This window comes from Globicephala melas, chromosome 21 (genome assembly GCF_963455315.2).
Source record: "Globicephala melas chromosome 21, mGloMel1.2, whole genome shotgun sequence".
Lineage (NCBI taxonomy): Eukaryota > Metazoa > Chordata > Mammalia > Artiodactyla > Delphinidae > Globicephala > Globicephala melas.
Window position 1 is genome coordinate 4,425,395 of NC_083334.1, and position 72,089 is coordinate 4,497,483.

The window sequence follows — 72,089 nt, forward strand, 5'->3', positions numbered from 1 at the left end:
CCTGTGGCGATAAAAGGAAAGCATAAGCATTTCAGCAAAGAACTCAAAGATTTAAAAAAAAAACAAATTTTATATTCCAGGTTTGAAAAAGAAGCGAGTACGAATTCTACACTAAAAATGCAATTACTGAAATTGAGGACTCAGTAGCCAAATATAACAGGAAATGAGATTTAGCTGAAGAGAACGTTAGTAACTGGGAAATAGATGAGAAGAACTAGCAAGAATGAGGCACAGAAAGACAAAGGAATAAAAACTACAGAAGAGAGGATGAGACAGCAAGGATACAGTTCAAAGATTTAATGTGTTTAATTGTGAAAACCAAAGAAAATGCAACATACATGAATAGATACAAAGTAACACTGACTGAATAAAAAAATTAGGTACTGTGGTGTTTGAAAGTATTTATAGAATTAAATAAGTCAAGAGAGCATAAAATGTCTAAGTTAACAACTAAAGAAGACTAAAAGACTATATAACTAGCCCACCAACAGGAAAAAATGGAATAATAAAAATATCTCAGTCAATCAACGAGAAGGGAAATGAGAAGTCAAATACTGAGGGCAGATAAGAAAAATACAGTAGCATCATATAAAGTCCAATACATAAATAAATGGCAATGAACCATGTGAAAGAAAATGCCTGATAATCTAAATGAAGTACAAACAATATATACTTGCTTCGAAGAGGTATATCTGAAATATAAGCATGCAGAAAATTTAAAGTAAAAGGATGGAAGAGATATGCCATTTAAACACCAATCAGAGAAAACAGATGTAGGCAGACCTCAGAGATATTGTGGGTTCAGTTCCAGACCACAGCAATAAAGCAGATATCACAATAAATTGAGGCACACATATTTTTTGGTTTCCCAGTGCATATAGAAGTTATGTTTACATTATAATGTAGGTTATTAAGTGTGCAATAGCAGTATGTCTAAAAAAATGCATACCTTAATTTTAAAATATTTTATTGCTAAAAAATGCTAACCATCATCTGAGCCTTCAGCAAATTGTAATCTTTTTGCTGGTGGAGTTCGAAATATTGCAAGAATTACCAAAATGTGAAACAGAGACATGAAGTGAGTAAATGGAAGTTGGAAAAATAGAACCAATAGATTTGCTTGATGCAGTATTGCCAAAAACTTTCAATGTGTAAAACAAGGCAGTATCTATGAAGCACAATAAAGTGAAACACAATGAAGTGAGGTATGCCTATACCTATGTTAATATTAGACAAAGTAGACTTTAAGGCAAAACAAAGTCCTAGAGCTAAAGTAGGTCACTTTGCAATGCTATAAGCTTTACTTCACCAGAAATATATCTTGACCAGTAAAGAACTGGCCAGCCTAGCCCAGTCCAAACTTCTTCCCATAGAATCATCACCTAATTAAATAATGTCTTCTGAAGTTACTGCTTTGCGATGTGGCTGGATGCATACACAGACGAATCTAATTGATACTCGGAGGAAGAAAAGCTGCAGAAAAAAGTTCAGCAACTATCTTACTGGTAAACATTGCTTTTTTTCCCTTGAGTTCAGAACAAAATAAGAATGATTGACATTATGACTCTGATTCATCATTGTGCTAGGCCTCCTCAACAGGTCCAAACATGGCCTGAGAGATCAGAGAAAAGAAACAGGGGAGGGCCTCCTGTGGTTTGGACCTCCCACCAGTGCATCAGAGGAAGGCGTCCTTCTCAGCTTGTCCAGGTGCAGGGCAGAAGGGGAAGCAGGGGTGAGGCTGAAAAGCTATCAGCAAACATCAAGATATGGCATCAGATTCTTTATTACGCTTTCTCTCCCCCGTATCTTGGACACCGCTAACGTATAGGTCTTAGATCCCAAAGAAGATATGTTTCCACCAGGAATCACAACAATGGTTGCTCTGAATCACAAGCTGAGGCTGCCACATTGTCACTCACGGCTAATCAGTCAGCAACAAATGGGGATCACAGTTGATTGATCTTGTTTATCAAGGGGAAAACGGAATTGCTACTACAAAACTGACTGAAGAAGAAGAATGTCTGGAATTTGCCCCTGTCCAGTGCTACAAGTTAATGAAAGGGTACGACACCCCCAAATAATTGAGATCTTTAATGACTCACAATTTCATTGATAATTTGGTACAATCTATGAGGTTAAGAACTATAACTGGATGAGGCTCTAGTTGAGGGCAAAGAGAGCAAGAAATTGGTATTGGAAGAAAGAGCCTAGAAAGCCCAACTTGTGACAAGTTGCAGAAGCTCATTCCCTTCCACTAATATTGTCTATATGATGAGTGGTCATTAAGTTATATGATATTAAAGGAGGGTGATGATCAGGCTAGTAGATGAGTATGTCCCACAGAAAACTACAGAGACTTATAAGAAATTTTGGTCCCCTATTTTGGGGTTCATAATAGGCACATCTCCTGGCACCATGTTGGGCAAAATATGATGTTGCCACTGATTAGTTTGGAAGTTCAAATAAAAGAATAAGATGTATAACGAACTAATTGTCCAACTAATTGTCCATACCAGATACAGTTTGTATCTTTTCAGAAATATTCTCACTCTTCTAACTACTCACTGAATTTCTTGGATTCTTTTCACAACAGGGTTCAGTTGTATTCTTCCACGGAGTGGCACTGTGTATGATTTGGAAGGCAGAACCAAAAAGAGGTCATCCTGATTTGGTGGTGACCACTGGGGACAAGCACGTGGGCACAGGCTTGGCGGATGTGTGGTTTTGCTCATGACTCGGGGTCTTATCTTTTGACAAGTACTAACCACAGCACTACAGGCAAGTCGGATCATTCATGACCGAGACCAGCAGCCACGGAGTCAGGAACACCTTCCTGAACCCACTTTAGAAGGTTAGAATCTTTGCGATCAAGTTTAGTTGTTTGCTATCATGAGACTAGAAGTTTCATATATGAGTCAAGTGTGACTGACACTGGAATTAGAAAATGACCTTTTAAAGGTCAAAACAATGGCAGAAATGACAAAGGAGATATTTTTTTTAAATCCTAAGCAAAATTAAATATCAAATTTGAAATTTCATATTCCTGTCATATAAAGATGATTTTCAAAGCTATAAGAAAAATACCCTTCTTTAAAAAGTGGACAAGCAGTAGATAGAATGTTCACGCCCCTAAAGCTATAAACATATGTTAGAATATTAATTATATATTACAATACTCAGCCTCACTTGTAAACAAAGAAATTAAATTAAAATGAGAACTCTTTTTCTCCTAAAATTTTTTTCAAATTGTCAAATATTTTTTTTAAAGTCATCCTTTGTATTACCAAGGGTATTTTGAAGTAGGTGTCCTCAGACAGTGCTGGGGGATATATATATTATTGTGTATATTATATATCAGCCTGCATAGTAGCAGAAAACAGACGGCATACTCTGAGTCCTTAACTGAGGACAGTTTAATGAAGTTTCTCCTTTTGCAGTGCAGTTGCAGTTAAGGGCATCGTAAGGAAGAGTGAAGGATCAAGGGCTAGCAACAGCAAAAAGCCATTACCACCCTCAAGACTAAGAGGGGAACAAATCGGGTTGGAGGAGACTGAATGAAGTCAGGCTCTGGAAGTGTGGGTTCTGTACGGGAGCTGTAGGTTTACAGCACAGCCATTGCCCAGAAGAGAATTAGTGAGCTTGTGGTGGGTAGAAATAGCTGCCCTGACCTCCTCCCAACTCTCCATCTCCAGCTGGTGTCTCCCTGTGACTGAGCCCGACTAGAAACCGAACAGCAAGGAAGCCTAAGTGATGTAATCAAATTCCTGCCAGTGAACTTCCCGGACAGAAAGCTGAGCAGGAAGGGGCAAAGAATGGATGTTAGGGTCAGGGCTGGAGGAGGGGGAGGGAAATAGAACACAACCAACCATCGTATAGTATAAATTATATCTCTCTAGTAGACGTATGGCATTGTGAGTTAAGCTTCATGAAAATGTTCATACGCTCAATTGAATAATTCACCTCTAGGAATTTATCTTAAGGACACTATTGAACGAAAATACAATTGCCATTGCATTACTATTTATAACTGGGAAAAAAGAAATAGCTTAAAATTTTAGAGTAATAGGTTAGTATGAAGGAGTAATATGTCACCAGTATAACCATGATATATGGGGGTTCTATGCTTCGTCACCCCTTTGTATCCTCAACATCCTTACCTCTATTTGAGAAAGTGTCTTTCTTTAATGCAACAGGATTTAACTATCAAAAACAAACTATACATATATATATGATTTTTATATATTTATATTTATTTATATATTTAATTTTATTTTATATATATATATATATATATATATATATATATATATAAAATTGTTTTCTCTTAGGTCCTCCTCTCTGAAGAATTGCAAATATGGGTAGCAGCATATGGATTAAAGGATGGGCAGTGTGTAGCAGAGTTGTTACCTACGGAAAAGCAGCAGAAGGAGATCAGAGGAGGAGTCTTCTACATGTTGACATGTGTTCACTCTGTCACTGCTTAAAAAAGGACCCAAGGACAATGGTAAAGAAGAATTGGTGCTGTCATCTGGACTTCACATGTACTCCTGGTCAACTCTGTATGACAATGGGTCATTTCTAGTTAAGACTTCCACCTGCATGCTTTTCTCAAAATTATGGGTTAAATTAGCATTGCAACATATGCAAGAATACTTTGGAATCTGGAAAAATAATGTGCTGTTAAGTATAGTAGGCAGGTTACAAGATGTAATATACCGTTACAGTGTACACTGTCTTCGTGACCCTAATTTAGATTTTAAAATACCTATTTTAAAACGCCTACATGAACACTATTTTTGAAATGTTCACAGAAGTTAATTCTGGATGGTGGAATCATGCTAACTTGGCTTTTTTCTTCCCTAAGAAGTTTTCCAAAATTTTCTAAATATTTCTTACATGTATTATCAGAAAATACCTCTTAAGGAAGGGAATTTTTATCTCAGTGTGGACTGTGCAGTTCTAGTTAGTGAATGCTGACTTAATAAAGCTATTTTCTGAGAGTGTTACACATTATAACATGCCAAAACTAATCACTTCAAAAAAATCACATAATTTAAAGCCATGCCTCAAAAGTTTGAATTACACAGTACAACGGAGAATGAGAATTTGAACCACAATAAATACCATAAATGCAGAGGGATACACAATTCGCCGCCGGACTTATAAAGATTAAGGTACAATTAAGTGCAGGTGTTGTGGCCTGATCTTCAAATAATAGGAGAGTTCAGAGGTCTCTTTATTTTAAATAATGCTCATCTTTAGGTTCCTTCCAAGAAAGAAGGAGTTTGGGAAACTGAATATGACGCTGAAACTCTCAGCACAAAGGGCATTATCCCCCTCGCCATAACAGTATGTGCTCTGGTCTGGCCCATATCTTCATCTATCAGAGAGCAAAGGTAAGTGAGCTATTCCAGCACATTACCCCTTAAACATAGGTCTGAGGTGTGGTGAAAGCAACACCGTGAAGAGTACCAGGGGCAGCTCTTACAAAGCACAAGCGCACTTGCGTGGTGGCAGCTGCCCGGGATGTCAGCTGCCCCCTGTCTTATGAACCATTAGAAGCAACAGAAATATGTGCCCCAGAGAAGGGTGGGGCTGATATAATTCTATGATCATTTAAAAACTGAAGACATTCAGACAACGCATTCAACCATTCTTGGTTTCAGTTTTCTCCTCTGTGACACGGAAATACCAACACTTATCTCACAGAGCTACGGAAAGGACTCTGAGTTTGATGTAGGTACTGAGAGCATTGATGTATTCCTTCATTCGTTCAACAGATATTTATTGAGGGCACAATGTCCGGGATATAGTAATGAACTAAACAAAGGAATTCCTACGTTATATGCTCTAGTGACAGGACAGACAGCAGACAGTAAAACAAAAGATAGTGATACGTTAAACTAAGGCAATGGGATAGAAAGTGAACTAGTAGCTATTTAGAATGTCAAGCAAGGTCTTTGTGGTGAGATGAGCTTGGGATTACCCCTGAATGCCAGGAAGGATCCAGCCAGGTGCAGAGTAGTGACGAGTCCACCAGGCAGACAGAACCTCAAGGGCAGAGGCCCCAAAATGGGCTTAAACATGGTATGTTTGAGGAACCAGAAGAAGACCAGGGTGAACACATTGCCATGGACAAATGAGAATGCGTGGTGCCCAGTACGTATTATGGGCTCAGTATATAATAGTTGTTACTGACATAATGGGTACGTAAATGGCAAAGCAATGAAAATACATCCCTGGGAATAACAGGTTTATCACTATAATAATGGTCATGATGTGTAAAAAAATACCTATTATTAGACTGCCACAGCCTGATGGATTGTCTGATGATAGGTGTCCATTGTGATTATGAACCAGGGACAAGTCACATTACAGACCCATGAAGTGCTTCAGTTTTGCCCAGGCTACTATAATTTGCCACTGAGTTTCTTGCAGCCTCAAGTGGAATGTGAGTCAGCCTCTCCAGACCTCAGCAGGGTCTCCCCAAGGCCAGGCTAACTGGCTCCTCCCAGCCAAAGCCTAGGGCCCTCCTGCACATCTGGCCAGAACTACTGAGCAGGACATTATATGCTTGTTGAACATCCTTGTGGGGACATCCTCCTTGATATTATCAAATAAATGCCAAGGACTGAGAAGGAACAGGGGTTTTTTTTTAAGCATACGTGAAGTGACTGGCACTGAAGAGTGACCAAAAGTTGGCCTTATTAAGCTTGGTCCACACCCAGCAGTTACCTATACTGGAGTCACACAGACACACACTGACATATTGATTTCTGTGTTCTCTAATAAAATTACAGACCTGAGCTTTGAGTTTACTTCTTAATAAGAAGGTGTTTATTCTTTTGTGATGACTCCTTTAGGCACCCTTTTTTGGGAATGTTTATATAAACTAGACTTTAAATGATGACAAGTAATCATTGTATGACCTCTCTATAATGTTGCTATGTCAATCTCAAAAAACAAATGTTAAAATTTTGTCCAGTATGTATTTTAAATCAATAACATTACTATGGCAACTATTAGCAAATCCATTTTAATCTGTACTTCTCTTGTAGACAAAATAGAATACTTCAACATTTAATAAACATGGCCACTTAATTGACTTTTACTCCATAGGCTATTTATTCTGGTAACTATTAATTTTTCACACAAAGTTAGATAAAGAAACAGAACTTAATTGAAAATAGCAAATACAACATATTTTATTTTTCCCTGAGAGCATGTTCTGAAAATTGATTATTCTTAAAAATAGTGGATGTAATCCCACAGGTTTTCTATCATGTATGATATACTAAATTGTAATTATTCAGGGTAGTGAAGGAGACTTTGCTTTGGATATCTCAAGAGTAACAGATAATAAAACATGCACTATATAAGCCAATTTATAACATACCTTATATCTGTAAATAATCTTGGATCTGTTCGATATGGTAGGAGGCACTGCAATTTCCATACAGCTAAAATATCACTAACAAAAAGACAAAAGAATAATTTTATTGTTTCCATAAATACATAAAATCAACACCATGTGATTCTCAGACTGAATAATTTGAGAATCAGTCACAAAACTTATGGTGTTTGAACATTTAGAGGCATGTATGTTTTCATTAACTACCAAGCACACAGTTGTATGAGGCACAAATTATCTTAGTAAAGACAGCAGCGATAAAGAGGCAGGGACATATATACACTACCAAACGTAAGGTAGATAGCTAGTGGGAAGCAGCCGCATAGCACAGGGAGATCAGCTCGGTGCTTTGTGACCGCCTGGAGGGGTGGGATAGGGAGGGTGGGAGGGAGGGAGACGCAAGCGGGAAGAGATATGGGAACATGTGTATATATATAACTGATTCATTTTGTTGTGAAGCTGAAACTAACATACCATTGTAAAGCAATTATACTCCAATAAAGATGTTTAAAAAAAAAAAAAAGACAGCAGTAGTTAAATCTTAAAGCAAACCCCTTCCTTATACGCATTCTTAATCTAACGATGTAAGCCATCGTTTTTAAAGATTACTTTATTCCCTATGTTCTCAATAAATGTAGTAAGCCAACATATTTTTTCTTTTGCTTTACATTTTGCTGTAATATGGTAAAAAGCCTCCCAAAATAAGACCAATAAATATTATTCACTTGAATTTTCATGTGCAAAAAGGCAGTGATTTAGTTCAATAATTTTACTTTACTTTAACTCATTAGAACTTCAGCTACTGTCTCATCTGTGTGTATCTCTGTGATTGTATAATTTTGAACATATACTTTTTGTATCACCTCCTTAAATAGACAGAAGACAAATTTAATAGGACCAAAATTCTATCAAAAATGTGCAGGTATATGTGGAACTGATTAATCAGGAAACAGTGTTGTTATCAGAAGAATTTGTCACTATCTAATGCCATGAACCACTAATAACAGTTAAATGACTTCAACTTTATATATTCAAGCCATCACTGTTATAACAGATATACAATATTTTACCTTGGGAAAGTATTTTGAGATGAAGTAACAAGCAGAAACAATATTTTCAAAGTCTATATTGTGTCACCAAAGCTACAAGCATGAATCTTTGGGAAAGAATTATTTGATTCACGAGTGTAGCACTTTATAATATTTTTCTTAAACTTCCTAGGGTGATTCTTTTTATATAATTTCACCAAATGACATTATCTCCCTTTCTTGTAAGCATTCCAAGAGAAATATCACCAACATAGGACAAGCACTCTTACCACAAAGATTTATTAAGGAAAATAATCAAATAAACCCCATATATAAACAGATATATAAAATAAGACATATTAAACAAGTTATATGTGTGCATGTAGGTAGTGAGAAATCTTGAGCTATCTCAATCTATTAAACCTCTTTACCCAGCTCCCCCCCAAAAATAATAATTTAGACTTTTTTGAACTGGTTTTTAAGACCTTTGAGTGCAATTGCTATATTCAAGTTCCAAGTTCTTTGCACCTCACCCTATGCCTTCACTGCTGCTCTCGGGCCAACGGCCATCCTCTGTGCTAACATGGCCTGCCCTAATGTCCACACACCCAGGCTTTGAATTTTTCACCTCCTGTCTTTCAAGAAGCTATTATCTGCCTATTCTCTACATGAGACACCACCATGATGATCAAGATACAGACCAGCCTTCCAAACCACACCCTCGCATTCTCCTGGTCCTTCCTCTCTTGTCAAAATGCAACCATTGATTTATTTTTGGCAATTTCTAAATTTCATCTAAATGGAATCATACATTATATACTGATTTCATCTGGCTATTTTGCTCCACATTATGTCTGAGATTCTCTCTGGGTGTTGAGTATGGTAGCAGAGGTACATTGTTTGTTATTGCTATATAGCAGGCTTCACAACCTAGGCACTCTTCACATTTTGGACTGTTAGAGACTGTTCTATGAATGCAGAGTAAGATGTTTAGCAGGAATGCTGGCCTCTAGTCATAAAATGTCAGCAGTAGTGCCCCAAGGTGTGACAACCAAAAATATCTCCAGACATTCAAGTTACCCCCAGTTGAGAACCATAGCTATATTGTCTTCCGTAGTTGGAATGTATCTCATAATTATTTATCCAACTTTCACTGATGGAAATTTGGTTGTTTGGGGTGTTAGTAACAATCTGGACTTACTCAAGAAAATAAGGCCACCCTACTATAATCATGAGAATAAAGTGGTTTCGTATGTAAATTAGAATTTACACAAACTTCGCGAGAGCTTGGTAGGGGTGGTGGCAGAGGAGGAAACATAGGATAAATATAAGGAAATTGCCAAAAAATGTAAGCACTGGGGAAGAAGAAAGTTTGGGAAGCAGATCCTGGAGACTTCACCTGAAGCACCATGGCAGGTAGTTGTCAGAGGCCCCCAGGAAAGCTGCATGCTTCTCAAGGTCTGCGAGAACACACCCATCAACTGTCTCAGTCAGCAGCAGCAAGTTAGATTTCCAGCTGCTCCCTGAGAAGATGCTCTGAGTCAAACATCCAACTGCACATCAAGGTCCACCAGTTTCAGTGAGATTCCTGTGAGAAGAGGGCCTCTACTCCTCTTCACCTTCCACTGTGAGTTACTCTCATTGACAAAACTTAATCCTGAATAATATCAGGAATGGGATTCCGGAAAATGTCATCCTAAGCTTCTTTTCTGCATTTCAGAGGGAGATCAGAGAGTGATGTTCAGTTGACAGGAGACAATCCAACACAGCAGCTGCTCTAAAGATTCTTGCATGTGCCTTTTGGTGCAAATATGGACTCAGTTGTGTTTGATGTATATGAAAGAGTGATACTGCTGTGTCATATAGTAAGGGTCATAGAGTACTACCATCAACAGTGTCTGAGAGTTCCAGTCACCTCACATCCTTGCTATCGCTTCATACCACTTTATATTTTGAAATTTTTGTTTGTCTTAATTTTAGTCATTCTGGTTGGTGTGTAATGGTACCTTACTGTGGTTTTAATTTGTACTTGCATGTTGACTAATGATTATCTTTTAGCACCTTTTCTTATACCTTTAATCCATTGGGATACATCCTGGTTTATAGTGCCGTTCTGTGGCCCTTGCCATCATTTTATTAGTTTGTCTACCTTCTTCTTATTCATTTGTAGAAATTTAAATGTATGTATATACACATGTATGTACATATACATGTACATCTCTTTCTATATCCATATTTATATCTATGTCTAGATCTAGATAGATCTGGGTATGATATCATTATTACTTATGTGTCACAATTATCTTTTCCTACTCTGAGACTTGGCTTTTAATTATCCGAATGCTGTATTTTTTTATTTTGTTTTGATAGTAGGGTCAGCTGCAGTCCTAAGATACAATACAGAGATTTCCTGTATACTCTTCCCCACTTTCCTCCGATGGTAACATTATGCAAAATTAAAGTATAATATCAAAACCAGAAAACTGATGTTAACATAATCTATCAATCATTCAGATTTCACCAGTTTTATACACACTCATTTGTGTGTATGTATTTTAGTCAAAAAATATCTTGAGACAAATGAAAATGGAAACACAACATACTAAAATTTATGGGATGCAGCCAAAGCAGTTCAAAGAGGGACATGTAGAGTTATAAATGCATGTATCAAAAAAAAAAAGACTTCAAATAAACAACCTAACATTACACCTCAAAGAACTAGAAAAAGAAGAAACTAAGTCTGAATTTAGTGTAAAGAAGGAAATGATAGAGAGCAGAAATAAATGAAACCAAGAAAAAGAGACAAGAATAGAAGAGATTAACAAAACTAAGACTTTGTTCTTTAATAGATAAACTTGACTAATAAAAAAGAGAGATGACTGAAATAAATATAATTATAAATGAAAGAGGAGACATTACAACAGATGCCACAGAAATACAAAGGATCATAAGAGACCACTACAAACAGTTATATACCAACAAATTGGACAACCCAGAAAATGGATAAATTTCTGGAAACATAAACCTACCAATACTGAATCATGAAGAAACAGAAAATATGAATAGACCAACAACAAATAAGAAGGTTTGAGTCAGTAATAAAAATACTCCCAGCAAGTAAAAGTTCAGGACCAAATAGTTTCACTGATGAATTCCACCAAACATTTAAAGAAGAATTAATATCAATCCTTCTCAAACTCTTCCAAAAATTAAAGAGGAGAGAACATACTCAAATTCATTTTACAGAGCCAGCATTACCCTGCTACCAAAGCCAGATGAGGGTCTACAAGAATAGAAAACTAAAGGCCAATATCCCTGATGAATATAGATATAAGAATTCTCAACAAAATACTAGCAAACAGAATTCATCGAAACAATGAAAGGATCATACACCATAATGAAGTGGAATTTGTACCTGGGATGCAAGGATGGTTCAACATATACAAATCAATATATGTGATATATCACATTAACAGAATGAAAGATAAAAATCATATGATGAAATCAACAGATACAGAAAAAGCATTTGATGAAATGTACCATTTTTTATGATAAAAATTTCTCAACAAATTAGAAATAGAAGAACCATGCCTCAAAATAATAAAGGCCATATATGACAGACCCACAGCTAAGAGCTGAAAGTTTTTCCTCTAAGATCAGGAACAACACAAGTGTGTCAACTCTCACCACTCCTAATCAACATAGTAGTACTAAAAGTCCAGGCCACAGTAATCAGGGAAGAAAAAGAAATAAATGCATCCAATTTGAAAAGGAAGAATTAAAATTGTCTCTGTTTGCAGTGACATGGTCTTAGATATAGAAAACTCTAAAGACTCCACCAAAAAAAAAAAAAAAACCTTCTAGAACTTATAAACAAATACAGTAAATCTGCAGGATAAAAAAAAAGCATATAAAAATTAATTGCATTTCTATATACTAACAACAACTTACCTGAAAAAGAAATAAAGAAAACATCCCATTCACAATAGCATCAAAAATGTTAAAATACTTAGGAATAAAATTAACCATGGAGAAGAAAGATCTGTACAGCGAAAACTATAAGATACCGAGAAATAAAATAGAAGACACAAATAAATGGAAATATATCCCATGGTCATGTATCGGAAGACTTAATATTGTTAAAATGTCCATAATCCCCAAAGCTGTAGATTTCAATGAAATCCTTATCAAAATTTCGATAATATTCTTCACAGAAATAGAAAAAACGATCCTAAAATTCATATGGATATGTGAAAGACCCCAAATAGTCAAAGCAATCTTCAGGAAGAAGAACAAAACTGGGGACATCACACTTCTTGATTTCAAACTACACTACAAAACTCGGGCAATCAAAACAGTATGTTGCCAGCATAAAAATAGACACATGAGACCAATGGGACAGAACTGAGAGTCCAGAAATAAACCCACGCATATACAGTCAACTAATATTTGACAAGGAGCCAAGAATACTCAATGGGGGAAAATAGTCTTTTCAATAAATGGTGTTGGGAAAACTGGATATCCACATGCAAGTGAATAAAACTGGATCCTTATCTTACACCACTTACAAAAATTAACTCAAAATGGATAAAGAAGACCTGAAATCATAAAACTCCGGGAAGACAACACAGGGAAAAATCTCCTTGACATTGATTTTAGCAATAAGTTTTTGGATATGACACCAAAAGCACAGGCAACAAAACCAAAAATAAACATGTGACGTGCAATTACATCAAACTAAAAAACTTCTGCACAGCAGAAGAGACGATAAACAAAATGAAAAGGCAACATATGGAATGGGAAAATACATTTGCAAATCATATATCTGATATGTGTTTTATATTCAAAATATGCAAGGAAGTCATACAACTCAATAGCAAAAACATCCAATTGAAAAATGGACAAAAGACTTGAATAGACATTTTTTCCAAAGAAGAAATATAAATGGCCAACAGGTACATGGAAAACTGCTTAACACCACTAATAATCAAGGAAATGGAGATCAAAACCACAGTGAGCTATCACCTCACACTTGTTAAAATGACTATTATTAAAAAATAATAATAAGAGATTACAGATGCTGACAAGGATGTGGAGAAAAGGAACCTTTGTGCGCAGTTGGTGGGAATGTAAATTGGTGCAGCCACTATGGAAAACAGTATGAGGTTTCTCAAAAAATTAAAATAAAACTACCATATGATCCAGCAATCCCAATTATGAGGATATATCCAAAGGAAATGAAATGTCTATCTCAAAATGTTTTCAGCACCCCCATGTTCATTGCAACATTATTCATAATAGACACGACATGGAAAGAACTTGAGTCCACTGACAGATGAATTGATAAAGAAAATGTGATATATGTAATAATATACTAATATACCTATATATAAATGCTATTCAGCCATAAAAAAAAAGAAATCCTGCCAATTTTGACAACATGGATGAAACTTGAGGGTAGCTAAGTGAAATGTCAGAAAGAAAAAGACAAACATTGCATGACCTTACATAAGCAGAATCTTAAAAATACTGAACTCATAGAAACAGAGTAGATTGGTGTTTGCTAGGGGTGAGGAAGGTGCAGTAATGGGTAAAGATGGTCACAGGGTACAAACTTCCAGTTATAAGATGAATAAGTCCTGGGCATCTAATGTAAAGCACGGTGACTATAGTTAAAAATACTGCTAAATGCTAAGATAGTAAATCGGAAAAGTTCTCAGAGCATACACACATACACACACAGAGACACAGACACACACATACACACACGCACACACATACACACACACCATAACTATGTGAGGGGATGCTTTTGTTAAGTAATGTTACTGTGGTAATCATTTTGCAATATATACACATATCAGATAATTACGTTGTATACCTTAGAGTTATAAGCTGTATGTCAATTATATCTCAATAAACCTAGAAAAAATAAAAATGTAATTTCTTTTTCTTCCTGCTGTTATTGTTTCTACTGAAAAATCTGGTATTATTCTTCTTTTTGCTCTGTTGAAAAAAAAATGTGGTACTTACTCTGGCTGCTTTGAAGATTTTATATTTATCTTTGTTCAGCAGTTTTATATAATACATGCAGGTGTGATTTTCTTTCTATTTCTTCTGATTAGGACCATCAAGCTGCTTGAACTGTAAGTTGTTGTCTTTGCCAGTTTTGGAAAATTCTCACACAATGGTATTTCACATATTACTTCTGTTTTATTCTCCTCTTTTTCTTGGACTTAAGTTAAATGTATTTTAGATTTTTTTCAGTATATCCTCTATATCATTTATACTCTTTCCTGAATTTCCCATCCTATTTCTATATGTGTTTAAAGGATTCTGGTATTTTGTTTTTTTGTTTCTTTGTTTTAGTTTCCTCACTTTGTCTTCTGCCATATTTAATACATTAATTATTCTACTTCTTTCATTCTTACTTTCAGTTACTGTATTTCTTTAGTTTTAAAATTTTAAGTTGACCTTCTTATAGATTCCAGGTCTGGAAAGTCCCCGTCTTTTCATCAACTGTCAATCTATTTTTACTGCCTGTATTTTTTATCTGGGTTTTTGTGCATTTTATAAACATGTTTAGTAATTTTTAGTCATAAAAATTGTAGAGTTTCTGCCTGATGATCTTCCTAAAAAGAGGATTAATCTTCACGAAGGCATAGACTGTGTTGGTGGATCACCCTGGACCAGTCAAGGAAAGGTTTGGGGCTTTGCGAAGTTTGAACTTCTTTGATCAGCTCTTATCTCTAAAGCATAGATGTATGCCTATGGGCATATGCTCTTAGGGGGTATTCTTTCTCCGATCTTAACTGAAAACCTCTGAGTCCTTTGGAGTCATCCAATGTGTTAATCTCTAAACTGTTGCTTCGTTTTCCCTAGAAGTATTAAACTGCTGAAATATTTGCTCAGTCCTTTAGATCTCCAACTATAGCCGGCTGCTTGGTTTCTGGATGTCTCTTCCTGAACACCCCATAGTTTAGGAAGTGGTCAAAAGCCTTGGTGGTAAACTTCATGCAGTCTCCCACTCACTTGTCTGCAGTTATTTTTTTCCCCTCAAGTTCAGTTCTTGGAGAGTCCCAACACCAACCTCTGTGTCCCCAGCATGAGACTTCTGTTAGTTCTAGGCCTCCACTTTCTGCCCTGCGTCCTCACCCATGGACTTGGCAAAACGCTGAGGACAACTGCAGAGAGGAATGTGGGACTCAGAATTCTCTCTCCCTTATCTCCAGAATTTCGGCCCCTCTAGTTCTGCCTGCCTCGATTGTTCTTCAAAGCTTTTCAAGAGTTGTTTTATATCCTAATCCAGCTTTTATACTTATTAAGAGAAGAGTTAGTCTGGTGGGTGCTACCTTGTTGTGGTTGACAATGGAAATCACTGAATTATGTGAGTTTGCAGATATGAGAAATCCTAAGTGAACACATCTCTTGAATAAATGTGACATCTCTGAACACTGAAAAAATATCAGATACAGTTACTTCTACTCGTAGGATTGCATTTTCTCTTTCTATGTTGTTTCATCTTTTCTCATCTCTTCTCACTCTGTGATGGTGGTGGGAGTTTACCACAACCTGCTTTTAGTCAAGTAGAAAAGTTTCCAGATCAAATTTAACCTAAGAGTTTTTGTTTTTAATGATTATGATGATTTCAGTAGATGATTTTTGTATGGTAGCAGCTCAGGATTTCAGGGTTAACTAATTCCATATCAGCCTAACAAATTTTAAAATTTGTAACTAGTTTATTTTCCTTTAAAAAAATGCCCAAGTATGTTTTTAACGAACACTTAATATCTGAGCATTTGTATGGTCCTTTACCGATGTTTTATTCCACCTGCATTGAATACCTACGTGTGAGAAACCTTCAGGACGTCAGCAGAACATCTGAAGTGCTATGAACTGAGTTATTTAAAATCTAGTCTCCAAAAAGTACTTGAAGTGCCTATAACTCAGCTATAGCTGAAGACACAATCACAGAGTGGAACTTTCTATTCCATATGCTGAAGTAGCTCATAGAACAAAAAGGTGCATTAATGTCTATGATGAAGAGAAATCTAACGTTAATTTTTTGACTTGCGGCCAGTGGAGTCTGCTGAGTCTGTTATGGTAAACACGAGATTTTTTAAAGAATTGTCCAGAGAAATCAGCCCATGAGAGATTTCTTTTTTTCTGGACACTTTCTTACAAAAAAGAACCAAAATGCTTGCTATGAAGTGGGAGGAGGTGGTGGTGTCAGGGTATAAAAACTTAGAAATAGATTACTTACAATCGCACTGGATTTCATTCCCATTCATTCCTATGAAATAGAAATGAAGGTTTATGGGATCTGTAAGATTGATGAGCACTTTTTTTTCCCATTGCAGAGCACAGGCTCCGGACGCGCAGGCTCAGCGGCCATGGCTCACAGGCCCAGCCGCTCCACGGCATGTGGGATCTTCCCAGACCGGGGCACGAACTCGTGTCCCCTGTATCGGCAGGCAAACTCTCAACCACTGCGCCACCAGGGGAGCCCTGATGAACACTTTAAATCGCTCTGTCCAGTTTCACTGCAAGCTGATGTCTTATTCAAACCAAACAGCAGCGTACTTGGGGGCCAAAAGTTGTTACAAGTCTGCCACACTGGGAAATACATGAAACAAACAAAATATAGTGAATAGAGCTACTTATTAAGCATGAAAATGATACTCATCTGAGATTATTTGGATGCAGTTTTAGAAGCATTTCATTCCTCAGTTGTCATTCCTGCAGTGAGCACTAAATCACTGATGTATTTTTCCTCGCAATTCATGATTTCCCATCTTAGAGCAGGAACTGAGGGAAGTATTACAAACTAGGATGGTTTTATGAAAGAAAGGAAAAATAGGAAAATGATAGATAAAATAACGACTTATGAAGTGATATGTAAAAATCAAGGCACAGGTTATCTATGGAGGGTATAGGGAGGAGCATCAGAATGTCAGTTTTGAAGAAACTGTGTTATTTTATTATTTCTTCCAAACCTGGAGGCAGAATAATAAGTCCAATGCAGACTTAGCTTGAATTACAAGAGATTTCAATAAACTGCCTGTCTGGGACCCCAAAAAAGCCTATTGTGCTGTTCATTACATAAGACATGAAATACAGACAAACCTCAAATCCTGACAATGTACACTTTCATTTATCCATGAAGATAACTTTATGCAACTAACTTTGTGCAGGAATAGATTAAACATCTATTACTGTAATCCTGATGATTTCTAATAAATTAAAATTTACTTTTGTGAGCCATCCAATTATTAATCATTAGAAGATGTTGCATTCTTTTAATTAAAATAAATGACCTGAATAATGCATGAATATGTGAATACAAGAATAGTTAATTGCTAAAAAATGTAAAGATATTTGAAGACCTTGGGTCAAAATCTGTGGTCAAGTGCATGTACATAGACCCACTGCCCTGAAACATTTAGATACTCCTCTCTTGGTTATTTAAAGAACAACAATCAGTTTTATCTGGAACTGATAGCCTTTGTTAACCTTTAGGTTTGATCTTCTTATTTACAACTTTAAAGCTTGCTCTGAATTCAGAATTAATGGACAATTTACTAGAACACTAGATTAACAGAATTTTATGTCTGGAATGCATAGAAATGTGCAAAGTTGTAAGATCACACCTGGCAGAGCTAACTCTTCAATTGAGAAGGAGTAAGGGGAACTCAGTGGAAAAAACCTTTTTAGAAAGTATGACATCTCCCATCAACCTGAAAGTTCAGTGGAGGACAGCTGACTAGGTTTCCATTTTTTCATCCATTTTGAGTCAGTCATTTATGAATATTTATTCACTACACACTAAATTTTTTTTTTGCGGTACACGGGCCTCTCACTGTTGTGGCCTCTCCCATTGTGGAGCACAGCCTCCGGATGCGCAGGCTCAGCGGCCATGGCTCACGGGCCCAGCTGCTCCGTGGCATGTGGGATCTTCCTGGACCAGGGCACGAACACATGCCCCCTGCATCGGCAGGCAGACTCTCAACCACTGCGCCACCTGGGAAGCCCCCCCCACTAAATTATTAATTAGGTTTCTTACATCTCCCTCCAGCCTGTCTTGACCCCTTGATCATCAAAAGTTTTCTTTTCTTTTATCTATATTTACTTCTATGAAAGTCTTCTAATTTTAAAACAGTGATATGCTCTATTCAAAGATTTCAGTCCTGTAACAGACTAACTTCCCTTGAAACTGTACTCTATCTCTACATAATGTGGAAACACCACATAATATTATCTTAATCTGCTCGGGCTGCTATAACAAAATGCTATAGACTGGGTGGTTTAAACAACAGACGTTTATTTCTCAAAGTTCTGGAAGCTGTGAAGTCCAAGATCAAAGTTGCCAGCAGATTCAGGTCCTGGTGAGGACCTGCTTGTAGAAAGCTGCCTTCACACTGTGTGTTCCCTTTCCTTGGTGCAGGCATTGGAGAGAAGAGGGGGGAGGGGGAGAGACAGAGACAGAGAGAGAGAGATCTGTCTTCCTCTTTATAAGGACACATCTCATCATGAGTCTAACCCTCATGACCTCTTATAAACCCAATTATCTCCCAAAAGGCCCACCTCCAAATACTATGACGTTAGGGGACAGAGGTTCAATATATGAATTTGAGGGGAGGGGGACATAAACATTCAGCTCATAACAATGTTTATTAAAGCTTTATTAAACTATGTGAACGCCTCCTATTGTTTTCTTAGTATCCATGCATTTTTTTTCTGAAAACATTGCTGAATGTTTATCAAGTTCTAGGAACTGTGATAAACACAAATTTCTCGAGTTCATGAGGAATTTACAACTTTGTGGCAGAGAAATGCACATTAACAGATAATCATAGTACTGGTTACGGCAGTGAAATAAAAATATATAAAAACTGATGCAAGAACACAGAGAAACTAATTCATTATGACTGGAGGGACAGGGAAGGTTTACAATAAGAGGTGAGAATTAGCTGGATCTTAATGCATGCACAATGGGAAGTAAGGTTGGAAAAATCTGGAAGGCTATCTGGGCAAAGCAAACTGGTCTGCAGATGGATCATGGCTTTTCGAAAATAACCCACTTAGAATTAGCGAATAGCATTCTGAAACTCTATCAGAAAGTTTGTGATGTCTACACAGCCACATTTTAAATTTTTATTTAATTTTTTTTGGTATTGACAGGAGTTGAGGATGGAAAAGGGAGTTTGGACCAGATTATGAAGGACTTTTAAATGGCATGCCAGAGATCTTGGACTTCACCTGTAGACAGTGGGAAACAAGCTCAGCTTTTTAGATGGTGAATGAGTTAAGATACCAGATTACTAACATATTAAAATAATAGCTAATATGTATGAAGTGCTTTTGGTATACCTTCTCCGTATAATTCTATAAACTTTACATGCATTAACTTATTTCACGCTCACAGTAACCTCATTACGTAAATGTTAGGATTTTCTTCAATTTGTAGGTGAATAGACTAAAGCTTGGAATCGCTTGTGTAAGATCACACAGGGAAAAAGTATCAGAAGCAAGTTTCACACTCCAGTCTTTCTGTCTCCAGGGATTTCACCACTAACCTCTAAACTATATAAAATTAAATGTATCAGGGTGGTTTATAAAATGAAATGTACAAGTAATTGATTAAAATTTTGGTGTTAATCTCCTCTCCATTTTGTTTCCCCTACCCTGGACTTGGAAGAGGCTTGTTTTGGATCTTGGGGGTTGGGGGACAATGGGTATCTATTGTACTTGAAAAATAACTAGAAACAATAAAGGAAAGCTAAATAATATCACCCATAAAAAAATCTATTATTGCACTCCACTGCTTTTTAATGCTTGCTCTAAAAAATTATTGACATGCTCAATATCTCCCTTTTAATTTCTCAAGTAACTTCCAGAGAATGTACGTGAGGTAGATAATAAAAGAGATAATAAGTGGTTCATGAAAGATGATGAAGTTGAATTTAAGAACATACTTTTAAAACCCTTCTAATAAATGTTGCTTGTTTCAAAGCTCTTTTCGGTTCACAGTGCAGGAACAAGATGGCAACATTAACGGAGATTCAGAATAGATTCAAATATAAAATGATGTTATATGATGTGTAGCCATAAAGAGGGATATTCTCCCTGATTTGATGATCTGCTTCCTATGCTTGTTGACCTTGAAATATTATCTCGATTCTATTCACCTCTGTTTTTGATTTATGATTTCCAAATTCAAAACTAGATCTGATAAATTTATCCTGATTCTTATATACATTCTTCTTTATGGAGATTGTTTTTTCATTGTGAAACTTGTTTTTCCTGATCCTTGTTTATAATCCTGCTACAAATTAGTCATTCTGTTGCCCTCCATCTAATGTTCCCTAAAACAGCATAACTTTTCACCAAGTACATTACTTACCCAGATGGATCATAAAACTAATAGAAGTCCAACAGACTTTTGAGACTGTCAACAGACTCTCAAGGTGTCCAATGGTTGAGTTGCAGAAGTTGTAAAATAAATAATAATACATTTATTACAATCACAAGGATTATAGCTTAGGAGAAGAGTTCCAGTTTTGGGGTTTGGGGAATTGGAATAGAAATAAAATCCTGGAGAAACCAAGAGAGAAACTCAGGCATAGGAGCAAGAAGACATAAATTCTCTTCCTACAATTTTTAAGTGGATCCTGAAACTGAAGTTTGGCCATAATAAACAGGGTTAAAACAATATGACCTGTAGACTGATGGCATCAAGGTTGATTCGATGCTGAGTCCAAAGAGGAGAACCAAGTTCTTTTTGTTATTTGTCCCCAGAAGATGGCCTAGTTGCAGGGCCTTGGGTCAATGTGAAACCAGCCTCCAGAAGTTAAGCCATTGCAGAATGAACAGCATGGTAATGAGGTAAGAAAAGTGACAGGTCCCCAAACCCTCAATCTGTAAGATACATGAATGGGAGGGGCACCAGGGATTTTTAGGGCAGTGAAACTACTCTGTGTGATACAATAATTGTGAACACACGTCATTCATTATACATTTGTCCAAACCCACAGAATATACAACACCAAGAGTCAGCATAATGTAAACTCTGGACTTTGGTTGATAATGACATGTCAATACAGGTTCATCGATGGTAACAAATGTACCATCTAGTGAGGAATGATGATAATGGTGGAGGTTACGCATATGTTAAGGCAGAGTGGGAAATCTATGTCCTTTCCTCTCAGTTTTGCTGTGAGCCTAAAACTGCTCTAAACATAAAGAGAGAGAGAGAGAGAGAGAGAGAGAGAGAGAGAGAGAGAGAGAGAAAGAAAGGTGAAACCAGCAACAGAATAATAAAGATGAGGGAAGATGATTCTAGAGGGAAGATTTTCATTGGTCATATTCCCCAGTGTCCTAGAACAATGGAGGAAAACATTTAATGCCTTGGGTATGTCCCCAATTTTTTCACTTTACTACCATTTTAGAAATTCAGAGCTAATAAACTCTTGACAACAGTATTTCAGTCAAGTACTAGCTGGCCTCCTTGAGTTCAGTCTCTCCTTCCTCCAATCCACATGCTACACTGCTTCTATGTTTATGTTTCACAAATCTCTAACTTCACCCCCCGCCCACCTGAATTTCTCAATAAACTCCTGTTACCAGATGAAGTCTAATTTTTCAACATGTCATAGTAGGTCTGAGCAGGTTAAATGTTGCAGTCACCATTTAGTTTACAATCGAGGAATAGGTAAAATAATATTATGAATAAAACATACATACAAATGTGTCCCTTCAAGAAATGGGGATACAGTAAGGAAACAAATTGTACAACGTGAAATACAATAAAATCTGATAAATAATAAATTAAACAGTAAAGCAGAAATAGGAGGCAATCAGATTAATTCTAAGAAAGAAATTGTCTCCTGATGAGGGCCTTGTAAAGGAACATGAGTATCATCAGACTAGGGGTTGGGAAAAATTGCTTAAGCAAAGATTAAGCCCGGCTGAAGCAGTGAGTTTAAAATGTGTTCACTTTGAGGAAACAAAGTAGACAATATAGTTAATCTGGGGCCAAAATAAAAAGAGTATGCCATGTTTTGATTTTACAAAAATACGTATAACTTCTTAAAGAATAGGAAGTCTCAATGAGCTTTTGAGATCAAGCCAAATGATAAAATCAGCATTCCACAACTCAAATACTCAACGATTTGAGTTTCAGTTATAGGTTGGGTTTGCCAGAGGAATTAAAGAGAGTGGATTCAGTTTACTCCAATCTGACCAGATGGACGTAGATGGGTATAATAAAATCAAGTGCTGATTTTAAAATAAATACTAATAACAATGATAAGAATAGTAAAACAAGGCTATTAATTAGAGGAGACAGAGGAGGAGCAGTAGATAATGGGATTAAGGCTTTGCCCAGGCTCATTACAAAGGAATATGTCCCCAGTTCAGGCATTTTTCCTCAGGATGGACGTGACTGGTGGCAGAAATGATATTAGCGGTTATTGAATTCTGCTTCTGCTGTTAGTGCCTGTCTTGGGTTTCTAGTACAAAAGGTCCAAGTTGAAGCTCAAAACTTAGACAAACCAGCAAATTATGCATTCCAATAATCCCATCCATATGCTCACTCCTGTTCCTTCTGCTCCCCTTACTACCACCAGAGAGAAAGGTCTTTTCTCACTGATTTATTGACTCTTCAGGACTCTTTTTAAAAGCCAGGGCCAATTTCAGGTGTACAGCAAAGTGATTCAGTTATACATATACATGTATCTATTCTTTTTCAAATTCTTTTCCCATTCAGGTTATTACAGAAAACCTGAAACTAACACAGCATTGTTAATCAAATATACTCCAATATAAAATTAAAAAAATTTTTTAATCCATTAAAAAAAAGAATTTTATTTTGCATGACTCTGCCACCTCAGGACTCAGAGCAGAAGCATTTTTAATTAAAAAATGTTAAAAATAAAACTTTAAATTCCAAAAAAAAAAAGCCAGTGCCTAATTGTTAGTGGCTCAACTGTTTACTAAAAGAGCAAATGTTTAGGGGAAAAAATAGATATGAAAATACTCTGAATTTATCACTCAGTGATGATTCCAAGACGGTCATTTTTGCTTTTTTCATCACACAATTTAGACTCATACACAAATTTGATCTTTCCTTTCCTTTACCTTCTAGTGCAGTGCTTAAGATTATGGACTCTAAAATCAGACCACTTGAGGGGTCACATCTTAGCTCCGTTACCTACTGGTCATATAATCACATGACCCAGATAGGTAACCTCGCTGACATCAGTTGCCGTATCTCTAAAACGGCAAGAATGATGGACTCCTCTTCATAGTTTATTCTGAGGAGTAAAAGACTCAATACTTGAAAAAAATTAAAATATTGCCAGGGACACAATATGAGAGCTGGCAAGATGAGGAAAATCACAAAATGTAATTTATCAATACGTAATTATTTCTATTGTCCCTTCTAGGAAAACAAAGGTCATCAACGCTCTCCACATTGTTACAATCAATGGTCAACTCTTCATCCTACTCGACCCACCAGCACTGGCTCGCTCACCCGGCTTCCCTTATACCTCGCTCTCTGGATCCCCACCTGCCACTGCTTCCCTGGCCCATCATGGCAGATTCTGCCTTTTCACACAATGTCTCAACAGTGCAGTGCCCTAACATTCAGCACTCAGACCTTTCTCTTTTCTCCTTATGTGATTTCATCCAGATCCTGATTTACAAACCTTTCATTAAATGATGTCTCCTAAATTTAAGTATCCCAGATAGAACTCTCTCCTGAACTTAAAATTCATGCATCCAATTACCTATTGAAAATCACCATGTGGGTGACAAATAGATAGCCCACAATTAAATTTTTCCTAACTGAAAATCAGAGCTTTCCAACACCTGTTATACCCACAGTTTTCCTGATCTTACTTTACAACTACATCATCCTTTTTGTAGTTTAGGATAAAAGCCTTGAAAACATTCTGGGTTCCTCTTTACTCTAAAGCTATATATCTCAACTGCCAGTAGATTTTGTTGCTTCTGTCATCAACATACACCCCAAATCTGACCACCTCTTTAGCATTTGCACTGCTATTCCGGTCCATCCTGGTCCAGGCCATTGTTATCTCTTGCTAGGATGATTTGGATAGCCTCCAAATCGGTCTCCTTCCTTCTACCTCCCCCCCAACAATCAGTTCTCAACTCAGCATCGACTGGTGCTTCTAAAATATCATTTCATTCACAACACTCCTCTGCTTACACTATTCCAATGGCTGTCCTTTTCACTCAGAGTAAAAACTGAAGCCTCTCCCTGAACCTACAGGGTCTATCCTGACCAGCACCTCTTACTTCTCTGAATATCTCTCTTGGTCTACCTTTAATAACTAATAAATGATGAGAATGAGAATTCCTGGCATACGTAAAATGAGCAGATTAGCCAATACAAACAATTTATCTATAATATAGAATAAGAGGACCAGCATGATGTATGGTTTTGAAAAAATGATTAAAGTTTTTATTATTTTGACTTTCTTAAGCCAACTTTGAAGAAAATGAGTTTGCTACCAGATGAAAGAAAAGGGAAGGGAAGGGAGAAATTGAGAGAGAGAGAGAGAGAGAAAGCAAGGAAAGAAGAAAGGAAGCTAGATCTATACATATAAACACAGCTGTATACATAAATATAAACACAGCTGTATATATAAATATAAAGTTATTTTACACACTATTCTTGTTTTTAAAACACACAAAGCAACAATTTATTCCAAGATAAATTACAGTCACAGAGGTATCTCAAGTGTTTGTAAAACCACCTATACATTTAAACAAATTGTAAAATATGTTAAAGAACATCAACTATCTCAAGGATGATATCTACTAACATACAAGAATTCCCTAACTAAGGAATTCTTACTGATTATGACCGTCATTGTAATTAACATCTCCTGAAACAAGTTATCTATAAACAGAGAACTTGAGTACAGTTTGCCAATGTCCACTTTTACTCATGAATGAGTTTTACTCAGAATCCCTCATAAATTGATCATTCTATGCAAACGCATAACTACTGATGGAGTTGTTTTCTTTGTATTTGAGATGGAGAGGAGCAATCCTGTCCAACTGCCATACTTGTGGGTTATTAATTAATTTCATATCCACCATTATTAAAATATTATTGCTCATGGTTGAATGTGTTAATGAAAAATAGCTACTTGTCACAGGCAAATATTATCAAAAGAACAATAAGGCAATGAAAGCCACACAGCCAAAAATGTAATCCACTTGTCACTTCAGTGAAGAATTCAATAACGCTGGAGACATGCAATCGTGGGAGAAACATTCAGGACAAACAATAATAATATTCTGGATTTATTTTTCTTTAGATACTCAAAAAAAATTTGTAATACTTAAAATGTTGGGAAATATAAGATAATATTTCCCATGCATGGAAAATTTGAGAAATAAAGCTAAATTTAGAAAAGAAACACATATTCTGATAAAATATACTGGGGGAATTAGTTCAGGCCATAGGATAAATTGATCACATAAATCTCTAGCAAAATATATTAATAGCTACAGTAAAATCCAATAAAACAAAATTAGTATCCTTATGCCTCAAGGCACATTCGACTTCTCTCACAAATCTGTTTCCAACACCATTTCAGCTCGACGCCCTCTGTCTGCCAAGAAAGTTTGTCTTTAAGACTTTTTTCTCAAATAAGGAATCTTTTTAACATTGAAAAACTTTGTATCAGAACTGTACAAAGCTCATTTTGAATAACCATTTGGACAGATAACTAGAGAAAAACTTTCTTTTCCTTGCTTTCCTATCATTAGCCTAAAAACAAAAAACTAAAACCATAATAATGCTCTTAATTCTGGCAGTTATGCCCCTATTTGTATGTCCATTAAATGAAATAATGTAATGAAGATTTTTTGCAGACCGTAAGGTTATAAAATGGTAGGCAGTATGATTTTCATTTTATTTACAAGAAAACACCTAAGACAGGGACTCTGTTATGTATAGCTGGCCAACAAAACATTGCTACCTGTCCTAAAATAGAAGTTTAGATTAATAGATTTGCTATCTTTTCCAGAATACTCTTTTAGTGCTCTATTTAACCACTTGATCTGCTTCCAAAGTAGGTAAATTTATTTTGTTAAGCAAATATTAGAATTACTTCTTAGCATAATCATGTTATTAATTTATTATTCAAAAGCTGACTTAAGTAGTTAAATAGCTCATCTTCAGAATGCTTTGCATGAAAGATCCACATTGTTTTTCTTCTGGAATAAGAACAGAATCCATATCTTCTCACAAGGATGAGGAGGGTGATAACAGTCCTCAGGGTGAATAACAATGAAACACATACACCTTTCTCACAAGCCAACCCGATTCAACAGGTACATCACGTTACTTTCATCTTTCCAATTATGTGAAGACAAGCTAATTTGTAGTGATGCGTTAGAAGAAAAGTTAATAACTTTGGTCTCTTCAGAAGTACCTATATGTGTAGCAAAAACACAAAAAAACAACAACAAAAGAAGTAAAAACCACCCACTCTTTTGTTGTTCTCTGTGTGTCTCTGTTGTACAGATATTAGGCTTAACATCTTGTGTTCTGACTGAGTGTCTTGTTGGCCTAAAGTAAGGACAGCTTTCCTGTGGCTATCACTGAAAAGCCATGGTATTCATTATAAGGCAGAGACAGATATTGGGAGAGGAAGCAATAACTCAGAAGGAGGGCTTTACATAACAAAATGGAAAGTCATTTTGTTTTCCTTGGTTCTCACTCTTTAGAGCTTAGACATCAAGCATTCCAGGTAAAGTGAGGCCGTTTCTTGGTGATGGGCTGAAAGACCATACTCTTCCATGGAGGCAAAGACCATGGCTGAAATATTCCCTGTTAAGAACCTTAAGGAATAGTTGAGTAAACCATGTGGTTGATGCTTTTTCTAACTGCATTTTATTTATATTTTCTTGCCTTTTTCAAAACTTTAACAAAGTCCTATTAAAATATTTTAGGCTGGCCTATACTTTGCTACAAAGGTGGGGCATTTCTGGCCCTCACGTCTAAGGTCAGAGGTAAAACACAAAGAAGCAATTTTGCTAAAATCAGGATGATGGTGACAGTGGTAATTTTCTCCCCCAGTTAGGAGAAAAGGAAATAGTTACTCCATTGCATGATATGTTGCTAAAAGACCAGTGGGTTTCCTCTCAGCCAAAGATTACTGAGTTTTATGGAAAGGAGGTGCTTTTTTGTTGTTTTAAATAGGTTTTGTTTCTTTTTATAACACCCTAAACCTAGGTCTTTAAGGAGTAGGACTAGATGGCAATGTTTTCGATATTTTGGGATTAGTCTTTCATGGATTAGCATTTGATTTGGATAAGTTTTAAAACGATGTTTACAGATTCAGGCTGATATCCAATCCATCAGGAAAACCCTTGGGTTCTACCTTTAAAATAGATTCGGAATCTAACCTTCTGAACAGCTCCCCTCCCACTACCTCAAAATCTACAGCCCTCCTACTGGTCTACCTACTTCCTCATTCTCCCCTACAGTCTGTTCTTAGCATAGCAGCCTGACGATCACTTAAAATGTAAGCCATCCCATCCCATTCCTTTAGTGGAAACCCTGAAAGGCCTCTCCATTTCAGTCATGCCAGATTTGTACTGTGGAACCAAAGGAGGTCTCTGACCTGACTCCCAGCTCCCACCCTTGATGACTCTTTTCACTCATTCTGCTCCAGCCACAGTGACCTCCTTACTCTTCCTCAAATATACCAAATGTGTTTCCTTTTGTATTAACTGTTTTTCTGCCCATAAAAAATCATCTCTTCTCCCACATACCTGTAAGGCGAGCTTCCTCCTTCAAGTATTGGGTTGGCCAAAAAGTTGGTTTGGGTTTTTCTGTAAGATGGGCAACCCAATATTTGATTAAATGTCACCTTCTCAATAGGACTTATCCAGACCAGCCTATATAAAACTGCATCTCTCCTCATCTACATCCACATTTTTTTCACCTTGTTCTAAGTTTCCATTTTCCTATTATGCAATATAATGTCTTTATTATGATCAGTATTTATCACATGTTGTCTATATCCCCAATTTAAGGGCCATGAGGGGAGAGATTTTTATTTTGTTTACTACTGTGCCTAAATCATTTTAAACCATGTCAAACACATAATAAGTACTCAAAAAATTGTTGTTTAATAAAGTTAAGGACACAACAAAAGAGGATTCAGGCAAGCTCAGAACAGACTCCATCCTAATCCTAACAAAGATACCAAATTACTGCAAGAAAGAGGTTTTTCTCACTCATACTTTTCACTCATATTTCTTGGTCTAAGTACAAGCCAGTTAGAGATCTAGGTGCTGGGGATACACTGATACACAGAAACTAACAGAGTCCCTAACTGCATGAGTTTATATACCAGTGGGGTAATCAAAAATTCTAAAAAACACAAAAGTAAATCTCCTTTGTTATAATAGTTAGGGTGTTACAGGGAGATATATACCTTCATCAAAATTAAAAACTTGTGCTTCGTAGAATACCATCAAGAAAGTGGACAAAATAATCCATAGAATAGAAGAAAATATAAAGGACTTATATCCAGAATACATAAGAATTTACAATTCAACAAAAAGACAACTGAATTTTAAAAATTGGCCAAGGATCTGAATAGAAACTTCTCCAGAGATGATATACAGATAACTAAAAAGTAAAAAAACATGCTCAACATCTTTAGTCATGAGGAAAGTGCAAATCAAACCTATAAAGAGATATCAATTCACACGCACTAAAATGGGTATGAACACAAAGGCACATAATAACAACTGCTGGTGAGGATATGAAGAAATCAGAACCCCATACAATGTGGGTGGGAGGGTAAAACGGCACCATGCTTTAGAAAATAGTGTAGCCATTCCCCATAAAGCTCAACACAGAATTACCAAATGACCCAGAGATTTCACTCGAATGTATATGCCACAGGGAACTGAAAGCAAATAGCCTCAAAAAACCTGGTCAAGAATGTTCATAGCAGCAATAATTACAATAGCCAGAAATGGGGGGAAAAAAAGTCCATCAACTGGTTAATGGATAAGCAAGTGTGCTATAATCATAAAATAGAGTATTATTTGTCCACAAAGAAAAATGAAGTATCAATACAGTTAGTCAACAGAAAAGGCATAATCTTCCATCAGGATAATGCAAGACCGCATGTTTCTGTGATGACCAGGCAACAGCTGTTACACCTTAGCTGGGAAGTTTTTATTCATCTGCCGTATTCTTCAGACATTTCACCTCCGGATTTCCATATATTTCGGGTCTTTACCCGAAAAAATTTCGATTCCCTGGAAGACTGTAAAAGGAACCTGGAACAGTTCTTTGCTCAAAAAGATAAAAAGTTTGGGGAAGATGGAATTATGAAGTTGCCTGAAAAATGGCAGAAGGTAGTGGAACAAAAGGGTGAATACGTTGTTCAATAAAGTTCTTGGTGAAAATGAAAAATGTGTCTTTTATTTTTACTTAAAAACCGAAGGCATGTTTTGGCCGACCCAATAGTATTGATACCATAAACCAAAATCAGTTTCAAACAGACAAAAGAGTGAATATTTAAATAAATGATTAAAAAATAAAATTAAAGGAATATTTAACTTGCTGATTTGGAAGCAATTTATTAATTACTAAAGCAACAAAAAAAATTACCAAAAAAAAAAAAAACCTGAAGACCTGAATGCACAGTAACTAAAGCTTCTTAATGCCAAAAAAGAACTTAAATAAAATCAACATAAACATTTTTAAATGAGAAAATATGACAAGGTTAATGTGTTTGTATACACACACAAACACACACATATCCCCTTAAAAAAATAGGAAAATGTAATAATGAATAGGCAATTGGACAAAAGAGAAAATATTCCATTTCTGTAGTTACTAAAATGATTGAAGAAAAACATGCTCTAATATGTGAAAAATATGTTTAATATATTGTATACTGCTCATGAGTGGGTACAGGGAATATAAACTGGTTCGAACATCTGGAAAACATTCAACAGTTTGCATCGAGAGACTGAAAAATGTGTATACTATTTGACTTAATTATTCTAATTCTGACACCTTTCCTAATTACATCACCACATATTTGGATATAAAAATATGTAAAAATATCTCCATTACAATATTGTTACAATAACAATCTTGTTATAATATGTAAATAAGTCAAATTTTCAACAATTAGAAAAGAGTTCACTTAATTAGGACATATGTATGTACAAGACTATTTTATGTAATAAAAATAGGTGTTTGAAAAATTTTAATGTCAAGAGAATATTTTCACAGTATAATATCTAGTGAGCAAAACACTACATATACTGTATTAGAGTTTGTTCACAGTTTGGGGGTAGAAAAAATATTGAACAGAAATACACAAAATGCAAATATGCTAATGATGGGAATACACTTTGGTGAGTATGAAGTGATTTTTATTTTTTCTTAATTTGTTTTCTATTTTCTAAAATTGGCATCTATTCCTGAGATAATCATATACACCACACCAGGAAGTGGCTTCTGCTGGAATTGTACTTTTGCTTGAATCATTTTTCTTATATCCTGCTAGTTTGCCATTATTAAAATGTGACTCTGAGTTGCAGAATTATATCGAGTTTCATTTAAATGATAAAGCAAGTATTTTGCCACTGCCAACTTTACAATAAAATTGATATTTTATGCTATTTTCTCTATTATCAACATAAATGAGTTTTCTGAAACATAAATAATAATTGTAAAGGCTATTAGGGCATTCACATCTTTTAAATATGTTCATAGTTTATATTTTCCCCCAACTCTTCCAAGTATTAAAAGTTCAAAGAAACAAGTTTAAACAAAATATTATTTATACTTTTTTAATCTTTACACCTCTATATGTTATCAGTTTGGGAAGATACGGACAGTAAGTTTATGAAGAAACTTAAATTATAAATGAAGCTTATGAGTCTGAAGTACACATCTTTAAATTACAGGCACATAAATCGATACAGGACAAAACTACTCTGTAAGGAGCAATGAGGTGAAACTTAGTACTAATTAATTTGCGTTTGCTTAAGTTCAAATGCAAATTAAAAGTAAAGGACTTCTTCAGGTCATTGTTTCCATGCTATCTAACAATGATCACACTGATATGAAAGAGGCATCATTTTTCTGACATGTGATATTACTTACAAAAAACAAATACTGAAAGAGTAAATTGTACAGAACGCTTTTGGTTAAATCATTTAAATGAGGTTATTACCTCTTTTGGTCCTATATCCTCCCGCCACACTCCCCCAAAAATCCAAATATTTTAATCTTCAGGCAAATTCACACATGAAAATGAGAGTAATATTTAATTCAAATCCCATCCTTCTCCTCAGCCACAAACACATTTTTAAATTTTATAATGGCAAAAGGCATTGAAAGAGCATCAACAGCTTATTCTAATCTAAGTTTAAGTTTCCTGATTGCTGGTTACAAGCCCTCATTCCTTAGATACTTTATAAGAATTTGTTTTTATGAGGATAAAAGCCCAAGCACAATTTTTAAAAAGACATTTACACATTACAGCCTTCTGAAAAATTGAATCAGCTGACCTTCACATCCTTTCATTCTCATCTATTTTAAAAATTGGCTATTTGGTGTTTGGCTTTTTAAATTTTTTTTTTTTGTAATTTACAGTGTATATTGGTATCAGTTAGATTGTCTTGCCCATATCATTTTTATTCCAAATCTATTTCCCCTGAGCAGTTAAAACTACAGTATCACATTTATTACTATCTATTTTTTATTATTCCTCAACCTTGTAGCTATGCATCACTTTCTTCGAATTTCTCTCATTAAAAGTAATACACATATATGTTTTAAACTTGTAAATACATTTCATGTCATATACTATTGGACTAGCAAAAATGATGTTAACAAATCGACCCATGTTTGCAGGACTTCCGTCCCCCTCTTTTCTCACCCTCTCTCTTTCTCTCATTTAACTCAGCATCCTCAAAGTGTAGAAACGATTGGATTTTCATTAAGTCAGCAAAATGTCTTTACACATTACAATGAGCAGCTATCACTTAGGAAACGTCAATAACCGTAGATGTCAACCTGTGCTGATTTGCTTCCATTGAAGCACAGACAAAACTCTTCCTCTGGATTTATTAGCTATTCATACTGGGAACATTCAAATATAATTAAACTTCTGAGTATGGACATGGGTCATAAGGAGTGTGGAAAGTGCACTGTGTTGAATGTAGAAGCTGTGGCTTCTAATCATGGCTTGGTCCCTGACCAGCTCTGAGAGTCTCAGCAGACCAGTTACAAGATCTTCCTGGATCTCAGTTCCAACTATAAAAATGGTATTTGGTTATGATTTCAAAATTGTTATTCAACTATTGTTGAGGAAATATAATCAAGAACACAATCTTCTTCCAGCTCACAGAAATCACATAACATAAAATTATATATATCCACATATATGGCTATATATGTGTGTATATATGTGTATATATACACACATATATCTATATATGTATATAGAGAGAGAGATTTATTATAGGAATTGGCTCACACAGTTAGGGAAATTGGGAAGTCCCACCATCTACCATCTGCCAGCTGGACAACCAGGCAAGCTGGTCGAACTGGACTTGAACTGGTGTAATTCACTCCAAACCCAAAGGCCCAAGAACCAGGGGCACTGATGTCTAAGGGCAGGAGACAACAGATGTCCCAATTCAAGCAAGAGAACGAATTCACACTTCCTCTGACTTTCTGATCTGTTCAGTCCCTCAGTCAATTGGATGGTGCCCCCCTGCGCTGGTGGGGGACACCTTGTTACTCAGCCTACAGATCCAAATGATAATCTCTTCCACAAACACCCTCACAGACACGCCCAGTAATTGTATTATCAGCTATCTGTACATTATGTGTACCAGCTACATTATACCAGTCAAGATGACACGTAAATTAACCATCACATAATAACAACAACAAAAAAGTTCTTGCCATGGTCTATAATGTATTAAGAGATGTCTATGTGTGTGTCTAAGACAGAAATCTGTGGAATAGTGATGGGATAAAAATACACAAAGGGCTTCCCTGGTGGCGCAGTGGTTGAGAATCTGCCTGCTAATGCAGGGGACACGGGTTCGAGCCCTGGTCTGGGAGGATCCCACAGGCCGCGGAGCAACTGGGGCCGTGAGCCACAACTACTGAGCCTGCGCGTCTGGAGCCTGTGCTCCGCAACAAGAGAGGCCACAAGAGTGAGAGGCCCGCGCACCGCGATGAAGAGTGGCCCCTGCTTGCTGCAACTGGAGAAAGCCCTCGCACAGAAACGAAGACCCAACACAGCCAAAAAAAAAATAATTAATTAATAAACTCCTACCCCCAACATCTTCTTAAAAAAAGAAAAATACACAAAACAAATGGGTACGAATCTATCAATTATGGACATATCACGAAAGGTCCAGTGTGATGAGAGACAATCAGAAGTAAGTGAAAGGGAGGGAGGGCAGAATAAGAGTGTGAGAGGCCACTCCAATCCTGGAAAGGTCAGTAACAATTTTAGGGCTTCAAGGCTTTTACTTAATCACACATCTTCACTGAGGCTGCTTGTAGTATAACTATATTCAATTAAATCTATGTTCCTTCTAAAATCATAGATTCAATAAAAAATTTTTTTTGCTCCGTTACTCATCTTCCATTGATGAGACCACACATTTCTTCAGAAGGACAATGTGACAAGGCAGAGAATCAGGGTGTGATGTAGACAGAAAATGCTGCACGGCCCCTGAGGAAGCATACAGCAGCTTCTTTCTAAGATTTGTTTCCTTTCTTGCATTACTCTGGGGCCTTCTTTTCAAGGAAAAAAGACGAGCTTATTGTTCAGTCGGGAAGGAAACAGCCATACACTCAATAAACGTTGATTTCTTATAAAGTTTTTAAAGTACAGGTATTTTTTCGATGTTTTTTGTGTGTAATTTTACACAAGGGAATTTGTATATCTGTTCTCTGCTGTCACATCTAGAGTGTCATTTCTCCTCCTGTTATGAGGTGCATGGAACCTATGAAAAATACAGAAAGCATTCAGCGTAGACTGTAACATACACAAAGAAACGTATTTAGTGTAGATTGAGACGGATTTGATTTAAACCACATCACTACAACCACAACATCGACACACACATTACACAACCATGCCTGCAAAAAGGAAGAAGAAAAACATAGTCAAAGGAAATGCTTTATGACCTGTTTTACCTACTTTAAGATGCTGACTATTGAAAAATTCCGCTGCCTCAGAACTAGGTTAACTACTTAAAGTTGTGTAAACGTTACTGATTATTTCTGTTCTTTTTCATACAATTAACATAAACGTGATCTATGTTGGTAATTTTTAAAAACACGCACACAAAGGACCTCAGGCAGCATTAAAATTGCTGATCTGCAGTTTGCTCCCAGGAAAGCAGAGCTCATTCTTACATACCCTGAGGGTGAGCGAGTTTAGGATATTTTACTGAATTCACAAGTTAAGGTCTATAAAAGAGAACATTTAGAAATTAATGCTAAACTCTAAACAGGTTTGGATGTACCACACTAGATCTCAAATGATACGCAAAGGTTTTCTTTAGGAAAAAAAAAAAAGCAATAGCATAATTTATAAAACTACTTTCAAATTATAGGCATTGAAAAGAACTGTTCACCAAGCTACTCTCCAATTACAGTTGACCTGCAAACAAAGCACAAGGGATTCCTAAAGGACATAATCTAAGGAGTGGTTCTCAAACCCATTGCATATAAAATCATCCCAGAAATTCTTATGTCATTATTCTGAGACAGGGCCCCTTGTCTAAAGAATGATTGGGTTATTATTGGCATTGTAAGCCTAGAATATTCAGATGTTAGCATTATATATATATCCTTCCCACATCCCCATACACAAAATACACTAAGGACAGAGAATACCTGAGGAAATCAACCTTTTCCCAATGCCTGATAATGGTATTGTCTAACCAGAGCTTTACGGATCCAGTTGAGGAATAGCATTGAGACTTGATGCTAAGCTAACACACTGATGTGAGAAGGGGAGGGTGGGAACTAAAAACAGAAGGAATAGATGTTGGGACAAAACACCCTCCAAGAGTTGTTGTTAAACTGGTTTGGGCCTTACCTTCTAGGCATTTCCCCATCAATGAGCCCCTTCGACCACCTCAGCTGTGGTGAAAATTCTCTGAAATCTTCAATGACAGAAATTTCTCCCGGTCAGGAAATAAGGCTTTGGTGCCTCTCCAAGCTGTTTCGTTTCTGCATCTGAACGATGCAAACTCCAAGTTCAGTTTATTGGTTCGCAAACTGGTTCCCAGACTCAGAAGCGAGGAGAGACCAAGAAAGAGGCAGCCACTCCAGACTGGGAGGGGGCAGGTTTAATAAGCGGGGAACGGACACGGGAGGCTTGTCTTGGGCGCCCCTAGATGCGCAGATCTCCACAGACCCGCCAGAACCTTAAGAGTTGACTGGTGTCCCTCATTTTATTGTGCTTCAGAGACATTGTGTTTTTTACAAACTGAAGGTTTGTGGCAACCCTGTATTCAGCAAATCTATTGGCGCCATTTTTCCAGCAGCATTACTTTAAAATTAAGATACATATATATATATATGTATTTTATATGTAAATATATATATATATATTGTAGACATAATGTTATTGCACACCTAATAGACTACAGTATAGTGTAAACAACTTTTATATGCACCAAAAAAATTCGTGTGACCAAAAACTTCGTGACTCGTTTTATTGTGATATCCACCATCCAGACGGTCTCAACAACACACTGCTCTCTCAAGGCTGCGTGCTTGAAAACAGCTTCTGGTGCGTGAACAATGGGCAGAACGTACATTCCAAGTACAGGGAGCAGGGAAGGAGCCTCCAATGGCCTTGCATCAACTGCTCGTCACATCCTCTCAATTATCTGCTTCAACAATTTTCCCAATTTGAGATAGACGCTTAGAAACAGATTAAAAAAATAAATTTCCTTAACTACTGAGGTGAAGAGAGAAAAGCTGTATTTTAGATTCCTGATAGAATTACTAACAAAATAATGTACTATTCACCTGTACCGACCCTAAAATTATACGTTCCACTCTCCAAACTCTAGTTCTGACCAACATTCAAAACATGGAAACAGGGGCTTCCCTGGTGGCGCAGTGGTTGAGAATCTGCCTGCCAATGCAGGGGACACGGGTCTGAGCCCTGGTCTGGGAAGATCCCACATGCCGCGGAGCAACTGGGCCCGTGAGCCACAATTACTGAGCCTGCGCGTCTGGAGCCTGTGCTCCGCAACAAGAGAGGCCGCGATAGTGAGAGGCCCGCGCACCGCGATGAAGAGTGGCCCCCGCTTGCCACAACTAGAGAAAGCCCTCGCACAGAAACAAAGGCCCAACACAGCCATAAATAAATAAATAAATATAATCAAAAAAAAAAACAACAACATAGAAACAGGGTCATGTCAGTTATAAAGAAACAAACCCAAATCAAGGCTGGAGAATAACGGATTACTTCCATCTCCTGTCCTCCATTATTTTGGTACAGGTACCTTCACTCTAAAATCAAACATGGAGACTTCTGCTTCAGGCCATCTCAGACATCCTAGAACTGAAATGACCTTCCTGCTATTAATAAATAGAAACTTTGGGGGCTTCCCTGGTGGCCCAGTGGTTGAGAGTCCGCCTGATGATGCAGGGGACACGGGTTCGTGCCCCGGTCCGGGAAGATCCCACATGCCGCGGAGCGGCTGGGCCCGTGAGCCATGGTCGCTGAGCCTGCGCGTCCGGAGCCTGTGCTCCGCAACGGGAGAGGCCATGACAGTGAGAGGCCCGCGTACCGCAAAAAAAACCAAACAAAAAAAATAAATAGAAAATTTGACAGCATAGATAAGGAAACTTTTCAGACAATGGGCAAAAAACAGCACTTGACTGTAATCCCTAAAGGAAAGAAAATGAACGTGGTGAGACCTATCATAACCCCAGATTTCTGCCTAAAGGCAAATCAGTCTCTCTTCCTTGAAGAGGAAGAGACCAGAGTTCAAGGAGGCTGAGACAGTCAGAATAGAGTACAGAAGAGAGAAAACTACGCAGAGACAGAGCTCCAGAAATCTGCTTACTGTTTCCCTTAAGTTTATTGCTGAAAGCTAAGATGCACAGGCAAAGAGTGAAACTCCATGAGGCCAGGTGAGAACACTAGGAAGCTATAAACTGATCTATTCTCAGAGCTCACCCCGGGAAAGGGAACATTCGAGTTCTAAACATCCAGAATAGAAAATGCTCACTGAACACACAGGGTATCCCTTAAAGACCACAGAAGAGTATCGCCTTAGTAATCAGGTTCAACAAGCCCTACGTGAAGATCACTCTATATCCACCTATGTAGAAAGAGTTCTAAGACAGTCTCCAACACTCCTGCCTCCAGTCATACATGCTTTGTACTAACCCCTTCCCTTCAGTGGGGGTGGAACACTAACCACTTAACAAAAAAGTTACATTTATTTATAATGTAGAAACTCTCTGCAAACCAGGAATAAAAATAAACTTCCACAAACGATAAGAGTAAAAATCAATGAAATAGACAATGAAAGATAATCATGAAAATAAATGATATCAAAAGTAAATTCCTTGAAAAAATCAGTAAAATTGATAAAACCTGAACTAGACTGATCAAGAAAAAAGAGACGATATAAATTATCAACATCACAAATAAAATGGGTAATATCGTTAGATACTAGAGACATCAAAAGACTAATAAGGGAATATTATGAACAATTACAAGCCAATAAATTAAACAAATTACTTATCTTAAAAGCCAGAAAAATTGACTGAATAAAAAAAGTAGAAAATTTGAAGAGCTTTATATCTGTTAAAGAAATTGGATTTCTTTACTTAAAGATTTCTCTTAATTAAAACAAAAAAACTTTCCAAATCCCAGATAAGCGTCCACAAAAATAAATAAATAAATAAATAAATACATTTAAACAGCTGACATGCGAAAATAAAATTTAAAACCTCTAGGCTCAAATGACTTTATTGGTTAAAAAAGAAAAAAAGGAAAACTATCCAACAACCATCGCAATAACTCCCAGAAAATTAGGGATAAAAGGGAACTTTTTTAACTTGATAAAGAATATCTATAAAAAACCTAGAGCTCACATCACATTAAACATGGAAAAAGAATAATTTCCCACTAAGATCAAAAATAAAACAAAAATACTCACTCTCATCTCTTTTACTCAATTTTATTAGCGTACAAAAAGGAGGGAAATTGAAATAAAATTCAAACAGGTTGGGAATGATTTCATGATCCTGCATAGAGAAAAAGCTAAAGAAATATACAAGAAACGTAACAGAATTAATAAGTGAATTTAGCAAGGTGTAGAGTATACAGTTGACAAAAATAAATATATTTCTAAATAAAAGCAGTAAAATAAAACTGGAAATTTAAATTAAAAAATTAATTTATCTTATAATAACATCCAGAAACAAGACATTCTTGTTCAACTTTGAACAAGACAGGTACAGTGAAAACTACAAAATATCGCTGAAATTAAAGATTTAAATCAGTGAAGAAATTGGGACTTCCCTGCTTGTCCACTGGTTTAGACTGCCAGTGCAGGGGGCCCAGGTTCGATCCGTGGACAGGGAACTAGATCCTGCATGCCACAACTAAGAAACAGTGCAGCCAAATAAATAAATAATTACTAAATCAATGAGGAAATACACCATGTTCACAGACCGAAGAATGAAAATTGTTAAGATAGCAGTTATTTCAAAATTGGTCTTTAGAATCAATGCAATCCCAATCAGGCACGTTATTTCTTCCCGTTCTCCCTTGTTATTGCCATTGATTTTCTTTCACTGTTCCATGTAAAAACCAAGGTTACGAAAGAGTGTTTCTGAGTCAAATGAGCTGGGAAGGAATAATGGTGACTTACTCTCAAGAAGCATCAGTGTTTAGGACGTGGGCAAAAAAGGAGAAAATAGTGAGAGAGACTGAGGGTAAGTTATCAGAGCAATTGTAGAACAACTAATATGGAATGTTTCAAGAAGAAAAGTAAGGGGAATTATCATTTGCTGCAAAGAAATCCAGTAGAATGAAGAAGTGAAGAGAGACCACTGGTATAATAAAGGGGTTTTCTGGTATCCATAACAAACACCTCCAGAAATGTGTCCCCAATTTATGTGTCCTTTCCTTTGAGAATCATCCTTCATCCATCTATCCATAGGAATGTGTGCTTTCAGTCATATACATACTGTGCCCCATTAGCATAATTTGATGGTTGACCGGTGCTGTTCTGATAAAGTTCTCTCCAGATAAACTGGAGTTGCAATCCATCAAGTTCAGTTACTCGGTGTTGGATCATCTAGAGAATTTAAAATTTTTCAACTAAAAATTGAGCCTGTCATTGTATGTGACAGAAAGAAAATTGTCAATATCAAAATGTCTCAAACCAGACTTCTAAAACTGACCATAACCTTGAATTTCCTATCTCAGTGAATATCGCTCTACACAAAATAGATTCATTTACTTTCATTTATTCAACCTTTTAAAAAATGTGTATTATACTTGTAGGGCACAAAATATGGTATATGTTAATATAACCATATTAGTGATGTTGTTCAAACCTCCAATTTCTTCTTTATAATTTATGTATTTGATAATACTTTAACGAGAGTGGTCTATTAATGATTCTTCCAGTAACTGTGTGGTTGTCTTTTAAACTTGGATTTTCGATGGCTTTTGTCATAGATATTTTGCTCTTCATAGCTTTATGACTAGATTGTCTTCATCATGAATTATGCCTGAAGGAGTTATTGCATATAATGAGCCTTCAGTAGTGTATACTACACATAGGCAAAAGTGGCGATTACTGTCCTAGGAGTAAAAAATTACCCTCTTTGTCTCATGTTTTTGAAAAAGTTCTTCTTGAAGGAACACTGTGCACTCGTCACTGTGTCTGGCCTCGGAGATAGATTCTGTCCCCAAGGAGTTCACATTTTAGTGAGAGTCAATACACAGCCTTATTATGGAATGTAATATTTTTTATCAATATAAAAATTAATAGTTTTATTCTCTTAAATTTTATTTTGTCTATCATTAATTAAACTCCCATGTGTGTGTCTTTCCTCTTGTTTGTTTAATAAATGTTTGCCCATTCTTTCAAAATTTTCAGTGTAACTCTGCTTTAGGTTTTTCCATTATGGGCAGCATATAATTGAATTTACTTTTGTTTTTGTTTTTTGACAAAATCTGCGAGCGTTTTTGTTTCAGTAGGGGACTTTATCCTGTGAACATTTAGAGCAATAACTGATGTCCTTGGTTATATTTCTGTTTTACTGTTTTATGTTTTTGGTTTATTAGACTTCCTTGTTTCATTTCTTTTCTGCCTGTTTATTATATGCACAGAGCTCTTCTACTCTATGCAATGATTTGAAAGTTGGGCTTTTTAAACATTCCAGTGCTATTTGCCTTTAAGTTTTCCAAAACCTATGTGAATCTACTTCTCCTAATATGAGAGTTAAACAAATATACAAAAATGTTACTCTCTTATGCTGGAGGAAAATATATCTTTGATTTTTCTACCCCTCACCCATTTCTATTTTCTTGTGAAATCACTCTTGAAATATAAACCCAAATAATCATTATTTTATTTTTAAGAAATTATAAGTATTTCCCTTTTGTTTTATCCATCCCAATGGGAACTGATTTAAAATTTTCATTTCATGTTAATATTTCAGCGATCGTAAGTAGTACTTAAATATTATGAAGCACTCATTCTTAAATTCTTCATTGGCGTTTATCTCAAGTTCAGTTGTTCAGCGGGAATAAGGCTTCAAGAGATTCACTCTAATCCCACTATCCCAGCACCCTGAAAGACATGTTTCCGAGAAAATCTTTTATTGTTGCATTTACACATATATATCAACTTGCTTGGGTGTTGACACTTTGTTTCCAAACTGTTTTCTCTCAAAATTTTATGGCTGGTTATTGCTCCACTGCCTTCTGGAATTTCACGCGGTAGATGATTGTTACCATAGGATTTATTTTTAAGTAACCAGATTTTGTTATTGTTGTTCTGCTTGAAAGCCACTAGGATTATTTTTTTTTTTCTTGAGGCTGAAGATGCCACTAATATTTCTCTAGACAAGGGTCTCTTTTTCAGTTTTGCCTAGAAAATAACAATCTCTTTCAAGCTTGAGATTTTATTTTTACTTCATTAAAGTTATCTTCATTCATCTTTCATTCATTCTGTTTTTTTAATTGCTTCTGTTCCATTCGTTTTGGCTTCTGCTTCAGGATTTTATTACAGAAAATATTTCTACTTATTATCTTTCTGCTCATTGTCTTATCTTTTATCTTTTCCTCTGTATTCTGGAGTAACCTGTATACCATCTGACTCACTCAATTTTCTGTCAACAGCTCTATACTGATTTCCTGTAGTTCTCAAGTCTCTTGCTATATTTTTAGAATTCCTTGCTGTTCCTTCTCATTTCCGTTCTCTCTCTTCATCTCTGCTTGTCTCAGAAGCTCACCATCTTCCTCTGCTGTTCTGTTCCAAGCGTCATGCTAAGCACTGATCTTATAAAGATGAATACAACATAGCTCCTGACCGCAAAGGGTTCACATTCCAAAGAATGAGACAAACACACAACAGATAATTGGAAAACACTCTGATAATGAACTACTAGAAATGTGTAGAGAACATTATGAGTCCATCAAGACGAGGCCCAGTGGAGACACAAACACTCCCTGGAGACAAGCTGCAAAGGACAACTAGGATTTCACCACATGAGGTGGGAAGGGGAAGGCTCTCTAGACTCAAGGCATTTTGGACAAGTGCCAATAATACTTGTGTGAAACACAGTCGATTCAGTACTGGTGAGCCTCAAGTGCCTTGTGAGGAGTAATGAGAAATGAGGCAGGATATGCACATAAGTGTCTATTCCTGGAGATACCTATGGCAGGTAGGTTGGATTTACATTGTGGGTGGTGGGGAACCATTGGAAATCATAGGCTTTTATGCAGGACAGGATTTCAGAGAAATAAAACTAGAAGCAGAGAGATGAACTGGAGGTAGAATAGGCGTCTCCTTACCGTCCCTGCTCTTATACTTTGGGTCATTTTATGAATATAAAGGGATTATTTATTTTTATTATATCTGATTTCTTATTCGATTTTCACAGATTCTTTACTCAGAGCTTTCAGAGTAATGTTCCCTTCCCTTCATAGTGCAGATTTTAATGGATTTCACATGCAGTTGATATATCTTTGCTCACTTTTGAATGAGGATGTTTCTTTTTAGGTCTGACTTTTGCCAACACAATAATACTAAAATGTCCCTAATCACCACTAACTTCATTTCTAACTCTAACTCCATTCACGTGATAGCTAGGAACATTTTTCTCTCAAATATAAACCAGGAGTGAATTATCATGCTACTACCTTCAGTCTTAATACCAATAACTAATTTAGGATTATTCTAGAGTGACTATAGTGAACTATTAATTTCTGTCAAATTCTAAAATGCTGAAAAGAGAAAAAATGCTGAATAAAAGCAGTGGTCTCCAAAGTGGTTTCATCAAAATATCCCATCAGAAACAGAAACAAAAAACAATAAAACACACACAGTATATGATACAAGTGAGAGCTGATATATTAATAAGGTACTTTCCGATCTAAGTGTTCCTGTTCAGTCATGGAGTAAGTGCACTTTTTCTAGTTTAAACATCCCCTGTGACCCAAGCCAGAAGACAGATAAGTAGAAGTCTTCTGTTTCTTACCTTCTTATTTCCCTCCAAGTGTACATAGGCAAGGATTATGTTTATCATTCCAGCCCATCAGTTTTTCAGTTAATTCTTGCGTAGCATGACTACTATTTTTAGCTTCCATTGTTGTGGTTTATTTTCATCACTTTCACGTGTAGGCAGACAGAAGGAGATTTTCATGAGCATTTTAGTTGGAACGTGGTATAGGACATATCATATATGGCCAGTCAACAATTCACCCAAGAATATCTGAAAGATCAACATTCTAAACTAAAAACCTGATCATATCACTCCCCTCGTTAAAATCCTTCAGTGACTCCCAATCACCTACAGAATACAATTCAAACTCCTCCATGGGGGATGTGGTCATTCATGACCTGGCTTCTGCCTTCTGTTTGAATATCACCTGTGTCCATTGCTCCAGACATACCCTGGCCTCTTATGCTTTGGAACTACTTTATTCCCAAACATCATTTACTCTTTAATGCCATATGTCTTGGCATATACTTCTTTTGCTGTAAGAAATAAGGGGAATCTACTAGTCTCCTCTCCTGTCTGTTCAGCCAACAAGTCATTTTTCCAGAGAGTTAATATGTAAATCACCACAAGAAATGGGCATTCCACCGAATATACATGATTTTATACATGTGTATGATGGTGTGTATACATAGATGTCTACACATACATACATACACATGTATGTGATTACATTAGACAAAGTATAATAGAGCTTCAAAAGAATGAAGACATCTTTAAGTAGTGTCTTCTCTCTGTCTCTCTCTGTCTCTCTCTCTCTGTTTTATAACATGGTACTATGTTATATATATAAGGGCAGTCAGGGAAGAAAGAAAAGAACTGATACGTCTGGTTCAGGCAGTAGGTTTAATATTCCTGTTCTCTGGCTGTCTTCCTTACTAGACTGAACTTCTTCTAAATAGAGTTTTTGTCTTTGTCATTTTTATGTTGTCAGGGTTTACTATATATCAGAAACATAGTTCATTATTTGATGAGATGATGAAGGAATGAAAGGCAGGGAAGCAAACTAAAAGGGAGTAACTATACATAGAAAATATTTTTCCTATGGAGGAGTCAAATATATTGGTAGGCTGAGAGGTTGGGCAATCTACTAATTCAATGCAGTTCCTATCAAAATATCAATGGCATTTTTCACAGAACTACAACAAATAACTTTAAAATCTGTATGGAAACACAACAGACCCTGAATAGCCAAAACAATCTTGAGAAAGAAGAACAAATCTTGAGGTATCACACTCCCTGACTTCAGACTATACTACAAAGCTACAGTAATCAAGACACTATGAACTTGCACAAAAAAAGACACACAGATCAGTGGAAAAGAATAGATAGCCCAGAAATAAATCCACACACTTATGGTGAATCAATCTACGACAAAGGAGGCAAGAACATACAATGGAGAAAAGACAGTCTTTTCAATAAGTGATGCTGGGAAAACTGGACAGCTACATGTAAAAGAATGAAACTACAACATTTTCTAACACCATATACAAAAATAAACTCAAAATGGATTAAAGATCTAAATATAAGACCAGAAACCATAAAACTCCTAGAAGAAAACATAGAAGGAAAACTCTTTGACATAAATTGTAGTAATATTTCAGAGGATCTGTCTCCTAAAGCAAACTAAACTTAAAAGCTTTTGCACAGCAAAGGAAACGATGACAAAACAAAAAGACAACCTACTGGATGGGAGAAAATATTTGCAAGGCATATAAATTTTTTTAATTAAACAGATAAATATTTTGAAGAACTTTTAGTAACTGAGTAGGGGTGGGTGGGAAGCAGCAAACTTTAAATTTTATATTTTGACTATGTAAGACATAATATGTAGATTTTAACACCATCATTGAACTCACTTTAATGATGTTGCAAATATCAACATTTCTAAAATATTGATATTGGAAATATCAATATTTCTAAAAAATAGTTAAAGAAAAAAGCATCAAACCATGGATATACCTAATGTACTCAAAATACCATATTATTTGTACATATTAATTAATATTCTGCTTATCCCTCAATGAACTTGTAGTCATAGTAATAAAATCTGATAAAATATATTAGAGATAACCTAATCTAAAATATTTTTAAGAATGAGAATCCAAATGATTTCTGATTACTCCAGAAAGATCCCTGAGTATATGAAATGTGCAGTTTATTTTTATGAGGGATATGCTAACCCACTGAGTTACCACTCCGTCCTTTACAACTCTTGAACTAAAACTCTGTATTCTGTTGCTTCTTCGAAATTGGTCTCTATATAATTCCCAGAATCCAGGCCTGTAAACTAGGGCTTGTCTGTATCCTCTTTTACAATGTAGACAAGGCAGCATTTTTGTCTATTTTAGTAAGAACGTTAGGTCTCTTTGGTGGATTATTCAAACCACTGCTAACCCAGGATGTTAGTTTAATGTTGAAACAATTGTTTTGCTATTTTGCAAGTAAACAGATTTTTCTTGATGCAAATCTTCAGCAACATTCTTTAGGGACATTTTTAAGCAAACATTCCCACTTTGTGTGGTGTAACAAATGAAGTAATTTTTGTATTTTTCCTGTTACATTTTGTAAGATTGTAAAAGTGCTTTACTCCTAGAATGTCCTATAATGGCTATAAGCACAGCAGTATGAAGAAAAGCTTTAAGAATACAGAAACACAGTTTGAAACAATGTGGAGTAACTGTGTCGACTTCAGGGAAATAACAACAGCAGACAGAGTGACCTGGCACACAGCAATAAGAAATGAGGTCATTCACATTTAACAAAGAGCCTTGGGCATTTTAAGGGAAAAGAATAAGCCAAAAACAACCATCTCCCCAAGCCCAAAGATTTTTCAGAGTACAGTAAAAAAAAAAAGCTCCTGATTCCATATGGGTCCATGCAAGTACTGTTATGCCCACAGCTAACAACAAGGACATAATCTTGTCATATTAACTTCAAATATGGAGTCCAATGTAACGTATTAGTGCAGATTCAATAAATTTCTTTAACCAAGCAATTTAACATTTACTCTCTCCATTTTCAACTGCTGACTTTAGCATTCTTAGTTTCTATGTTATGTCTTCAAGTAATTTTCTACATATTCAGAAAACGAAGTAAAAAGATTTATTGGAGAACTGTGGATCATGTTCAGCTAGCTGGTAACTGACATACTTTCTAAGAGCACACTTTTCAGTAGGGCGCTGCTATGGGGGAAAATCTACCTCCCGTGGATTCTCTTCAAAGCTATAAAAACTCATTTTGCTTTCTTTTGCTTGAGGTTGGGGTGGGCCGTGATGTTACGTCCTCAATTCAGATGAAATGATTTTTGTTCCGCACGTTCTGTTTAAAGGCCTGTAATTTCACCACGGTTGATGGTGGAAATGAAGTTTGGTGGAGGAAATGATGTGGAAAGCTGCATTTGATATTTCTGGGCTGTCCTAGTGGGTTGGAGAGTGAACAAGCTAACAGATTTTACACACAGCATCTTGCAGGACATTAGAAAGCGAAACGCCCTTTCCTTTTCAGAGAATAATTATTGTGGTTTGATTTATCGATAATGTTTACACTGTAATTATAATAGAAATAATGAATGGATCTTCTGTCTGCTAAGAGTTATGCTCCCTTCTTTGGAGCTTGTTGGTGGGCTCTACGAATAAGTCAAACAAATTTAACATATTAAGGCTGTTAGGCACAGTAATTTTCAGCAGAGCAACACAATAGCTCTGTTTCCAGGCAATAGTTTCTTGTAATAAATTGACATCAAAACAAAGGAAAAGTTGGAAAGTTATTTCTGCTAACATAGAAATATGTATTATATAATGAAGCTGTTTGTGTGTAGGTTTACGGTGAAATCAACACTTCATCTTACTGCATCATAGTATTGAAATGCAGAAATGAACCAGGCTCAAGTAGAATAAACATGGAGAGTTCTGAAATCTATGGCAGAACAAAGCACAGGTTCAAAAACCATCCCGGTATATGGGTGGGCTTCTGCATCCTTTCTTCTTTCCTCCTTCTTTCCTCCCTTCCTCCTTCCCTCCTTCGTTTCCTTCCCTCCTTCCTTCCATCCTTTGAGAGACCTTACCGCAAAAACAATGTGATCCTTTCAATGAAATAATGCCACATGATTTCTTAATCACTTAGCCTTTTGCTTGGCCATTTGGGGTGGTCACGCCTGTCACCTCCCGGCTGCAGGCAATAATGAAAACGGACCTTTTCATTAGTTACATACAATGCATAATGGCTGCAAGACTCTAACATCCTTTATGCAAATGATTTTTAGAGTTTATTAATTAGTTTTTGAGGAATATTAATTTCTCCAACCCTCCAGAATTATTGCTACTGGGAAATAGGCTTGAATTCATTTTAACTATGATAAAATTGCACTCAGTGACAATTAATGGAGCAAAGCAAAAGAGACCTCTGTATCAAATGAGAAGCACACTCTCACAATAGCTTCTCGTGGATACTTACAGTTTGTATGCACAGACACGATTTTAAGCACAATAAGTACTATCTCTGGTCAGATAAATGTTTCTGGCACTGGGTTTGAAAATAATTTATATGCAGCAAATTAAGTTGAGTTCAGAGGTGTTTTATAATCAACGTGCCTATGTTTCTGTATATTGAAAAAATGAAAAGTAAAAATTCAAAACATGCCCAAGGGAGCATCTAGTAGTGTTTTGCTGGACCGCTACTGAGCTATTTATGCTCAACCAATAAGACTGCCAGGTGATGCCAGGAATGCATCCTTTGTGACTGCAAATGAGGGACTTGGTTTTAACTAGAAACACCGTGGGGCAAATATAAAAAACACTGACAAAGCACAAAGTTAATTTTGTTAAAATTAACAGTATCTTTTATTCTACCAGTTCACTGTTAGATACATTACCTTAGGCAATATTAGGAAGCAACCTACATTCACATTCGTGGGTTAGGGATGTCAGAGCTGAGTTCCATTTTGTTTTCTACCTTAGGAGTAAGTGAATATAGTATCAGAACTTATATATATGTTTTAAAATATATTCTTGGAACACTGAATTTGAAAACGCCATCAAAAAAAGATTTTAAAAAATAAGCAAAATAAAATATTGTGAGCCACATTTTGTGATTTGTTTCTTTTTGCATTCAATGCTAGTTTAAAAGACTAGTGTCTGTGACCTATTTAGAGAAGAAACTGATGAGCCAACAATTAAGTTCGGGAAGAAAAACAACATAAGATTTTTGAGATTCTCAGATTGGTGAAGGACGAGCTCCTTTTATGAGCAGTAAATAAATGCTTCAAGTTGTGGCAACCTATTTACGTAGAGAAACACACACTGTTATACAGAATACATCAAGTAGTATAAAGAGTGACTACATCAGAGATGAGAAAACAACTACCGTTGAAACACGTCACCCGTTTTTATTGCATGCATATCTGTTAGCTCTCTTCAAAAGTGTTTTTGAAGTTATTCAAAACAGGTCCAAAGTTTTTCATAGGTTGTGAGGTCTCAGAACTCACTGAGAATATAAATCATGTTGTGGACTCTCCAGAAAAAAAAAAAAAAAATTTAAATATGCCTATATAAACTGTTGCAAGCTCTTTTTATTGCTGCCGGTACTCTGAAAGCAATCTTTGAATCCTCTTGTGATTCAAAGATCTAGGCTAAGAAACTCTGGTTTAGCCAGTGAAAAGCCCTTGAACGTTGCTGAAAAACTAACATGTCTAAAAACATTACTCATTAGTCTGCCATCATGTCTAAAGTGGTCCACTATTAATATTAAAGTGTTTTATCTTGGAAATCACTTGCTAAGCATGCTATGCTAACTGTAAACGCTTACATAATATCATATCAGCATGTAACCCTGTCAAAATAAGTCAAGTGCATGTTCAGAAAATTGTCTACTCTGAGGTTTAAAACAAAGCAGGCAAAGAAAAACCCGGGCCCATTCAGACCCAGGTAAAGTGTTACAGGAACCAGGTGCAGCGCGAGGTCTGGGAAGTCCCGTGACTGCCTGGGATGCAGGAGACTCATAAGAAAGCAGAGGGGGCTGACGACCAACATTTCCTTTCTCACAGTTTTCTGTACTGAATGTTACTAGCTTGTGACGGAGCTAGTACGTCACATCTTATGTCTAAGAATGATGACCATACAAAACTGGACAAAACCCAGATCTCTAAAGTGTGCTGGTTTCACTTATGAAAATAACATACTTTTCATCTTTATCTTGAGAATACAGTATTGGCATTGCAAATTCACAGGAAAGTAACTTTGCTCTTTTTGTTAAGAACTTATCTCAGGACATTTCAGGATGTGGTCTACTGATCAAACAAGGGTAGAAAAATCAGTCTCATGAAGCACCTGAGTCCAGTGTGTCTCGTTAATCTTTTCTTTTCTCATTTCCTACTTAAAAAAAGATTCAGCCCAAATAAGACTCTTTGTATGTAGGAGACGTGTTTATCCCTAACCTATTCTCAACACTGGATGGTAGATGGTAGAGGCAGGGCAAAGTCACCTCAAAAAAGGAGGTAACAATATAAAATTATCAATAGATGGATCTGGAAAGAAACGAGTATATCACGCAATGAGAGAGTAGGATAGAGAGGTAGCTACAGCGGCGGTAAATTGTGAGATGAAACTCCAGGGCAAGCAGGATTTCTACACTTTGAGGTTGAGTGGAAGGTGGGGCACAAAAGGAAGAGGAGAACTATGGAAAGCATTGAACCCAGGAAGCATTTGAAGCAGTTGGGAAGATGGGATGGAGAGGTGGGAACATCGTAAAGACAACAGGAAACCCCAAATCGCCTTGATGATTCACTCTCTGCACAATTCAGAGCGCCATTGGAGGAAGCACGAGATTCATCGAACAGAGAGCTTGCTGCAGGATTGCTGCTCCAACAGTAGACTTGGAAGTAAGAAAGGATGGTTTTTCCTCTGAGATAGAAACACATAGCAAAGGGCAGAAAATATGAGGCCATTTTAAGGCATAGCAGAGGGAGTTAACATGAGATAGTCCTGTTTATTTTATCAAAATAGAAGAGAAAGTTAGTTAATGAGAGGGAAGTCAGGTCTTGAGAATAAAACAGTCTAGGACTGTTCAGGGGTCAAAAGCTAAAAAGAAGTGAGGAGATTCATGGAGCAGCAGTAAGGATCCAGTTGGTCTCGAATAACATGAATTTCAGTTGAACTCAATCAGTGTGATTACACAACTTGCCACAAAAACAAAACTCTTCAGATGCAAGTGGGAACAGCGGTATTAAAAATTGGGAAAATACTATATATTATATATTATATTATATATAATTATATTATTAATATACAAATATACCATAATTATTATATAATATATATTATAATTATTATTGTATTATAATATATTCTAGTGAATATATATATTCACTAGAATTATTCTGGGAAGAAAATGTTTTTTTAAGAAATATGTGGATAGGGGCTTCCCTGGTGGCGCAGTGGTTGAGAGTCCGCCTGCTGATGCAGGGGACACGGGTTCGTGCCCCGGTCCGGGAAGATCCCACATGCCGCGGAGCGGCTGGGCCCGTGAGCCATGGCCGCTGAGCCTGCGTGTCCGGAGCCTGTGCTCCACAGCGGGAGAGGCCACAACAGTGAGAGGCCCGCGTACCGCAAAAAAAAAGAAATATGTGGATAAGCTACATCAAGTGCACGCTTAACCAAATCGACCACATTCACCAACCAAGGACATGATCTTGTAACAAAGGATAGCTTCACAACTGAATGGCACTTAGGATGCTCAGCACTGAGATGAGTTGCGGGCGGAGCAGAGTGGCTTTGTCCCAATACAGAACACTGAGACTGGGTGGAAACTGGCTGAATATCAAGGGGGGAAAGCCCAGGACGCGTTGAGGAATCCCACTGTAAAGTCTCTCCTGCCTTTACAGTGTGTGGGGAAAGTACCAAGGAGGGAAGAGACGGACACAGGACACCCCCGGTCTTGGAAGCCCTCTGAAGAAGTGTGGTCCTTTTACAAAAGCGGCGGGAGGATGCTGAAAGACTCAGCAGGACTCCCTGATGTGGGTTCTCCCTGTGTAGCAGCCTAGGTTGGGTTGAGGATAAATCAGGCCGTTAAATTTGGGCTTCTGCAAGGTTTGGGGCTTTGCCAGGTGAAATGGAGAGCGATGCTTAATATACAGCAAAGAGAATGGCTGGGATGATGAGCCTTAGAATCTTAAGTACATACGCAAGAAAGTAACAACAGAAGGGGCCATTACATTGTATAAATGTGGAGGGGACATAGAATCAGAAAAGGAATGTACTGAGAATAACAGAGTAAAGGAACCGGAAATATGTTCTTGGACTTTTCTTTCAACTTTAAGTTCTAGATACTCTTCCATCTTCACTGCAGACATTTTGTACATGACACCATGCATACTGTGGATACTTCATGTATGCAACTGACATTATGCATTAAGGTTTTTAGCTTTTGCAGCTGGGCTCAGAGACCTAAAATTGCCTGCTCTTGGCCTTATTTTCATAGTGTCAAGACGCCTGCAAATGTATTTGCTCATAAAATGGCTTTAAAGCGAGAGTTTTATCAAACACTATGATTGAAATCCTAGTAGTATGTTCTGTACAGGAGGCACGGGTTTCTGTTTAAAGTGTGAGAGTTTGGGCAATTAACAAGGAATTCGTCAAAAGAATGGGGGAGGGCTTCCCTGGTGGCGCAGTGGTTGAGAGTCCGCCAGCCGGTGCAGGGGACACGGGTTCGTGCCCCGGTCCGGGAAGATCCCACATGCCGCGGAGCGGCTGCGCCCGTGAGCCACGGCCGCTGAGCCTGCGCGTCCGGAGCCTGTGCTTCGCAACGGGAGAGGCCACAACAGAGAGGGGCCCGTGTAACGCAAAAAAAAAAAAAAAAAAAAAAAAGCAAAGGCTTACCTAAAACCTAATAAGGATATGACCTTAGTGGCTTATTCACTGGACCATGGAGTGTCACATGCAAAATGTCATTTTAATTATTTATGCAGGAAAAAGAAATTCCATCATGGACTTTTTTCCTTTTAGTCTCAATTCACTTGTAGAAAGAATGAAATTTTGGGTTTATATAGTGCATTTTGCCTTAGGAATACAAAGTACTTTGGAAACATTATTGTAGGTTTTCCAATAGAGTGAGATTAGATGCCTGTTTTTATTCTCCTGCACTGAGTAGAAAAATGACTTGGTCAAAGTCAGTCGAGTTAGTGACAGAATTCAGAATTAAACTCAGGACAAAAGGATAAATACTCCAAGACAAAAAGACTCATTCAAAGGAAAGTAGCACATTATTTTTGGCATTAAAATATATGTGTTATCAGATGTATCTTAAAAAGCTTTTGAAAATCAGAATTAAAGATAAGACAGACTAATAATGGAACCCAAAGTCATGTAGGCTACCGAATGACCCAGCCGTTCCTAATTAAATATGTAATGCTCAACAAATACAAATTAGCCATTTTTAATTTTTTCTCAGGAATTAAGTTTAATGAGTTAGGAACCATGAAAGCAATTAAGTTTAATGAGTTAGGAACCATGAAACCATGAAAGCATGAAAGCAATAGTCTCTTAGATAAGAGTACAATATTTAGTTTGTTTTTTGCTTGTCATTGTTTTGAGACTGAGATTGATAACATTTTGCTTATTGGGTAATTGCAACGTTAATAAAAACAAGAGGTTTATGCCTTTGGCACTTTTCTTCAAAATAAACACATACAAACAAACGACAGCCAGTATTCTAACCCTAGTCTGGGTCCACCATTCTCCTGGATATGCAGTCGAATTTTCACACTATCGCAAATACAACTTCTAGAAACAAAACTTCCAACATTTAGCAATGGCATCCTTCTGTCCTTATTTTACTGTTATCTAGTCACATCCTGGTCCTTTCTTTACAATTTTTAAAATATTTTTATTGCAATATTTTAGCTCAACAGATACATTTAAGGGTCTACTATGTGTCAGGTTCTGAGGAGATAAAAATGAGTGAGAAAATGATTCCTACAGTCAAGCCTAGGGAAGAGGGCAATTATATAAACAATTTTAATAGCATGGAAGAGATATAATAACAGAAATATTTATGGAGTCCATAGAAGTAAGTAGGACAAAGGGGATACTACAGAGGACGCATTGCCTCTGTCACTGTTGAGTGGGTGGACTGGCTTGGGGTGGAAGAGCTGAGCATCCCAGCGCTTTAGGATGGTGGATAGCATCCTGCTAACATCACCACCGGTCCTTGCTAAGGCTGAAAACTGTATTTCCCAGAAACCACTCAGCCTGAACGATGCCAGGTTAGAATCCATCACTGACAGGAACTTGTGGGAGCTTGGGAAGGAAGGAAAGCAGAAACCATTAAGCTTAGTGTTTGACAGTAATGTTGCCACAGGTTTCCAGATCCTCCACAGACTTCCACTTTGTGGTCCCTGAAATCAGCAGCTTCCTCCAGGCTGAGGCATTGACTATTTCTCCAATCTCCCAGCCTCCGACTTCCAAGCCTTTGGTCTCCCAGGTCCTACCATATTCAGATAAATTCAAATTCCTATATTAGCGCCCATCTACAGATTCCTATATTAAAGAGCTCCTTTCCCTAATACTTGTACTAAATATTTTCCTGGCTGAATCCAGAGAGATGCAGACAATTTCACAAAGGAGAAACTCAAGCAAGGTTCCGAAATCTAAAAAGGAGTTCATCAGGCAAACAAGCTACAGAAATCATTCCTGGATAAGAGAAGAGCATGGCCATTGGATGCAAATTAATTGCTCTGAATCTATGAAGGAACAAAAAATACGCATGGCTAAATGCTCCCAGAATTGTCCCTCTCTCCAGCCACTAAGACAGATGATGCATTTTCCCGCTTAGTTTCAGCTCTTCACGCAAATTCCAAGGAGTGGCCCAGCCTTGGGATCAAAGGTTGAAAGACAGAGGTCAGCCTGGGGCTTAAGGAGCCCCACTCATAGACAGCTCATCCGAGAAAACTCAGGCAAGGTGAGCAGAGCCAGATGGGAAGACAGAAGCCGGGCTCCGATGGGATAAATTGAAGCCTCATCTCCAGCCGTGATGGAAATTAGTTCATCTCTTGGATTTCTCAGTCATGTGAAGAAAATGAAGAGGAAAACCTTCTTCCTATAAAACACTTCGACTTCTGTTTACATTCACTCAGAAACAGGGGTCCTGATTAATAACACCGTGTGTGAGAAATGTAAGCTTTCGAGTTACTGTGAAATCGTTCCTTGGTTCCCACGCTGATGCTACAATCCCTACAAAACTGTACAAAAATGAAGTTGTATAAGTGAAATTCATTTTTCAACAAATACTTATAGCGTCTGGCACTGTACTGGGCACTGGTCATTCAAAAAGACAAACAAAGATGCCTGTCCTTGAGGAGCTTACATTCCACCAGATAGAGATAGAAAATAATTGGGAAAAAAAGTCACAAATAAGTAAGTTATGTAGCATACCATACAGAGGTAATAGGTGTCTCCTTCCTCAACCCCAGCTGACCAGAAAGGAAAGAACTCACCAGTTTGTGACAACTGCTTGACATCCCCTTTGACCCAGGGATGCCCCAAGGTCCTACCGCCTGCCTCTCCCCAGTTACTTCTCTCTCTAACCAGCACCTCTTTACTCATATGGGTAGCTTGACAAAGGGCCCTTACAACCTGCTGTGGTGAATTTAGAAAAACAAATTCCCTTTTTGGTGGCATCTGCAAGTGCTGGTTAGGAACCAAATCCAATCAGGTGATGGTGAGTAGGAAATGTAGGGCCTCCCTACTCAAGGCACACGTTCTTTCCCTTCTGGAATCCTGCCGCTGCTTTTCTGATGACCCTGGCACCATCAGCTGGCAGGTGGAGAATCTCATTTCCTTCCGGGAGTACTCAGTGCTGTGACTATTAATAATAAACCTTCCTCTCTTAGGCCTGTTGTCGGTTATGTCATTAGCACAGCCATCTGGTACTTCCTTGGGGATCACAGTGAGTTTGGGCATTGGGCAGGTCCCTCTAGGGTTGACTGAAGTACAGACTTATTACTTCATGTATCTGTTTACATCCTGAAGCCTTCTCCTTCATCCCTCCATCCATACCTTTAGTTAATGAATTTCCTCATACTTCACAAGGAAAAATGGAGCAATCACAAGATACCATTTAGCAGACCTTCTACCACGTCCATTACCTACCAGCTTCTGTTCTACATAATCAACTCTCCCATTTGTTAACTGAGATGAACATTCTGTGATCCTTTCCAAAACCAACTCCTGCACGTTTTCCCCAGGATCCCATCTCCCCTTGGGTGCTCAAACAATCCTTTCTTCGTCTTCCTACATCAACATTTTTAACTTCTAAATGGCTTATACCCACAGCACAAACATATTCAGTTATTTCTGTCATCTAAAATTTTTAAATCTCATTTTCTATTGTACCTGCAAAGGAGCCTGAGAAGGAGTGTCCAGGGAAGTAGGAGGAAAACAAAGGACATGGAATATTGTACCCCGTGTGAAAAATAATAGTAGTAAAGGGAGAAGGAGTAATGGTCACGTCAACACTGCTGTCATATGAGAGGATGACATCCGGAACCAACAAGGGTTGTTCCCACATGGAGTCACTGGTGAGTCCTAAGAGCAATTTTGATGGAGAGGTGAGGGTAAAAATGTGATAGGAACATGCTTCATAAAGACCAGGGGAAGAGGCATGGGATGCAGAGCATTAGCTATTTCAAGGAACAAAGAAGTGGCGTGGTACTGAAAAGGGAAGTAGAGACATTGGTTTCACATAGTATCAAGGAATTCCATCTGGGGTAACAGGCAGAAAAGCAGCATAGCTTAGGAGCAAGCATAGGAGACAGAAAAGGCAGAGTTAAGACAGGGCCTGGAAGGTCTTTTCTGATTGCTTCAAAATTTGTAGTGTAATAGAAAGCAAGCTGAGAGTGAGGACAGAAGATATGAAATGGTCTTCTTGGGAGAATCAATTCTGGACACACAGTATGATGCAAGTGGTCCTCTTGAGGTTCATGGTCAGGAATTCAAAGTGAGACCAGCCAACATGACTGTGTTTTCTTCAGCCCCAGTATAATGCAGGCATGGAACTGGGTGGAGAATTGAATTTAATCAGGTTGTAGGTTGGCCAAGCCAGTATAAGCAAGCAAGGTACAAAAAAAAAAAAAAAATCTGAAATTATATGCAAAGGACTTATAACAGTTATTGACCATGCAATTCATGGTGGGTAAGGAACAAACACATGAAGCAGGTGAGGGACAGTTAAATGATAGTAACACCAGTGGATTAAGGGATCTTGGCGTTACTGAAAGATGTGGGGACTGAGTGTGAGCTGTCATGATAGGAAGTATAGTTAGAACAGGGTGCATGAAATTTAGGTTTTAGAAGGGCCATAATTATTGACAAGGTCTAGTACCATTCTTGGAAGCAGATGTCTGAGACAGAATGAAAGGCAAGGATGGTACATTCAAGTAATGGGATAAGTGAGGTCTTTCTCTTTAAACTTGTTGAGTACCTTTCTATTATTGGCAAGATTAAAGTCACAGCTCCATAGCATATGACACTAGGCCCTTGATGGTTTAACTCTCTCCACGTCCTATTCTAATCTAATCTCTCAGCCCTCTCTCATGTACCTTCAGAAATTCCAAACTACCTCAGTTTCTCTGAATGTCACTTTTATTTTAGTACATCTTCATATATAAATTTTGCTCCCTCTGCCTGTAATGTTTTTGTTTTCCTTTCTCGCCAGACTGATAAATTCCATTATGCTCAATCATCTGTGATTTTCTTCCTGGTGATTTTATTTATTTACATATATATGCAGTATTTATTGTCTTATGAAAATACGACAAATACTGAGAAAATAGCCAGCTTACTCATGTTTGTACATTTTGTGCCTAAATGAAATGTCTGACACACAAAATAAATACATTTAAGATGAATAAATGGATAGATAAATATTAGTAATTTCAATTCTTCATAAAGTATTCATACTCCACTTCCTAACTCAGTTTAACTCTCATTTATGGCTATATCCTTATGAAATCAAAGGCCACTAGGCTGATTGAAAGGTACCTGCTACTATCAGAGAGGAAAAATCAGCGTCTCTTCTTCACATTCCCCCGTGGGCCAGACATCTTCAGATTGTCATAACCCAGAAGGCCAAACCTTCCTATAGCTCCCCTCCTACCTGAGCTAAGGTACACACTTACAACTCATTCCTACGATACATTCGGAAAAGCCCTGTTTCACAGAAGTCTATACATAAGACATGTTGCTTTGTTAAAACAGGACGGCCTATATTGAATAATGTTATTAGATTTTTCAATAGAAAAATAATATTGTTAACTGAATACTGTAACTTAATTAGAGAAAAAAGAAAAACTGGGGATACAGGAGATATCCAGTAACTTCTGCAATTAATGTGCATCTTGATTTAGTGCAAAGGGAGCACGCCTGTAAGAAATACTACTCTATCCACTAACCTTAGTGGGAAAAATAGCTAAAAGTATCTGATACCGGAGATGTGAATCAGGTAACGTGTTAAGTAATGTAACGGAAGTCTCCCCAAGCCACCAGAGGCATAGCCAAAGAGGAAGTTGTAGCAAAATGGTTATTTTGTTGTTCAGCCCCTTTTTCTTACTGAAAGATAGGTGTGGTAGTTGGTACGTGTCTTATCTGCTGTAATGGTCCTGCCCTTGAGTCACTGCAATGACACTCTTTGACCAGGATATTTACAAGCTTCCCAGAGAATCCAAGGCTTTTTTTTCCCAAGGCTTTTTTTAAAAGAATACAGCAACTGTTGCTTCTCTATCTACAGACTGTGGGCAAAACATTATTTCACATTTGGTCTTTGAGAGTCCTGGGAACCATAAAAGGGCCACGAGATGCCCTTGTCTCAAACCACCTGTCCCAGGAGGTAATTGCTCAAAACAGAATGGTGAGATCCCATCCACCTACTCCACGGAGACCTCTGGAATCTCTCAACCAAGCAAATAAGCTTCCTTCTGTCAATTCTCTCCCCAACTCAGGAGGAAGAAACCTTGCGTGAACCCATAAAAAAAATCTCCCAAGAGAAAACTTTAGAAATGCATAAAAGTAGTGATGAGTGTGTGTGTGTGTGTGTGTGTGTGTGTGTGTGCGTGTGTGTGTGTGATATCTATAAGTAAGGAAAGACTCGATTAGAAAATATAAAGGAAATCCTCAGAGAAACTACATGGCGATGGCCATGAATTGAAGCTGTGACTGACTGAGGGATTCTGCTGATCTCAGTAGCCTGGGCTTGAGTCAAAACACACATGAGGACAGGCAAAGAGGCCTTGAGAAGTTTTTACTAAGAACTTCACATGTACTTTGGATGAAGACTCAATAAAAGCATAAAATAGAAAAGAAAGAAAATTCCCACCAATGGAGGAAGACCAAAAGTAGTTTTTGCCTGTATTATCCTGGGCTCTGCTCAGAAAAATTAAAAATCTCCTGGAAATTCATAAACACAACAGGCTTGAGGCATGAAGTTCAAGCATAATCTAGAAATCCCTACTTCAAGAAATCAACATTAAATATAGTCTGAGCTGCTGAGAAACCTGTAGTACCTGGAAAACACAGACCAAAACAACAAAAAACACCTCTCTTGAGGGTCGTGCCCTCTACATGACCCGAAAGTTTTACTGCAAATAAACTCTCACTAAAGATTTTCTCCCAAATCTTACAAAATATGCTAGAAAACAACCCAACATTAGTGTGAACCGGTGGGCACAACAGGTAGCAGAAAGAAATACTGAAGAACTACGACTAATAGAACTATCAGATATGAACAATACAACGAGTTCAACTGACTAAGACATAAAAGCATTCATCAAAAACATAAAAATCCAGGCTTCCCTGGTGGCGCAGTGGTTGAGAGTCCGCCTGCCGATGCAGGGGACACGGCTTCGTGCCCCGGTCCGGGAAGATCCCACATGCCGCAGAGCGGCTGGGCCCGTGAGCCATGGCCGCTGAGCCTGCGCGTCCGGAGCCTGTGCTCCGCAATGGGAGAGGCCACAAGAAAGGAGTTGTATCCAGAATATAGAAATCATTCCCTCAAATCAATAAAAGATACACAACTCAATCATAAAATGGGCCAAAAGGATATCCTTTCACAGAAAAGATATACAAATGACTACTAACATATGAAAAGGTGTTCACCCTCATTAGTCATCTGGGAAATTTGAAATAAAACCTCCATGAGACACCATTAAACATGCATTAGAACGGCCAACGCCGTTTCTGTGAATCTCAGAAAGAGATTCACAGCTGTGTTTGGGTGAGCATGTGAAGTATAGGAAGTCACGAACAGTGCTAGAGGGTGTGTACATGCATGCAGCCACTTGCAAAACAAGGCTTATTAAACTTGATCCGTGACCAAACAATTCCACTCCTGGTATATACCAGCGTTGCATCCACGTGTACCAAAAGACATTTTTAAAATATTTCTGGCAGCTTTAGTTATAAGTTCCCCAAGCAGAAAAAAAAAAAAAAAAATCTATCAACATGAAATGAACGGATAAACTTGTGGTATATTTTATAAGTGAAATCCCATACAGGAAATGCAACGAACCAACTATACCCACACATTCACAAACGTGTACGTTTACAAAAATAATTCTGAGCTAACGCAGCCAGGCGCAAAAGGATATACACGGTATGATTCCAGTTACATAAACAGGCGAGATCAATTTCCTGTAATATTAGAGTCAGAAGTGGGGAAGAAAGAACAAGTTGCTGTCGTATGAGGCACCAGGGAGGGATGGTCATTTGAGGTTTGGGCAAGTTTCTATGTCTTGACCTGAGATGTGTTTACATTGGTGTTATTAGCTTTGATAATTTGGGGGGTTGTACATTTATATGGTGTCTACTTTCATGTATGCATATCATACTTCAATAAAAAAAGATTTAAGAAAACAATATTTAAAACAGACTGTGTATTTTTTTATTGTCTGCCTGTATGTACACAGTTTATCTAGATATATTACATAAGTGATGATGGTTACACCTGATGATAATGTAGATGAAGGATTGGGCTGTCCAATGTGTTTGAAAATCATCCCAACTTTTAGGTACTTTCACACTCTACATGTCAAACTAGAAAACTTAAAACTTTGTTTTCAATTCAAACTCTCCAATTATTTGGGAGGATCTTTTAGCTCTCCGATGTTTTAGATAACTTCTCCATTAAGAATCAGAGTGGTGCCTGTTGTTTGTGTTGCAGAAATAGAATTAAAACACAAAATCTCCCCTCAACTCAGAAAAACCTCCACTACAGTAGAAGAGAAAGAAACCAATTTTATTATTGAGTAAGCAGTAAACCAGAATGTGATGTGCATGGCACACGATCCAGTAAGAGACCGTGAAAACGAAAAGAAATCTCACCTTTCATAGAGCCAAGCAGATACAGCCCATTACACGCATGTTCTCATCATCAACAACAGCTAGTCCTCAAGTAAGAGGACTTGACAGCTCCATACGTCACATAGAGTTCACACACGGAGTTCACCTACCCACATAGTTGTGGCAACCATCTGTGGTAGCTAATTGGCTTTATCCAAAGGAAAAATAAACTTCTAATAGCTTTATGAAAAGGGGTACTTTGCGGCTTGGAGTGAGGTAGCCACCAAGGTCAGACTTCCACCTTCCCATAGACGCTGGGAGCTAGAGGCACTTCCTTCCTTCATAATTACATTTTAAAGAGATGGTTCCTGGGACCTTGAGAAAGACAATCCTGGGTGATAAATCTAGCCAGAGGCTTATTTAACTTTTAAAAATATTTACATACATTTTAAAGAGATAGAGAAAGAACTTAATTACAAGTTTCCTAAAGTAAACACTTTAAGAAAATGGAAAGGAGAAAGTCTCTTCTCAACAGAGAGCACTAAGCCTCTTATTTAATTTGTATTTGCCTTTACCTTGCCACTTAAAACCTAATGAATGAAGAGAAAGGCTATCTTTAATAATATATTTGATAGATTTTGAATTTTTTACTATGTCCATATAGCATTTATCATGTATATAGGTATTTCAACTTACACGTTTATATACACATATATGTGTAAATTATACATTTTTTAAAAGAGAGAACTAAAAGAAAAATGATAATTCAGTTCAGACATATAGAAAGTTAAAAAACTGAGTTTAATTGTTTCCAGTGTAATAGCTATAAGAATCCCAACTATTTTTCCCATTCACATGGCAATACTGAATCAGGCTAAATTCCTAGTGACAATTTAGAGACAAATTAATCCTTGTTAATTCAACAACACACTGTAATGAGCTACAAGGAGGGAGGGAGATGCAGATTCAGATTTGTGGCTGCAATAGCACCTCTGATTTTGTCATCACTGTATTAAAATAGCATTTTAATATTTTGAAACTCAGCATCTCCATTTTAAAAATACAGTAAGTCTAATTGCCAGCCTCATCAGGGTCTCACCTAGTTGATTAAACCTTACTGAAAGGTCTAGTGGGGAAGCTCCAAGCTGCTCAGTTGTCTAATAAGCTTGTATCAAGCGATTCCCCTCACTCGCAATACAAGTTCCAAGACACGAGGGACCTAGTTAGGGGATGGTTTTAAAAAGTGTCTGGTGAGCTTCTTAATTAAAAGAAAGAATCTCTGCTACGGTCAGTATGTGAATAATTTTTTAAAAGACTGCCACCTTTATTTCACTCCCAAAACCAATAATGTATACATGAAATGTGATGTTTTTATGGCTATGCATTTTGCTAAAAATTACTTTCAAACAAATATAAAATACTCAGTGAAACACAGTTCTTTACTTAACGCAGGGCAACTAAGACCTTGAGAGAAGCAAGGAAGAAAGAATGGATTATTTTTTTCTTGCCTTCATCTATGATGGTAATTAAACAATACAAAATATATATATATTTAAATGTATACATATAAATTTTACACATAAAATGTTATAGTTTATATATATATATTTACATATATACAGAGAGAGAGAGAGAGAGAGACTACAACATAAATCTCTTCAGCAATATATTCCAAAATCTCGAGGCACTTTACTCTGAAATTCTTTTTAATAAAATCAAGTTATATTATGCCAAATTAAATATATTTAGATTTTCTCTTGTTATTTCTTATGTAGAATAAGAAATACTTACTCCGTATCCATCTCACTCCTATACATCCTTAAAAATTCAGATTAAATCTCTGTTTTTCTAAATATAGGTTTTTCACTTGCTCCAACCCACTGAACCTATTCTCTGAAATGATACACAATGATCAGCCCACATCTCACAATTTAGTCACCACTGCCCGTAGCCTCGTGCTGTTCTATAATTGTCTTATTTTCCAGAATAGAGTATAAATTCCTAGAAGATTTTTCTTAATCATCTCGTCACAGGTAAACTATTTCAAATTGACCCAGTCCTTTAAACATCAGTATGACATTCTTATTAAACTTCTTAAATCCTCAGCATTCCTTTTGCGTCTGACTCATACCATTCTCAGAAGTGTGTCTCTCCCGTGTATCGACTGCGACTGCACACATGTTTAAAGTAGGACCAAACGCTAGAGTCAAATCTAGCTTTTGAATTTCATGCTATTTTTACTCGCACAGTTACAGCCATTTATTTCGTATTATTGTTGTTATGTGTCCAGGTTTCTGTTTGTTTGCTTATTTTCCTGTTGCAGTTTGGTTTTCCTTCCCGAGAATTTTTGTTCTCAGTGAGCTTCCCTTACTTCCTTTATGGCTGTGGTTCCATTTTCAAGGGTCATTTTATAATCATTCTATCACTAAAACTGACAGTTGATAGAGTGGCAAAGGGAAGAGTTCAGATTGGTAAACTGGAGGAAAGACAAGTCACCAGAATTGGATTAAATGCATTTAAGTCTGAAGGAATTCAAGGGAAAAATAGAGGAAGCACGAGCAAAGATGTAACACCTGTCATTGTGAAAGGTGCTTGTCTCAGAGCCCTGACCTGCAAGAGAATCACCAGTCAAATCTTAGCCCTGCCTCCATGGGCAGAATTAGGGCTCCACATGGACAGATGGCCACCCCACTTTCAGCAACCAGAAGCATCTGGCCAAGCGGCATGTCTTTATTCCCCAGCCCTGTTGACTTGCAGGATCTGAATATTGTCTTGATTCCCTAAGTTCTGTCCCTGAATCCCATCTAACCCTTCTCCCCTTGCTATAAACTACACCAGAAAATCAGGTTCCCCACAGGCTCTCTCTACGAAGAGCTTACATGAATCTTCTCTCAGAAATTTGATGTTTCAAATGGGGAAGTGAAACATCCTTGAGACCATCATCAGGAGACCAAACTCTACCCCCAAGGTTCCCACCACCACCACACTACTTGTTATTTGAAAGATTAAGTAGCCACAGGGAAGGATTGGTATGGAGCCATCAGTGAAATGTTCTTGGAGTCATCGCTCCATAGAGCCCCTCCTACATAAAGTTTACTTTTAAAACAGAAATAGTCACAGGTGTAGAAAACAAACTTATGGCTACCAGAGGGAAAAAGCAGTGGGGGGATAAATTGGGAGATTGAGATTGACATATACACACTACTATGTATAAAATAGATAACTAATAAGGACCCACTGTAGTGCACAGGGAACCCTACTCAATACTCTGTAATGACCTATATGGGAAAAGAATCCAAAAAAGAGTGGATATATGTATATATATAAGTGATTCACTTTGCTATACAGCAGAAACTAACACAACTTTTAAAATCAACTACACTCCAATAAAAATTTTTTTAAAAAAATGAAAGATAACATATCACGTCTTTAAACTTCTCTAGCAACAAATACCTATCAAATTTGTAACAGTTCACATAGGATTTAGCAAACTCATTTACTTTAATTATTCTTGCCTGTCTCTTCTTTGTTTTCATTTTGTATTTTTGTTGGTTTTTTTATTGTTCTGTTTTGGGTTTTGTGTTGCATATGCCCTATGAGTTCATTAAACCTCTTCATCACATACTCAATACTGTTTTTGTTTGATGTTTTGTTTTGTTGATGTTATTTTGAGCAGAATAATAATAAGGGATGCCAGATGCAGTGTCCGCCATCAAGGATGCAGGGCAAGCAAGAATCATCCCGCCAGCAAAGGACCTCACAACCAGCGCAGCTGACCAATCCACAGACGACGAGTCATCCTCGGTACACAGAGCAATGATAAACCCAGCATGGGCAGGGTGATGGCGCAGAGGGATTAAACAAACCTGAGAGAGTCACAGAAAATTTCCTGGAGAAGGTGACAGTTCAGTTGAGCCTAAAACAGTGATAGGTAAATAGGGGATGTTATTTCTCTTCGTGAAATACGAAGAGAGGGAAGTGTAAATAAAAGTTTAGTGGTAATAAGCAGCTCTGAGAATGTTTTGTATCATTGATTAACACACTGCAAAAATTTTATGCTCCTCTCTGAATTGGTTTTGTCTACCATTCAATTTCAGTATGAGATGTGCTCCCCCAAAAAGGAAATGGTTACACCATAAGGGCTATCCTGCTGACAGAGTAAGTCACAAGTGGATAAAGTTATTATTAGTTACAAGACAGATACGTAAGTTGGTAGAAAACTTATAAAAACATTATGTGTTAACTCTGGAAACATTCTCCACTCAGCACACAATTCAATTCTACCAGTAAACAACAAAAAAATTATTTGAAAGGTGAATTACGTTTTGTCTAAAAACTGGGACCTCACTGAATCTCTTGTCCTACAAAGTGAGTTGAGGATACATACTTTGTTTCTTTTGCCTTGTAAGGGACATCTTGCTTGAATTCGATTTGTATGTGGATGAAACGTTCAACCTGCTAATTTACTGGTTAATATTCCCTTTTGCCATGTACCGGCAAAAGATAATTGGCAGTAATGGGATTTAAACTTATTTGAATTTGTAGCTGTTAATTGAACTTTCATTTTTAGTAACTCTGCATCACAGCCTAGAAATAACTGAATTCACAAAACATGCTCCCAAATCTCCTTCTGAAGAAATAACCATCAGACTGGGAAAGTTTCTGTATCCTCCCTCCCATCTGCAACCTAGGGGATCAACTCTACATAACCTGTAGCATTATCATCTATACCCACGATCTGGTGCTTACGGAATGGGCTACTTATCTACTTATCTCTCAAGGAAAGGAGAGTACAGCACGGTTAGAGGAGGAGCCATCAATCCGAGGAGGGGACTCTGAACTAATTTCGGTGAGGGATGAATGTAGTCAAGAGGTGATTTTAAACTGTCATGATGAAGAAAGCAATCAGCTGATGCGGATTTTAGACACTGTACCAGGAACAATAATGAGAAAAGAAGATACTTAATCACATTCACAAAAGAATTATAGGAATACATAATTAAAGCAATGATAATGAGCAATAAAACTCTTGGTGAGATATCTTTCAAATATCACTAGCAAAGGAGAGTAAGAGCAAAAGAGACACTGTCGTCTGTGTTAGTGATAAAGATTTTGCATAGAAGTTCAAGAAGACAGTGGGTAAAGACAGAAAATTCTACAGCTAAATGCAAGTGGTCACTGGATTTGTGAAGAAGGGGTTTAACAAATTTGCAGGGTGTACACTGTACAAAAACAAAAACAACAACAAGAAGACATTTAGTATTTTAATATATCCTAAGAATAGGGGAGTAGCAGCTAGGAATTTATACATGAAATTGAGGAAAAATTGTAGAAAAAGTAAATGTCTTTCAAAAATGCAAATGTTAGCACAGAGAAGCAAAACAAAAGATCTCATGGATTAGAGAGAAAAAATGGAAAGCAGGTAATTTTGTAGATAGAAGTATTAGTAAGAGATTAAACAGAACATGACAATGAATGAAATACATTCACTGCCAGAAATAAATGTCACAAAAGTATAGGTTCTCTAAGACCTAAAACTCAAAAATTTTTCTTTACAAAATGGAAGTGAGGACAAGGTAGAAATAAGGTTTATAAGCACCCAGAGACCAAATATTATGGAATAAGGTATGCAATAAATAGCAAAATGCAAGGGAATTAAAATCATAAATAACAGTGATATTCGCTAGATATCCAGTGTATAGTTATACATGTATTTACATATATGTGTATAGCATATTTATACATATATTTACATATACGTGTAGATCAATAAACAAATTTATTTCATCATTCCTGATGTCCTCTGTGTGTGTGTGTGTGTGGAATAAGCAGCAACATACAAGGGAAATAACATGCCATGTTTGCATGTATACATGCATGTATGTAGAAAATATAATGATGTATGTGACAGAGATAGATATGCATATAAAGATTACATATATAAATGAGGATTAATACTCTTAGTATCCACCAGGTGCCAATTACAGTTTTAAGTGCTTTATACATTAACTCCTTTAATCCTTGTAATTACCCTATGAAGTGTGTGTGAGGTAGGTCCCACTACGGCTCCATTTTACAGAAACAGAAACACAGCAAGCAAACATGCTTAAAAAAATAGTAAGTAGCGGGCTTCCCTGGAGGCGCAGTGGTTGAGAGTCCGCCTGCCGATGCAGGGGACACGGGTTCGTGCCCCGGTCCGGGAAGTTCCCACGTGCCGCGGAGCGGCTGGGCCCGTGAGCCATGGCCGCTGAGCCTGCGCATCCGGAGCCTGTGCTCCGCAACGGGAGAGGCCACAACAGTGAGAGGCCCGCGTACCGCAAAAACAAAAAAAAAATAGTAAGTAGCAAAGCTGAGATTCTGAACCCAGGACACTTGGCTCTATGGCCCTATTAATTGTATTAATCCTATTATGCCTGCCGCTTCCCGCGGTACAAAGACGGCTGTGTACAGCAGACCAAATTTCCTTCAAAGGAAATTAACAACATTTTTCAAGAAATAAAAGAGGAAATCCAAAATGTCAGCCTTTAAATTGTATTCCTTTCCACTCCCCAAAAGGGATTAAGTGTGATCACAGACTTCACGTAAAGTTCAGCATCGATGGTACAGCAACTGTAAACAGCGGTTTGCCAGGTGAGGGACCACTTAGTCAAGATGCACATGCCTTCACGTTCCTAGTAACCTGGACTTGATGAAATCGACCCTGGAGCCCTCCGAAGCTACTGATTGAACCTCAGTGTCTTTACCTATTATATTCAAAGACTCACTGAGGAACGGTAAGATCCCAGAGTCTGAGCAAATGCAAACATGTTACCCACTTTACAAAAATAAGTAAGTACATTACGTTACCCTGAGGAACTATACACTAGTAAACCCAAGGAAGGACTGGGAAAGGTTCTGCAGCAATAAATGACGGAATCAATGCGCAAGACTTCCACAGTTCCGGGGGGTGATGAGTAGGAAGGAATATATTCATCAAAATGGGTAATAGCTCCCAACTGTGCTAGCTTCCTCCTTCTTTGAAGCAAAAAACTGAGTTTCTAAATGTATTGTGGGGTGTTGAGGATGGGTGGAGAAAGTATGGGTGAAATTCTCAACTCTATTATGTTTTCAAATGTTTTCACACAAGTCAGTTTCCCTGGCAAGTGTTCTATTTTCACCTTCTTATTTGTACTTGTACGTTTTCACTTTTTCAATAACAGTGCTTTTAAAATATGCACAGGGATTTTTTCATGGCCTAAGAACATAACAATAAAGTATAACTCAGTACGGAAATTTCTGGAGCAGGTATGCTGATTTTCCCCCTCATCCATTCACTATACTTAAAAATTACTATGTGCGAGTCGACGATAACGAACACAAAATGAACACAACCCCTGCTCTCAAGAAGCCTGCAGGCTGGTTGGTAGGGAACAAAACAAAACAAACAAAAGAACCCTGGCGTTGGGGTGGGTAAGAGATGGGAGAAAAGATGTCCAGGGTGCTGCCCAGGGGCGGGGTCAGTTCAGGTTTTACTGGAAACTGGTATATAAAACGCATAACAAAAGGTGAATTAAAATGCCAATAAAATTTAAAAGGAGGAAGGAGAGGATTTAAGGGAATGCTTTCAAGGGAATGTAAAGTCCCCAAGATATGAAACAATTTCATGTGTTTGGGGAGCTGAAGTTAGTGAAACGGTTATGTGATTTTCATCTGCTTTATTTCCGCTTTAGGAAAGAATTAAGCTTCTGTCATATATGGACATAGGGTGTGACTGTCACTGCCAGTCCCTCAACCACCCTTTAAACCTATTGCTTCAGAATCTCTTGCGGGAGAGCCTAAGAAACTGCCTTTCAGGCAGCGTCCAGAGGTGGCTCTCTGCGTGGGGAAGTTAGAGTGTGATGCAAACCAGTCTGCAGTGTTTTCAGAGGTTTTCAATCAAAGCTCTTCTCCATTCTGTGCAGCAGTGTATCAGACTGAGGGTAACGTGGCCTCAAGATTGGACCCAGAAATCAAGGTAACATCAAGATAGGCATGCGTGTAATTGAACAAATCGGCCTGCTTGGTGGAATCCTTCATACTGATTATTTGTAATTATAATTTGGAGAACAGCTGTAAAAAACTAAAACAATCCATTTAACATGCATAGTTAATACTCTCTTGTTCTTTATGATCGTTATTAGATAATACTTGAGTCTTGAGGCCTCTCCTACAAACTCTTAGCTTCAGATACATGCGATTTCTTTCACTCTCTGCATAGGGCTGTTCACATGTTTTACTCATTTACTCAGCAGAATTCTTTACCTGTGGTCAGATACCAGCCTGCCAAAACCTTGTACGGAAGACAGAAAAGAGAACCCAATTGAATATTCTGCAGGAATGATAGTCTGCTAGAATTTTGTTCTTTTAGGACCCGTATCATGCAACAAAGTTCAAATAAAAGACACTTATAGTGAAGTATTTTTACTGTCCTCAAAAATAATTATACTTGGATAAAAGTTAAGCTAGCTCTCCCTAATTGACAAGATGGCATAATAAAATTCAGGGACAGAGAAGGGTGACGGTCCATATTTCTGTAACGTTCTTGATTTGAGGAGAACCTTTCACTTACTCCCTGTCATTCAAACTTTTTCTGTTTATTAGGGAGGAAGAGTGGCAGGGGTGTACTGGAGTGGCTCGGAATGGATTGGAAAGAAGAGAAAATAACAAAATATTTGGGAGTTTTGTGAGGTTTACCACCACTGGTAGTCTAACTGTGGCCAGAGTGGGAGTGTTTACATCACAGAAAATCACAGGGTTTTTTTCACTTTTCTTTTCCAGTTTACTAGGACATCAGTGCTGTGTACTTGACAGCACAAGACTTGGAGGTTTGGTGAATGTAAGCTTAAATCTTTACTCTGCAATCACTCCCTTTTTGAATTTAGGTAACCTATTTGAACTTCGGTTTAACTTCTCCCTGAAAGGGATAAAGTTACTTATTTTGATAGAGAATTAACCTTATATAAAATAACTTTTGGTTAGAGGGTTTAATCATTTTAAAATGACACTTAGTACACCCTGCTGGCCTTGTAAATTTTGCCCCTTGTGTTTTAATATAATGAATAGCCTACTGTTAAAATTTTCCATGGCCTTTGTCACCGATAATTTTTCAGATTTGAAAAAGATAATTGCTTCAAAGCGTTGTTTAGAATGTCAGACACCTGATGAAATTACAAAGCAAGACATTCTGAAGAAAAATTACTCAGAGAGAAGTTTCAATAGAGGCAACAAATTTTTTTCTTAAAATTTGCCTTAAAACACATCGAAGTAAATGATTTAAAAAATGTTTAATCACAAAAGTTAGTAACCAAACATGAATGATTACTGTTCATTTCCCCTAAGAAAATGTATTTCCTTTGCTCTATAGCGGAGCTGGTAATCAAGCTCCCCAGTTATTTCATGCGTACATCGTTAAGAACTTAAAACTTGAGAGCAAGCAGTGGTGAGGATGTTGTTAAATTTGAAGTTTGTGAAAGGGATGCACATCACAGCTCCATGCTAGTGGGAAGAAATGTATGACTAGACACTAAAGTACTGAATGCACAATGCAACAGTATCATGAAAGAAGCAAAGGTATTGAAGACACATCCTTCCACGCTGGGAAATCAATTAGCAGCAGTTCCCAAGAGAACTTTCTGCAATGATGAGAAGGTTTCCGAGCTATGCTGTTCCACGTTAGTCAACAGCCACAAACAGCTTTGGAGCACTTGAAAATGAGAATAGTGCAAATGAGGGAGTGAAAATTTTATTTAATTAAAATTAAATCAACTTAAATTTAAGCCTAAATATCTTTATGTGACTAGTGGCTATCCGTGACAAAAGTGCAGAACAGAGACGAGGGGAAGATGGCGGAAGAGTAAGACGCGGAGATCACCTTCCTCCCCATAAATACACCAAAATACATCTACACGTGGAACAACTCCTACGGAACACCTGCTGAACGCTGGCAGAAGACCTCAGACCTCCCAAAAGGCAAGAAAGTCCCCACCTACCTGGGTAGGGCAAAAGAATACAGAAAAAACAGAGACAAAGAATAGGGACGGTACCTGCACCAGTGGGAGGGAGCCGTGAAGGAGGAAAGGTGTCCACACACTAGAAGCCCCTTCGCGGGTGGAGACTGCGGGCGGCGGAGGTGGGAGCTTCGGGGCCGCGGAGGAGAGCACAGCAACGGGTGCGGAGGGCAAAGCGGGGAGATTCCGGCACAGAGAATCGGGGCCGACCGGCACTCAACAGCCCGAGAGGCTTGTCTGCTCACCCGCCGGGGCGGGCGGGGCTGGGAGCCGAGGCTCGGGCTTCGGTCGGAGCGCAGGGAGAGGACTGGGGTTGGCGGCGTGAACACAGCCTGCAGGGGGTTAGTGCACCACGGCTGGCCGGGAGGGAGTCCGGGGAAAAGTCTGGAGCTGCCGAAGAGGCAAGAGACTTCTTCTTCCCTCTTTGTTTCCTGGTGCGCGAGGAGAGGTGATTAAGAGCGCTGCTTAAAGGAGCTCCAGAGACGGGCGCGAGCCGCGGCTAACAGCGCGGACCCCAGAGACGGGCATGGGACGCTAAGGCTGCTGCTGCTGCCGCCACCAAGAAGCCTGTGTGTGAGCACAGGTCACGCTCCACACCCCCTTCCGGGGAGCCTGTGCAGCCCGCCACTGCCAGGGTCCCGGGATCCAGGGACAACTTCCCCGGGAGAACGCACGGCGCGCCTCAGGCTGGCGCAACGTCACGCCGGCCTCTGCCGCCGCAGGCCCGCCCCGCACGCCTGCCCCTCCCTCCCCCCCGGCCTGAGTGAGCCAGAGCCCCCGAAGCAGCGGCTCCTTTAACCCCGTCCTGTCTGAGCGAAGAACAGACGCCCTCCAGCGACCTACACGCAGAGGCGGGGCCAAATCCAAAGCGGAGCCCCTGGGAGCTGTGAGAACAAAGAAGAGAAAGGGAAATCCCTCCCAGCAGCCTCAGGAGCAGCGGATTAAAGCTCCACAATCAACTTGATGTACCTGCAACAGTGGAATACCTGAAAAGACAACGAGTCATCCCAAATTGAGGAGGTGGACTTTGAGAGCAAGATCTATGATTTTTTCCCCTTTTCCTCTTTTTGTGAGTATGTGTATGCTTCTGTGTGAGATCTTGTCTGTATAGCTTTGCTTCCACTATTTGTCCTAGGGTTCTATCCGTCTGGTTTTTATGTGTGTGCTTCTTTTTCTTTTTTAAAAAAAAATGTTTTTCTTAAAAATTATTTTTTATTTTAATAACTTTATTTTATCTTACTTTATTTTATCTTCTCTTTCTTTCTTTCTTTCCTTCCTTCTTCCTTCCTTCCTTCCTCCCTCCTTCCCTCCCTTCTTTCTTTCCTTCTCTTTCTTTCTTTCTTTCTTTCTTTCTTCCTTCCTTCCTTCCTTCCTTTCTTTCTTCTTTTTCTCCCTTTTATTCTGAGCCGTGTGGATGAAAGTCTGTTGGTGCTGCAGCCAGGAGTCAGTGCTGTA